This window comes from Cyprinus carpio, chromosome B4 (assembly GCF_018340385.1).
Source record: "Cyprinus carpio isolate SPL01 chromosome B4, ASM1834038v1, whole genome shotgun sequence".
Taxonomy (NCBI): Eukaryota; Metazoa; Chordata; class Actinopteri; order Cypriniformes; family Cyprinidae; genus Cyprinus; species Cyprinus carpio.
In genome coordinates, this window is record NC_056600.1 from 26,809,485 (window position 1) to 26,881,573 (window position 72,089).

General features: G+C 37.7%; 1 protein-coding gene across 1 annotated transcript; it reads left to right on the plus strand.

The window, feature by feature from the left end:
• The first annotated feature begins 24,403 nt into the window (after nucleotides 1-24,403).
• Nucleotides 24,404-54,026, plus strand: LOC109090919 (NACHT, LRR and PYD domains-containing protein 3-like). Its single transcript, XM_042722823.1, has 10 exons — nucleotides 24,404-24,649; nucleotides 25,452-25,576; nucleotides 25,877-26,158; nucleotides 26,295-26,336; nucleotides 27,800-27,844; nucleotides 28,466-30,248; nucleotides 33,462-33,635; nucleotides 34,628-34,801; nucleotides 53,059-53,105; nucleotides 53,313-54,026. The coding sequence occupies exons 3-10, from the start codon at nucleotides 25,897-25,899 to the stop codon at nucleotides 53,852-53,854; spliced, it is 3,069 nt and encodes a 1,022-aa protein (XP_042578757.1). The 5' UTR covers nucleotides 24,404-24,649; nucleotides 25,452-25,576; nucleotides 25,877-25,896; the 3' UTR covers nucleotides 53,855-54,026.
• Nucleotides 54,027-72,089: the final 18,063 nt, after the last annotated feature.

Genomic DNA, 72,089 nt, shown 5'->3' on the forward strand with positions numbered 1-72,089 from the left:
GGTGTAGCGTCTCTAAGTACTTAATTGAGAATGAAACATGGTTGTGTATGGTTCAGTGAACAGGTGTTGTCACGGAGTGACTTGTAGGGCGGAACTAAAAGTGACGGGATTGGTTCGCCGACCATAAGTTCAATACACCGGTTCTCCGCGGAAAATCCGGGAAGGAAATCAGGGTTTCAGTGATCGCAGGTGTATAGATGAGCGGGGCGCGGATGCGGATTGGGCAGTGTGAAAGAGAAGGAGGAGGATTATTAAAGAGGGCCTCGAAACCGGAGGGAGTGAAGTTCTTGGTTATTTTAGCCGATACGTGCGAAGTGAGTTGGAGTGTTCGGGCAAGTGCAGTTGAAAAGGAAGCAGAGGATCTGTTGCTGGGCGAAGACGGAGACAACGGGTTTGCAGGAAACAGGGGAAACCGGGCTGAGTATATTGGGATTGTTACATAACTGTGAAATGCTCCAGGGGACAGTGTAACAAATTCTGAGTGGTTTGAAAACAGGAAGACTCCCCGGCAAATATTGCGAAGGAGGCCTTTTCGAAAGGGCACGTGGCAGCAGGAGAAGGATCCAGGAGCTGAAAGAAGAGGGAAAGAGACCTCGTGTTAGCAACGGTTGTGAGTACCCTAACCCTCGTATAGCAGTATATCACTAGAGGGTGAACTATCTGTGAGCTTTTGTGAGTTTTGTGGCAGAGTATGTGAGCGGCCCCACCGTGGAGGAGGATTGTGGTGTAACGGGGACCGTGAGCGAAGAAGGGGGGGGAGAGGACGTGGTGTCGTGCCGGCGCGAGTTTAATCTGATATTCGTGGCATCAGTGTATCACGATTTCCAGGACGAGTCTTTGATCAGACGGGGTTTTGACCCTAAATTCACCAAGAGTTTGTGGAGGCAGTGGTGTGAGTCTTGTCCTTTGCGTGAGTGATACACTGAAAATTGCAGTGTTTTGGGCTGTGTTGTGTCGTCAACAACCACCTTTACAGGCCCGACGACAATCCTGTGAAAGAAGTGAGGTACGAGAGCGGGCGAAGAAAACCTCTAATTATATGCTGTCGATTACATCCTGACCCTTCTTCCCACGTGGACGGTGGTGGGAAACAATGACGTAAGAACAGTGTGGACATGTGGGAGTAATTACCGGTGAGGAGTGGCTGCGGTAGGAGGAAAATCCAGCTGTTAGGTATTATTACCTGCGTGGAGTTCTCAAAGGTATCGCCCTGTTAGATTCTGCCCTGTCGGTTGGAAGAAAGAAGAGGGAAGCGTCTAGGACCGATCCAGGTAGCCACCCGGGTGGAAACAACTACCTGTGTGTACACCACGGACGGCCGTGTTCCCCACCGACGCCGCAGCTTTGATTCCGCATCTCTCTCAGCAGTTGGTTTGAAGCCTCAGAAAAGAATGCCTGACGTCTATTTCCGCACAAAGGTCTGTGAGTTACATCACTTCTGTTTCCCTGTATATTATCACCGCTAAGCTATTGCCCAAAGCTAAGCCAGCATATTGTGTTGTCACACTGATGTATGCCCCAAAGTGGTGAAGCCAAAGTACATTGATGTCTACTTATGCCCAAAGCTTTAACGCCAGCATATTGTGTTGTTACACTCGCCTGAATACACCCAAGCGAAATCCCAGTTACATTTGATGTACTTAGATTGTACCGCCTACTCTTGACTATTCACCTAATGAACTCTATGGGACCATGGGTTTCAGAGAAAACAGATTCGCTGTGAGAAAGATTGCCAAACAACAGTGATACTCTTTTTGAAACCCACCCTGTATTTTCAGGTGAATGACAAAGTGTGAATTACATGGTTGTAACAAATATTAAAATGAAATGAAATAAAATGGAGATATGTATTCCTTTTCAAACAGAATGTACGATTAAACACTTTAGGTCTCAATTTTTTTCCTTTGGGTTTCAACAGGGGTCCATCCTAATAAACAAATACAACCCAATGCACACCAAATGTTTCTTTTTGGTTTTTTTTTTTACGAGGAAATCCAATTCAGAATTGCTAGTCCTGTGAAAAGAGTGCTTTTTGAAAGTTTAGAAGAAAAATAAAATAAATAAGTTGCCCTTTATTGTTGGTAAGGAAAACAGGTCTCCATCCGGAAAAAAAAAATAAAAAGATGAGGAAATTAGGTCTTTTCCTACCCTATTGCGTTCATCAGTGCGAACTATTCTTGCAACAGAAGATCCAGAACAAACTCAAGGAGGCCGCCAGTCCAAACCCGCCTACAGAACCACTGGAAGGCAGGAACAGATCCAGTATAACAGCCGAATTGGAAAAAGACGACGAACAACAGAAGGAAAAAAAAAAAAAAAAAAAAAAAAAACCTGACTGAACAGTCAAGGTTCACAGAAATTCATTAATATCGCATGTGTAACATACAATCAAACAATTTTTACTGACAGTATGAGTTATCATCATAACCTGACATGTGGAAATTACATTTTCAAATAAAGAATATTTCTTTAAATAGGCCAATGTTCTGTGATCTCTCTCAAACATACTTACAATGATGATTCATATATTGGACCACTCTCACATTCGTTTAAGTGTTATTAACCCTATAAGCATTCAACATTTTCTTTTTACTCAAAAATTCCACTATCAATTTTAATTTATGTCTTGCTTGTTGTGCATCTTATACAAACCGTAAAACAGTTTGATTTGTACCAGTTTACAAAGCAATTTGACTTACCAAGGGGAGATCGTTTAACTCAGAAATTCAAAGAAGAATGGTGCAGGACAGCAGCGCCATACCAATCGCTCCCTTTACCCTTTTTAAATCAAAAATTAACGTCATAAATACTGTAGCAATACTTAATGCTAGGTAAGTATAGTATATCAGCATACACGTTTATATTAAACAGCTGAGTGGTTGTTTCACTCTATAACGATACAAAGTCACCTTCTAGTAATAGGAAATAAAATGGTCTTTCAATCACATCAATCCATCGACCAAACTCACATATATAAGGTATTTTCTAATATTCGTTTCCCGGAGCATCGAGACACACGCTATCAGGCATCCGTGCACGCGAGAGAGAAGTTGCCTCTTAACTTCAGCATATACTCAGGCAAAAACCCGGAAATCAATTCTTCCGGCGGCGCCAGATCCTGCGTTGTATTGGCTGTCTTTCAAGTTCACAACTCATCACCATGGTCTAGTCTTACGCAAATGAAATTAGTTTGTATATTGTATATGAAAGTAATATTTTTCTTTTAGCAAGTACTAATTTTGAATACTTTTTAAGAACTTCATTATTATTATGTTATATAATAACAATATTTTGTGGACTACATGGTAAACCTTGGTTACACTAGCACAAAGCTAAACCAGCATATTGTGGTGTACACTGCGCTGTCTGCCAAGAGGAAGTACCGTTTATTCAATGTACTACTTATGCTAAAGTAAAGCCAGCATATTGTTTGTAACCACTCGCCGATGCCAAGTGAAGTCCCAGAGTTACAATTTGATGTACTACCGTATGCCCAAAGCGAAAGCAAGCATATTGTGTTGTACACTCGCCTGTATGCCCAGAGTGACGTTCCCAGTTCTACTGGATGTACTTACCTTATGCCCAAAGCTAAGCCAGCATAATTGTGTTGTACACTCGCCTGTGTCAAGTGAAGCCCCAGTGTCTTCCTACGATTTACTTTGCACACGAGTGAAGAGCCAGCGGCCTCTGTCCACGTCCGTGTCATCCGTTCTACCATTACTGTATGCTCGGTGTGTGCGATCTAGAGGGTCCCTTTGAAAGCGTTACCTGCATTGTCGACCCGTCACGCAGGATACAGAAACCACGGCAACCCCCTCCCGTACCAGTACGGTTAGTTGGATCCCGGCAGCCTTTGCAAGTTCACCAGCATCTGGACGAAGGGGGAGTACAAACCCGTGGGCCTCCTTGGAGGTTTTGCCAAGAGTAACAGCAGGACTATCCATTGTGCATCCCAAACTCTTAAATATTACCACTTGTATTGTTACGTAGGAAAGGAGAGGCCCTGCAGTCGTTCCCTGCAAGCCAGGAATAAAAGGTGGCACTTGTGAATAAGATGATTGTCGTCACCATAGCAGAAGGAAAGAGGAGTGAAGGACTCACCTGAGATCTTCCCCGCGACGGAGTCTCAGAGACTCGCGACTGCTACTCTCCAAAAAGAGTTGGATTTTAGCCTCCTTCCATACCTTTTTTTTAGTAGTGTAATAAAGTCTGTTGAATATTTACTTACCGTCTCTCGTGTGTCGGTCCTTGGGGGGTGGTCTTGGGACCTCCTCGAGTGGAAACCTAAGAGGAGGAAGGAAGGGCGTGACTCACGAAGTGTGTGTCGTCTGACCTGTGTGACATGTGTGCCTCAAGTTCCTGAACGCAGAGCCACCAGGAGTTCCAGACCCTGTGTGGATAGCATGGCTTTAAATTTGCTGTCCAATTCTGGGATTTGCCTGGTGAGTAAGTGCTGTTGAAGGCACCTCTCTGCGTTTATGAGTTGATGCGTACATGACCAAATTATGATGCGTACATGAAAGACAACTACATTTGTCTATAATTTTTTTTCAAAGAGATTCAAAAACCGCTCAGTCTTGCCCGCTCTCTTTCTGGCGGTTTTTCTGCTCATTTTGGACTCCTCCACTACAAAACCAAAACGGGATACTTTCCTCTTTTTTTTTTTTTTCTTTTGGTGATAGAGTTGGTCGACTTGCTATCACCTTGGTGATAGAGAGGGCTGGCTGTCCTTCCAAAATGTATTTTGCAAAAGATGAGAAGCTCTATTGTGCTGGCAGCAGTACTTCCACTGGGCTCAACAGTGTCCTAGGAGAACAAGACCATATACCAAGTACAGGTCCAGAAATGGGTAATAGTCATATGTCACTACAGGCTTTTCTAAAAAATAATGTCATTATCATCAAAACAACAATTTTAAAATTACTGAACACAGAACTAGCAGGATACTATAGCAGTGTATTTAAAACATTACACATAGATTGTTATGCGTTACCTATCTGTGGAATGAGCAACCACCACAGGGGGTCCAGAGAAGCCTGAACAAAAAATCCTTGGCATTTCTTCAAAATACTGCACGTAGAGGCTGTAACTCCTCCAGCATCTGGTTCCAGAAACCGGTGTTTGGAGATGTTTAGGGCCTGACGAAGACAAAAGCGAATATTAATAATAATTATAAGTCAAAATGTATTTTTTCATTAAATACATTTACAGTAATAATTCTATGAACGTGACATATCTAAAGGTGTTTAGGATTGTATTTGAATTTCCGGAACGCTGGTCGTTTTCAGCCCGAAAAGTATGAGCCTTCGGGCTTCCTCGGCGTCCCGGTTGGATAGAGAGCATATAATGATGACGGATAATGTTGCAATAAGCACAAAAAACGGAAAGCACTGTTTGTTAACTCATATTCATGTATTCATGGACATTAAAAAACAAGGCATGATCAGATGTGGGTAAAAGATAAGTACGCCACGGGCTAGTGACTCTGTTATCAAATCAGCTGGATATCATAACATTGTTGTGGAATAGCGTTAGAAATTTCATATAGAGAGTTTTTTTGCAAAGTTTCTTAGGGCACATTAATGTACATATGAAACAAGATTGAATGCCAACATAAAACAAATGATATGTTATTAACATCCTTATAATTTTCATAAAAAAATACGTACATTATGGGATTTCTCGCTTGCTTGGGCAGCCATATTGCCGTGTTGCAGGGAACTGTATCGACCTCGTTTGAAGTGAGGTCCGGAATAATCTTCATTTGAAGGGGCATCTGGCCCTTCCCTTACCTTACCCATACCCCTCACGTGAAGTGCACACGAGGGGAAGAGGAAAGTGAAGGCGGTTAAGGGTTTTCGAATTGGGATGGGCCTTAACTTAACTTGCGGTGGGATTGTTGTTAACATACATGAGCCTAAGCGAAATGGCAGCAAAAAAATGCGCAAGGGGTCTGGTGAAAATTGTAGGTCAGCAAGATACTGTAACTGTGCTTGTTGGTTGTCCCACATATGTGTCATATAATTGTTGAAAATTTTTTATTGCCCCAGGAAGCTGAGAAAGGCAGTTTTCCCCTGTACCACAACGGGGGCATCCATTAATACCTGGCTCCTTCAATCCAATGATGAATGTAAGCTTCATTAAGAAGGCCATGCTGGTTCTCTCATTAGCTTGTCTGAGTGGACTTTAAATTCCCCTGCCAACAGGAATTTTTGGAGTCATCCTATCCCAAAAAGCCGGTCAAAAATCTCCAGGAATTTGCATGTTGGCTCAGAGCAAGAAAAAATGGGGAGCTGCAGGTCGCGCTTACAGAACTGGAAAGCATTTGCCACACTGGCATAATGGTCTGCCGCAGCAAGGTTTACCTTTCATTTTTGACTTTTGCCAATCTATATGAGGCTGATATACGTTTGTTGCCTAGATGCAGTACTTCGTCTTTTGAGACTGATAAAGATTTGATATATTCCCATTTTTATGTGTTCCACAGGGATCTACAATGATAAATAGGACCCAAGGTGTTGTGTACCAGCTTCAGCTCTAGGCAGACAATCCAAGGAGGACATGAATTTTTCGATGGCGTTTGATGGATCTTGGAAACTGGGGGTAGGTGTTGGGGTTGCAGTTGCTCCAAGGTCTTGGAGCATAGGAAAAATGTTTTGATGGACCATCACAGTAAGGGACACCACCTCACATCCACATAAGACAGTTTCGCAGCTTCAGTTTGGAGAGAGGCTAGTACCTCTTCACTGAATCCAGGATCTCCTCCATTGCTGCTGTTACCATCTCGTTATCGAGAATGGGTGAGGCAACATAAGTCAAAGGTCTCCCTGACAAAATTGTAGGCCTTGCTGAATAAAATTGCAGAGTAGTGCAAATTGGTTTAAGGGCCTGGGGTGGATTTTGTGGGTGTGACTAATTTTCTGTCTCTTTAGCATTTCCAATAGGCACATCGGGACAGTTTTCCAGCATGAATGCTCCCATCTCGTGTAAGAAATGGGCTGCCTTGAGGGACTGCAGATACTCTGAAAGGTTAATTTTTTTGTCTGGTTCTCATGTTCTTTTGATGGTAGTGTCTAGATTTCTTTTTTAAGTCTTTGATTTTTGGGATTGTTTGAAGCAGCTTTCGATGAGGAGTTCTTGACTACAAAGCAGTAGCTGTGTTCATGTTCTATTTGGAGCTTGAGGAACGACTTCTGTTGGGTTGTAAGAATTGTCTCAGCACGGCACGACTCGTTTGGCCTTAATGCCAGGTGCCTTCTTGAGATGTTCCTGAAAAAACAAGGTTTTTTTTTTTATCTGGTGTTGGGAAGTTTTATATTCTATTTATCTGTTAACCTACTCTTAAACCCCTCTCACACTGCAACGTGGACCCGGAAAATTGCTGGGAACATTGCTGGGTCTGCCTTCTGTGTGAACGCAAACCGTCCTGGGAATATTCCGGCATGGATCCCGGGTTGGGGAACATAGTAACATTGCTGGGTTCAGTCCGGAACAAGTGCTGTGTGACAAAAGCAGACTAATGCCGAAAGGAAGGGTGTGTCGTAGGATGACACATGTGTATCGCGCGACTCTTTTAGCGGGGGTTTTGAAGGCAGATAAACGTTCGCAACGAAAACAATATGTGCAAACTGTACCAAAGCAGAGATCAGTTAGTTCTCAATTTCCGCGCTGAAGCTGAGATCGTTCACCATGACTAAGTGAAAAGCGTTTAGACGTGGTACATTACACGTCACTCCTAAGTCATGTGTTTATGGGACCTTTAGGGGTTTGTGTGTGAATGCACGCAATATTCAGGGTTGGTAATCATGGCAGTGTGAAAGGGGGCAATAATCTAGCGAACCCGGGGAACCATTTCCGGGACACATTACCATGTATTTTCCGGAATCCGCAGTGTGAAAAGGGGCTTTACCACGTCTTCTATATATGCTACCTTCTTTAGATTCCAGTCCAAAAGGCCAAACTGGTTTGCCATTTGGATAAGTAATTGACCCCACGTAGACAATGAAAGATTTCATGTGCTAAGAGGTAGTTTACTTGGTTTTTTGAATGTTAAACAGCATATAACGTTCTCTGCAGACACAAAAAGAAAAATGCTGGTCATTTCCGTTCACAGGAAGGGATGGATTTCAAGCTTCAAATCAAGATTTTTTTTTTTTTTTCAAAAACTAGGCATCACCAATAATAATTTAATTTCATGGTATTAACTGTATGTGAATCGATGATTATTATATAATAATATAGTTATCCTATTTATATATCGTGATGTGAATGCTGTATTTAAAATGTTGATTTTGGGTTCAACCAGAAGACACGTTCTACTGGTTTGGGGTGTGAATGGGGGGGGGTGTCAATAATGGCAGATTTCATTCAAGATTAACGCCCATTACCTGTTTTACTGCAGTCACCAGTTTCACCTGAGGTTAATTACAATTGTCAAGGTGGGCTGGTAACCGTTTTTGGCTTGTCCGATTGTTGTCCTGCATTTATGGACACTACAAACCAAAAAAGACTTAGATTTATTCATTCAAATATCCTGAAAAATTTGCACACAACTGTTTAGACATGATAAATAAATGTTCTGCGCATCAATGAATATACTGTATCACTTACTTATATTCACAATTTATTGGTTTTGTGTATATTTTGAATCAAATAAAATAAGCCTGGTTGAGCAGCAAGAGACTTATTTTAAAAACATAAAATCGTGATCAATCTATTGCCTAATACCTGAACCAGCTGGACTCACCGTATTGAAGGCAAGAAATAATTTCCACTAGAACTTAGTGACAAGCACTATGACACTCTGCCGGTTTTTCAGAGGTCATCTTCCTACTCATTGCTATGGTGAATGGGCTGCCCCCGGACTGAGACTGTTTCACCACCTCATTCCTCCTCACCGACGGAGAATCTTGCCTAGCATTTCCTGTGGGGTTATTCAGGTTTAGATTTAAAACTGTTATGGTGTCCCCAAAGACTACTACTTCTAACTAAAAACTTATTTTCTAATAACTCTTACCTTCGGCTGAGGCTGAGGAGGGGAGGTTAAAGCAGAATGTCTGAAGACTAAGTAAGTTTCATTACTATACATGTCGTCTTCTCTTAAGAAAAAATTAGCCAAAATCAAAAATGTGCACAGGGGATGTTTTGAATGAATTGGTTGATTTGACAGGAATGACCCTTTAGGGTTTCATGGCCACTTTTAAAGAAAAACCATCACCCATTTTCTCCGTGTAAACATTCCACGTGTAACAGTCCCTAACCCACATTATACAGGATCACAATGTGATGTTTTGATTCGACTTCTCTTCGGTTTTTTGGTGGTTAGCCAGTTGTAAGCGGTGTATATCGCCACTCTGTGTTGGAGTGTGGACCATAGTGAACTTTTCTAAAACAAAAAACTACATGTCTCTGTATCAGTTCTGTTCCTTTGAGAGAAAGAAATAACCTCTCTAATCCATATAAGTTGATTACAGCATAAGACGACAAGCTGAAGTTTGCTGACAGTCGAACCTGTTCTAAGTTGCCGGGGAAGATTGACTGCTGATCCTGATGGATTGAGTTTATGATACTTTGCACGCCTGATGCACAAGACCTGAAATATGCCTTAATAGCTTACTATTGTCATTAAATAAACATTTTATTTAAAACATGCACAAAATCATTTCTGTAGAGGAGATGTTTAAATGAATTGTACTTATAGTTTATTGTGCAAGTAGATTCTATTTTTAGCGGCACTATCTGAAATAAAGGGAATGTATAATGTTTATTCTCACTATATACTGTAGACATTGGTTAGAACATCTCTGCATTCAATGTATGTATGGGTGCTGTATGTGCGAAACCTTTTAGGAATCTTATCCAACCGATATTGGAACGGCATCCGATCAACCTGCTCAAACTCGTGATCCTCACAGTGAGTTTAAAAATTTTGAGGATCGTTGATCATCACATGGTCTCAGTTGTTGATTGGGATACTAATGTATATCTACAGTTTATATTGTTGATGCCGTAAAATTCCCTCGAAGGCTGCCACTTTCTGTCTTGACTGGGAGAAGAGACTCTGTTGTGAGAGATGGCGTTGTGGTATGGAACGCGGACGGTGCCAATATTCTTTAAAACGAAACGCGTGATTTTTGACCGCGTCAACACGCACTATTTGTTCGCGTTAAACGCGTCAACACAGCAAAGCAGCCATGAAATTGCTGTTTTTGAGACTATATTTGCATATGGGACGCGATGTACGTGTATGTCTCTGGTTGGTATGCACGTATGCCAAAATCATCGACGTTATACTTAGGCTTGTTGAGATGAGCAAAATCTGCGCAGAAACGATCACCGGTGATCACCCGCGAGATGCATGCCGGTTAGAAAAGTGTCCGAAGTTATGTCCGCCTTGCTCTGATGTTCTGCTGACGTGTGCCAAAAAAAAACTCTCCCGAAGGTGAGGGGGGCGGGCTGTGTCGGATGGAGCAGTCGAGCGCAGTTGCTCTCCACCAACTGCGCTATTCTAAAGCATGATGGGAAACGACACAGCTTCATGCTCATTGGCTGAGAATGTCAACTGATACATTTTCTCTTTATTCTAAGATTAGATTACCCATTTATTGTATTTATATGTACATGCGAACTGAACAAAAACAAAACACGACCTAGTGAAGTTCAGAATTAGGACATGCGTTTATTTTAATTTTTCTCTTAATTAGAATTCTTCCTTGTAATTTTCACTTTATTCTATTGTATGGTTGTGTGAATTAATAAATCAGTCCATTAAAATATACATGCACACATACATCTCTAAATGGACTGGTTAGCCATTATGCCTCATCTTTGTGTGGTTTTCATCTGAGAAGTGTCAGAGTCTGGCTTAAAAACAAGGGAAGAAATTATGAAGAATGTTTGCTACAAAACAGCTTTTGACTTGCCATAGTATGGAAAAACTACTATGGACTTGAAATGGTGGCAGAAACCTGCTGTTTGCAAACATTCTTCTAAAATTTCCTCCTTTGTATTTCGATTACATCCACTGCATCTGCGATTAAAAAAAGCGAACGCGATCTCCTCACATTGCTGACGTTTGCAGGCGACAAACAGCGAGATTCAGGAAGTGTCCGACTTCAAAGGTCTTTTTTGACCCCCTCCCCTTACTGCAGCCGCCTACTCTCACGTACATTTCAGGCGAGGCAAGGCGCATCTCAAACAAGCCTATTGTTCGCAAAGGATGATGCATTGGTACGTTGCATGTGATGTCAGCCTTATGTCATGATTTGTCATGCCCGTTTTCAAGTCCTACGGTCGTTCTACAGATTCAAAAGTCCACCAGCCATAACCATGGCTCTTAGAAATTTTTTAGCAAACTGCCAACGAACATTTTTCAGACTGCGTGCAGCTGGCTTCTTCTAACCACAATGAAGATTTGAATCTTGTGATATTACGGTATGTCCAAAAATGCATTACATTTATAAGAAAGCATGATCTATGGCTGACTTAATGCAAACTTGTGAAATCATTACATGGTAAGGAAAAATGTCCCTCTTACAATACCAGTGGATGTTAAAGGAGAGCTAATAAAAACATAGATAATTATGATTTAAATTACATTTAACTTTAGGTTACATTGTTTAGTTTGTAGTTTTCCAAAGAACTTTGTTTTATAATGTCCTGACAGTAATATATATGAATGAATAAAAATTTAACATGACAATCTGATTCTTTGTAATTATTTTGAATTAATTGTAAGTAGATTTTTTATTATATATTATATTATTATATATTTTGTCTTTTACGAATGCAGACAATGGCCAGAAGTGTGGTATGGTCAAGAAGGGAGAATGCTGGATCCTGGTGAAATGAAATGCTGGACCAGGTATCTGAGTTTCTGGATCATTTGGAAACATTGACTCCAGCAGCACGGTATGCTCCAAAATGTGTTAATATTGATATGTATCATATTATTGTGTTTGAGATGTTTTGAATACTAATTATGAATTGTTTCTTTATTAAGTGTTTTTTTTCTGTTATCCTTTTATCTGTTTTCTGGGGAACCCAGGGCTATAGTGCTCCCTTGGTAAGGGGCTCATCTGGCCGTCCACGATTCTCCATAACCGAAGAACAGTTTGCGTTTTCTGATAGATATAACTTTTCTACAAGACAAATGGCAGAAATCTTGTGTGTGTCCAGGCGAACTGTGAAACACTCGTTTAAGGTGAGGTGTTCAGTACTGAGCAGAAAATAGTTATTATTATACCCTAAAGCTAATGAATTGATTGATTGATTGACTGATTATAAACAATATAACTTAATATACATAATAGAGGAGAATTTAAGTACAATTATCTTGGGTTTTAATCCATGAGTCTCACTTTTGCTCATTTCTATCAACAGAGAATACAGAATTTCACTTAGAGGACAGATACACTGATCTGTCCGACTCTGACCTTGATAACAGAGTTAGAGATTAGTTGGAGGAAATGATGAACTTGGTGCAGCATGCAGCGGCACAGGTCCGACAAAAGTTTAATCAGGACTAATCCAGCAGGAGCAGCCCAGAGAGTCACCACACGTATACTGCACAGAAGAGTCTATCAGGTTGCCGGGCCAAATCCTTATGGCATTTGGACGGTAATCATAAAGTTAATCCAGGTAAATGGTTTTTCCTACTATTATTTTTATTAATGTAAAAAATAGACAGTGGCAAACTGCTAAAACAAAACTTTTATTTTTTATCATTTTAACTCGGGTTCAATGAAATGTCAATATTATTGATGGCACTCAAGATGGTTTCTGCCAAACACAAATAATCCAGTAACATTAATTTCCATCACCTTCTGTATACTTAGCTTTAGATCTTTAGAGATGACTACCAGAATAAATATTATGTAAATTGATCAGGTTTCAGGTGTACCTTTGTGTACCATACTTTTACATAATTATTACTTTTTTTTTTTAGGTGGAGGATTGTCATGCCTGGTGGGGATTGACGGGTACAGCAGGCTTGTTGTATTCTTAAAGGCTTCTTCCAACAATCGAAGTGACACAGTTTTCCAGAGTTTTGTAGAAGCCATTGGCCAATATGGTTTACCTTCAAGAGTCCGTTGTGATAATGGAGGGGGAGAATAATGCAGTCTGCCTATTTATGAATGTCTTCCGGGGATTCACCAGAGGAAGTGCTCTAAGAGGAAGGAGCACACACAACCAGAGATTGAGGGAATGTTAGGGGGATTGTGTTGGTGGGGGCATCTCCAATACTTACTATGGCCTTATTCATGCTTTTGGAAATTGAATGTAAAATTGACAGTACCAATGAAATGCACCTTTAGGCATTACATTATGTGTATATACCTCAAATCAACAGGGATCTCCAACTGTTCATTCATCAATGGAACCACCACAAGCTGAGAACTGTACGGTACATGTCTCCCCATCAACTCTTCATTTGAGGATGTCTCTCACAGCTAACTCGAAACCAGACAGGGATACGTGGAATCCTTGGAGCAGATGAGGAGCCTGTTGCAGATGTAAACATAACCTCCAGCTTCAGAAGAAGTTACACCCCAAGCTTTTCACACAATTTTCCACTGGCCAGGAATCTGTTGAGGTTCCTGCCAACCACTTCAACATTCAAGCAGGAGTAATGGGACAACTTGTTCAGCTCAGGTCAACCCTCTTGGTGGAAGACGTGATGATTTAGGACTGATCTTTTAGAGCAAGTTATTAACTTCCTTGGAAATATTCCTCAACCCATATAGATCACACTTACACTGGAACAAATGTTTGGAATATTTAAGATTTTTAATGCTTTTTCTTATGGTCACTTAAGCTGCATTTGTTTATATAAAACAGTAATACTTTAATATATTATTACAATTTAAGATAACTGTTTTCTATATAAATATAGTTTAGAATGTAATTTATTTATTTCTTCTTACAAGAAACATTTAATATTTTTGTATACAGTACTAAACATTAATAATTAACATTAACAATAATCTGTATTCAGTTAGAATGCATTAAATTGATCAAAAGTGACAAAAGTTTATCAAAATAATTTTTTACTATTCCTGAAAAAAGTATCATGGTTTATCACAAAACATATGATGAATCACAAAATGATAAGCAGAACAACAGTTTCCCTATCAAGGCGGTAATCAACATTACGTCAGCTAAGACGTATATGGGAACTCCTCCCTTCTCCACTTTCGCTGAAATCTTATGGGCTAATGCCAGCTGGGGATAGCTGGACCAATTGACGCGAAGCATGCAAATACTGACACGTCACCCGGGCAGTATAAAATGCATGGGCGCGAAAATTACATCAGAATCTCTTTCTTCACGCTAGAAGTCTTATCTAAGTCATCGTGGAAGTTGCATTAGAGGACTACTCACCCCTGTTTTCCTCTCCGCATCCGATGGCTGCTACATGCCAGATTTGCGCGGGTCCCATTGACCCGCCCGACCTTAACCAGTTCTGTGTCACCTGCCTGGGTCTCGCCTAGCCGAGGCTGCACTCACGGACGACACGTGCGCCCACTGCGCCGAGCTGCCAGTGCGCGTCCTCAGAGCCAGGAAAGAAGTGGCTCGGGCAAACAGCAGGATGAGGCCCACTGCCGCCAATGAGCCGCTGGTGGGCCCTCCCCCGCCCGAAGACGAGTTTGAAGCTGTCAGCTTCGCGGACGCTAGCTTCCGCCCCCCCCAAACGCCGTCGCGAACTTCGTCACCTTCGAAAGAGCTGGCAAGGAAGACGACTCCATGTCGCTCTCAGCGTCGGAAAACGATGGGGGTTTCAGTCGGACCGCCCCGACCAAGAGGGCCATGCAGACCTCCAGGAGGATTCTCGTCAGGGTCCTCAGCAAGGCCGTCACGGAGCTGGACCTCGCTTGGAACGCACCTGACGAGCCTGTGAAAAGTAAGCTGGACTCGTGGTTCCTCCCAGTCGAGCCGCCGCCAGGCCGCATTGAGGAGAAGAACCCCGTTCTTCCCAGACGTACACGAGCACGTGGTGAAGTCGTGGGCTGCACCCCAATCGGCGTGCACCCACTCTGCCACGCAGGCCATGTTCGCGCACGTTGGACGGGCGGAAGCCCACGGGTATGTGCGCATGCCCCCCGTCGAGGAGACTGTTGCCGTGCACCTGTGCCCATCTTCCTCTGCGTTGGGTTATGGACCGCAGCCCTGCCTTTCAAGCCGTGCAGATTCACGGCCCACCAGGCGGAAAAAAGCCTATGCTGCTGCTGCTGCAGGGGAGGCAGTTTCTGCTCTTCACTCTATGGCTATACTCCAGGTGTTCCAGGCGAAACTGCTTCAATCCCTCGACGGCGGCTGACATCATCAGGGATCTGTGTGCTGCAACTGATCTCGTGCTGATGGCTACAAAGCGCTCTGCTCAAGCCATCGGCCACTCCATGGGGTTCATGGTCGTCCTTAACAGGCACCTATGGCTTACCCTAGCTGACCTGAAGGACGCTGACCGCAAGACGCTTTTAAATGCCCCAATCACTCCCTCCGGCCTCTTTGGTGACGCCGTGGAGTCGGTCACGGAGAGTTTCTCCGAGACGCAAAAGCGCGCCAAGGCGATGAGTCACGTGATGCCCCGTCGCTCACTCCAGTCATCGTCTGCGAGGTCCCGTTCATCTTCTGCACCTCGCCAGGCTCAGGGACACGGGTGGACAGCCCCGCCGTGGCGCCCCGCCCCGAAACCGGACGCTCGTTTCGGCCGAAGCAAGCAGTGGTCAGGGCCTGGAAGGAAACGCAGGGTCAGAGGGGGAGCCCGCGCCGCGAGAGAGCCAGCGCGCCCATCCCCGGCTACCAAGCCATCTTCATGACGGACCGTTAAGGAGGAAAAGAGAGCACGCTGGAGGCCCCGCCCCCAAGCGCCATGTTCAAGGGGCATCATGTCCCCCATGTTCCTACGGGAGACGATTGCTATGTGGGTTTAAGTGCTGTTTGTGTGAGTTACACAATAAAAACATGTATCTATTCACAAAAAGAGCCTTTTCTTCCTCTTGCACCCAACACTGTGTCACTGTACACGCATTTTCGGTGAACGACGATTGCATCCGTTTCGGACCTGGCGACTGTAATGTCACTCTCCGGCCGAGACCAGGTTACGTGCCGAAGTCACTCAATACACCGTTCAGCAGCACAGGTTGTTTCCCTGCCCCCCGCCTTATCTGCTGAGCCGCCCAGCCTCGCGTGACGCTGATGCTCAGAGCACTGTCTGCCCTGTTAGGGCTTTGCGGACATATGTGGATCACTCGGGCCGCCTTTCGTCAGTCGGACCAGCTGTTCGTGTGCTTTGGTGGATGTATTAAGGGACGTGCTGTTCGAAATAGAGACTATCTCACTGGATTGTGGATGCTATTACGTTGGCTTACGAATGCTAGGGGAAAGATTGTCCCCTCAACATCAGAGTTCATTCTGTGAGGGCAATTGCCTCCTCATGGGCTTGGGCTAGAGGGATGTCTATCCTGGATTTATGTCTTGCTGCTGGCTGGTCTTCCTAGAACACATTCGCCAAGTTTTACAAGCTGGATGTACCCTCTGTAGCATCACATGTACTTCGGTGAGTTAAGTTTCATTCATTTGTTGTGAACTGTTATAACCAGTTATACAGTAGTTACCATAGCTGATAACTCTGTGTTATGGTTTTATAAGATTATGCAGTTGTCACCGCAAACGCTGTCGACTCTGTGTTTAACTCTCATGCTTGAGTGCTCATTGTGTTGTGTCTGCCCTAATTCAGTGCAGCCTTCGTGTTCATTGCATGAAGATATGCAAATTTTGTTAGGGTCGGAGCAGATGTTTTTCATTGGTCTAGTTCCGCCTATCAGATGCGAGTACTCTTAGCCACGCGGCTATTGGCTGGAACTGTCTTGCTTATGTGTGGGTGTGATTGACCCCGTTCAGGGCTTATCTTCACTGCTCTCACGGATTTGGCGATTTAATACGGTTCCCATATACGTCTTAGCTGACGTAATGTTGAGTTACCGCCTTGATAGGGAACGCCTCCGGTTACTATCGTAACCTCGGTTCCCTGAGAGGCGGGAACGAGACATTACGTTAGCCGCCGTGGTTGCTGTTTGATCAGCTGTGCTAGCGTTCAGTCGTGATTCTGACGTAATTTTAGCGCCCATGCATTTTATACTGCCCGGTGACGTTTCAGTATTTGCATGCTTCGCGTCAATTGGCCAGCTGTCCCCAGCTGGCGTTAGCCCATAAGATTTCAGCGAAAGTGGAGAAGGGAGGAGTTCCCATATACATCTTAGCTGACGTAATGTCTCGTTCCCGCCTCTCAGGGAACCGAGGTTACGATAGTAACCGGAGGCGTTTTCCACATTATAAAAATCCTAAATGTTTCTGTACATCAAATCAACATATGAGAATGATTTCCAAAGGATAATGTGACAAGACTGGATTAATAATGCTGAAAATTTAACTTTGAGTATATTCAGAGGGGAAAAAAATACATAAGACAATATATTTACATAGAAAACAACTATTTTACATTGTTATATTTTTACAATATTACTGTTTTTTTGCTGATTATTAATATTTATTAAATTAATGCAGCCTTGATCATTAAGATACCTATTTTAAAACATTTTAACATCCTACATTTTATTTTATTTTTTTTTTTTTTTTTTTTTTTACTTTTGGCCACCAATACAGATCATTTCATAATTTCTTTCTACACCAGTCATTCTTTTTAAGATTAAGCAAGTATTGACCAAGTATTACTTTTGGGTGCTCTACTCAAATAAACCTAGATTTCTTAAGTATTTTTATTTACAACATTATATTTAGATCTTTTGCATTTCACAATGATTTTGAGAAACAATGCTGCACTCATTTTTAAAATATAACTAAACTACAGTCTATATATTTGTCTTGAAATACATGACCAATGACTGAAAATATTGTTTCTTATTTGGATTCTGCAATAGTGTAATGAAATAAACAGATGATGCAATATTTCCTCTTATTTTTGGAATGTTTATTTTCAGAGTAAATCAAACAAATTCAAAGTCTTTTATTAATTATGCAAGATTACCAACTGTTGAAACTGTACAAAATCCACTTTTCCATTGTAAGTGTTCTCTTTTAATTGTGTATTTCTAAACTGTGTTTTATGCATTTGCATTGTTAACATTCAAGAAAAATAAAGTTTTTGAAAAAACATTTTCACTGAACTTAATGACATAGTTTGCCAAAAAAATGTAAAAAGCTCAGCTCAACAGGTATTACCCTTTCCCTCCTGTCAACTCTGCAGATTTCAATTCCACCCTCTCCAATTATCGGAAAAGCTTCCCTAATTTTCTGAAGAAATGCTCTCTCATTCATTGAAAATGGCTGTTTAGAGAAAAGATTCATGAATATAAAATATGGATATCACAAATAATGATAATAATGGTCACATAATAACCACATTTAATGTCTCTTTAGACACAACAGAAAGCACTTACGTTGTGATGTGATGAGATGCTCCCCGCTATTTTCAATGAAATAAACCCTAATGATGCTCTGCCTAGCAGCTCTCCTCCTAGTCGTGGCTGGGACTTCATTGGGGATGTTGCTTTGGAACATTCTCAGTCTGATAAGAAAGCATTTATTTCATAATGCAAAGACATGGTGGGTTATATTTTTGAAGCCCAACGCATCACTTCTCATAAGTGTTACATCCATGTGTAATTTTTCTTATTTTTCAGCTTAGTTAAGTGACCTGCTGTGGAGGTTTGTCCATGTTATGATAAATGATAAACGATAATGAAGGACTGTAGGCTACAGCTGTAAATCCATTCTTAACGATATAGCCTACTTCTTAATACCATGTTAATACATTATTTTTATGTAAAGTCCAAGGATTTGCATATAAAGGGATCTTTTTTTTATTTGCTTTTTGATAGGGATCGAAATTAAATAAAAATACAAATCATCTATAGCTTAGGCCTACCTGTTCAGCTTATTACATTAAAGGTGTAGAAAACCAACCTGTCAATTGTGTTGTGATCTGTTGACAAATTGTTGTCTTCGTCTTCATTTTCTCAGGTCGATTTTGTATTAATGCATTAAATCTTGTATTTAAAGCCTCAAGTCTGCTCCTCAGTGTCATTATCATGCTGATGTCACATTTGATGGGAATTAAGAGCACTCGGCCTTTCCTCGTTGGTTCCAGTTAATGTCCTCTATATCTCGTTAAGGCCATCTAGCGACAATAATCATGAAATGCCATTTTATTTATAATTATCTTTTCCAAAAAAATGACACGAGACACTTAATGGATGGTCTATTTAACTGCATTGCATGCATGTAGCCTACTGAAAGTTTTTTTTGTATTTAAGTGAAATAATATGAAAAATATGTTATTTTACTATTAAAATGATTGAATAAATCCAGCAATTTAGGTAAATCCATTAATCCATCCATTAATGGCCTATAATGATACATATTTTTTAAAACATACCGTAATTAATTGATATAAGAGTTCTGGGGGAAAACTGGAAATGTTTAAAGGTTACCGGTACATGTGAAAATAGGCAAATTTCATGACAAAAAAAAAAGACTAAAGCATTGCTAAGCAGTTTTGTAATGAAAAGGGGGCACTGCAAAACCAAGTCCAATACCAAAATCTCTTAATAACATTCAGTTGTTCTCTTAATTTTTCTGCCTTGCTCTGTGAATGATTTCTATAAACGTAAATGTGAAAAGTACAATTGTTTGTGTGTTAATAGTTAAGTTAAATTGTGTTTGTCTGTAATTGTAATTTAAAATGAGCTCACACCCCATTTTCAAGGGGCAGTTTCCTATAAGGTTTAAATTTTGAATAGGCCATGATAAATAGTTAATCGTGCGTAAAAAAAAACAAAGATTAAGTACAGATTAGTAACACCTGCATTATGGAGTCCTGAACTAAAATAAACAGGATTTTTTCACATTTTTCTCACACACACAATTTCTGATATGGCTTCTTGAAACTCAGCACACAAAACCAAAAAACAAACAAAATTAAAACATTGGACATCTCTTGCAAAAGCAAACTCTTCGTTCAAAACTATTTTAACTCTACCAAAAATTGCACACAAATATCAAAAGATTATCCACATACACACCAAACTACACACAGATGTGAAAAATGTAAAACACTATCTGTGTCTTTTTGCTTGTTTCAGTGCAGTGTATAAGAGTTTATCACATGTACATTTACACTAATTAAACTGATGTAAACAATTTTATGAAATTTTGATTTTGTGGGTTTCACAAGCTGTAAGCCATAATCATCAAAAATATAACACATAAAGTCTCGAAATATCTCACTTTCCAAGCAATGAGCCTATATAATATATTAGTTTCATATTTTAAGTTGAATTCCTGATATAAATTAACTTTTCCATGATATTCTAATTTTTTTGAGAAGGACCTGTATATATATATATATATATATATATATATATATATATATATATATATATATATATATATATATATATATATATATATACAGGTCCTTCTCAAAAAATTTGAATATCATGGAAAAGTTAATTTTTTCCATAATGTAATGATAAAAATTAAACTTTCATATATTTTAGAATCATTGCACACCAACTGAAATATTTCAGGTCTTTTATTGTTTTAATACTGATGATTTTGGCATACAGCTCATGAAAACCCAAAATTCCTATCCCAAAAAATTAGCATATTTCATCCGACCAATAAAAGAAAAGTGGTTTTAATACAAAAAAAGTCAACCTTCAAATAATTATGTTCAGTTATGCACTCATACTTGGTCGGGAATCCTTTTGCAGAAATGACTGCTTCAATGGCGGCGTGGCATGGAGACAATCAGCCTGTGGCACTGCTGAGGTGTTATGGAGGCCCAGGATGCTTCGATAGCGGCCTTAAGCTCATCCAGAGTGTTGGGTCTTGCGTCTCTCAACTTTCTCTTCACAATATCCCACAGATTCTCTATGGGGTTCAGGTCAGGAGAGTTGGCAGGCCAATTGAGCACAGTAATACCATGGTCAGTAAACCATTTACCAGTGGTTTTGGCACTGTGAGCAGGTGCCAGGTCGTGCTGAAAAACGAAATCTTCATCTCCATAAAGCTTTTCAGCAGATGGAAGCATGAAGTGCTCCAAAATCTCCTGATAGCTAGCTGCATTGACCTGCCCTGCCCTTGATAAAACACAGTAGACCAACACCAGCAGCTGACATGGCACCCCAGACCATCACTGACTGTGGGTACTTGACACTGGACTTCAGGCATTTTGGCATTTCCTTCTCCCCAGTCTTCCTCCAGACTCTGGCACCTTGATTTCCGAATGACATGCAAAATTTGCTTTCATCCGAAAAAAAGTACTTTGGACCACTGAGCAACAGTCCAGTGCTGCTTCTCTGTGGGGAATGCGGCACCTGTAGCCCATTTCCTGCACACGCCTGTGCACGGTGGGCTCTGGATGTTTCTACTCCAGACTCAGTCCACTGCTTCCGCAGGTCCCCCAAGGTCTGGAATCGGTCCTTCTCCACAATCTTCCTCAGGGTCCGGTCACCTCTTCTCGTTGTGCAGCGTTTTTCGCCACACTTTTTCCTTCCCACAGACTTCCCACTGAGGTGCCTTGATACAGCACTCTGGGAACAGCCTATTCGTGCAGAAATTTCTTTCTGTGTCTTACCCTCTCGCTTGAGGGTGTCAGTGATGACCTTCTGGACAGCAGTCAGGTCGGCAGTCTTACCCATGATTGCGGTTTGAGTAATGAACCAGGCTGGGAGTTTTTAAAAGCCTCAGGAATCTTTTGCAGGTGTTTAGAGTTAATTAGTTGATTCAGATGATTAGGTTAATAGCTCGTTTAGAGAACCTTTTCATGATATGCTAATTTTTTGAGATAGGAATTTTGGGTTTTCATGAGCTGTATGCCAAAATCATCAGTATTAAAACAACAAAAGACCTGAAATATTTCAGTTGGTGTGCAATGAATCTAAAATATATGAAAGTTTAATTTTTATCATTATATTATGGAAAATAATGAACTTTTTCACAATATGCTAATTTTTTTGAGAAGGACCTGTTATATATATATATATATATATATATATATATATATATATATATATATATATATATATACTATGACACTATATCTTCTTAAATATAAATAATATAAATATAATGATTATCAAAACACATTTTAAATATAATGTAGTAATTTTATTATAGCACTCATCAGCCTGCAGCAGCCAAGAATTATGTTCCTGGAAACAGCAGAGACAGAACAGCATAAACAAACTATACAACCAACTACACACCAAATTCCAAAAACATTATTATGTGAAAGTGATAAAGTGTGTGTATATATATTAAAAATATATTCTGTGTTATACTTTTGAAAATGATAGGCCAATAACTTAAAACAAACATGTAATAACCCATTTAGATAAATTATAATTTATAATATGGATAATAGCATTTATTTACAATGTAACATTTATTAATTTACTCAAGCACTTAAGATATCAGTACTTTAGAACAAGGCCACAATAAACTAAATGATTAATATGTGGAACTTACCTTTATATTATCTAAAGTTCGAACATGGCCAGAATGTACGTGTTTAGAAACACGTTCAAGTTGGTCGTATTACCATGGAAAAACTGTGCGTCTTTACATGTGCAAAAGTAACGCGACGACAACTGATGCCTTAACACGACCAGAATGTGCGTGTCTACACATACAAAAGAAACACACGTAAAAAAATTAACAGCGTTAACACGAACAAATAGTGCGTGTTGACGCGGGGTCAAAAATCATGCGTTTTCGTTTAAAGAAAATTGGCACCGTCCGCGTTCCATATTGTGGAGGATTGAATGCAAAGCTGTCAGATTACCTCATGTCTCATTCACCGGTGACAAAACATTACAGTACAAAGTGCATAATATCACAATAACAGCACCTTTCATTCTCGCTGGAAGACCACGTAACTGATTGCTATCCATATGTAAAGAGACTTTCAACCAGCATAATAAAAAAATTTTTTGAACCAAATCACCTATCCTGCCTTTAACGTGTTCAAATGTATTAAAATAATGACCAAACAAAAAAGTTAATAAAAAAAAAAAACATCAGTTATTTAAAAGATTCATCCCAGATTTTGTCCACCTGCCCAATGCATTTTTCTTGGGGTCCCAGCCTGATCACAAGAAGTCCAAATTGGATGGAAACTTGCCCAATCTGGCAACACTGTTCTTGGTTTGAGTGTTGTGTGAAAAACAGGTTTGTCTGTGAGTCTCAGAAACCTCCACTAGATGTCAGTGTCAGACATACACTCGAGCAGCAAATAAACTACAGTAACACTGCAACCTAAACACTAATACACATGTACTGTGAGACTGAAAACTGTGGTCAGATTTACAGTTCCTTCATTCCCCATCAATATTTTCACTTTGTGTATCCTGAAATATGAGGTCATTTCAATGATAAATAGGGATGATCATTGCTGTCTGTCTCAGAATCAGAAAGAACTTCAACCTCTTTATTAAAAAGGACTGATTTAAACTTTTTCACAAAGTTTATCAAAGCTTGGAGTCTCTGATTATTCCTCCGTCTCCTCATGGTGTTTCTCCTTAAACAATTTTTTTCTCATTTAGTGCGTGTATGGAGCTGTTCATTAACTGTTCAGAAGTGTCAAGTATGAAAACATGCAAAACTTTCTTATGACAGAAGTGATGATTAATTTGAGATAAAATTAATTATCATTTGGTGTCTGGATTATTGCTGGAACAGATGCTGTCTGTAGTGACTGTAATGTGAAATGTTACTTGTAAAAACAATTTAACTGGTCAATTTATGAGACTGACACATTCAGTGAATATAAAATATTTTCTTGCACATCCTGAGAGTTTGTGCAGCTCTGTGCCATTATTATCACTATGCCACAAACTCAGTAAGATCTGTAGTAGGGTCTGTAGTGGAGGTTGGATGTGTTATTTTTTATCCACACAATATATTGTTTTTCTTCAAATAATTTTAAATCAACTTATTAAATCTTTATGATAAAATGTTAGAGCAGTGTAATATTATTACATAATAATATTACATGATAATATTATAAGTGATTAATAATATATCAAATAATTATTAATCATTTACTAATGATATGATTATGTCGTGACTTACAAAAACATTTTTTGGATGACTTAAAACACACTTGTGGCATGTTAACATTTCACTTATTAATCATCTACAAATGTATATTAATTTTTAAATGATTAGTTAATCATTAATTAAACACTTTTAAATTACTTATACCTGATCATTATTATAAAGTGTTACCAGAAATTTGATCAAAACAGTCTGTAGTCACTGTCACAACAAAACTGTAAAAACTATGAAGATGATGAGGTGGGAGGTTTCAGACAGATTTGGCAACCTTGCTGACAAAAACGGAAGTGAAAGCAGATGTTGTACATGCAGTGTTTACACTTGACCGCAAGATTTTTTTCATTTTAAAAAACTGATCATCAAACTGTTTTTATTATTTGCTGATGTGGGAATGTAGATGTAAATAATGGGAAACCAAGGACACTTTGAGAACTTGTCTAGTAGCTGAACATTTTGATCAAAGCAAGTCGTCTGGTGTGGAGCACAAAGGCACTTCCTTTTTAATGTAAGTAGGCATAAAATCAAGAAACATGATTAAATATGTTACAATCTTGTAATCCCTATTTGTCCATATTTCACTCTAATATTCTGCAATCATGTTTTCAAACTTTTATATAATTGATATAATGATAATTTTAAAGTAGCCTTCTGTTGTTACTCTATAGGTTGTTTTACACTGTAAGTAACAAAATGAAAAATATATTTCAGTCAGTTATAGATATTACTCATGCATTGCCCTTCTTAATGAATATAAGAATATCATCTATGTTCTTTGTGTAATCTTGAGTCAGAAACACTTCTACGTTTATTTTCCTCTTGCAACTACTCAAAATGAACATGTGCTTCTAGAAACATTTCAACAGAGTGCATTTCATAAGATAATGACAGTAGATACACCCATGATAGTGGTTTGAAGTATGACACTGTATTTTCTGTAGTCAATGACACTATAAATGTGTTAATTTTCTAAGGGAAATTTCATCTGCATAAAAAGCCATCAAACACTTTTATTTTTTTGGTATGTACATTAAAAAGAGGTTAGGTGATCAAGCTGACTTGTAACAGCTATATCTCTTCTATTTAAAGGACTCTATAGCAGTGTTATAATTTATGCTGAACTTGACTTTATATAAGCTACCGGTTTTTACCTAACCAGAAGAAACAGGTTTATTACTGTTAATTTTTAGTATTAAGACAGTGTAAATAGCATCTTATTGCTATTTACACATATTTCCCATGTCTCTGGCAAATAAGTGAAAATAGCATATTGGTTTCATTAGTTTTCTTAAATTGTTCTGGTTTAACAGGTTTAAGTTCTGAAGAAAACTTCCCCCTCCAGAGTCTTAGAAAAATGCAGAATTGAAAGTTTCGGAGCTTCTGATCAAGACACAGTTAATTGGAGAAACAAGAAACATCTGCATCATCATTCATGGTTAGTAAATTATACTAATGTTACTTCATGAGATACTGAAACATATGGATTTAAAAGTGACTGTATTGATTCTACACTTACAGTATCAGACAACATTGAGATATTATTTACATCAGTGTTTTGTTTGTTTGTTTTTTGCTAACAAAACTCAAAGCAACAATATCAGATTTGCTTAAAACAACTTTCTGTTGACTCATATGTCTCTATTCACAGCTTAAAAAATCCAAATAATATTTGAGTTTAGATACACAGGTTAAAGAGTGGAAGTACTTAAGACGTTTTTATTTTCTTGTCCTGCAGCCGTGAGTTGGTGAAGGACGATGGCGTCTGTTAAAGAGCTGCTCTTGGACTCACTGAAGGAGCTGGTAGAATCTAAATTGAAGGAGTTTCAGTGGCACTTAGTGAATTTTTATCAAGATAATTTATCAAGGTCTGAATTGGAAAAGGCGGATAGAATCGATACAGTAGATAAGATGGTGGCATGTTTTGGACCAGAAGAAGCTGTGAAGATCATGGTGGACATCCTGAGGAAGATGAACCAAAATGATCTGGCTGAACAGATGGAGAATAAACAAAAGCAAGGTAACATTTAATTCACTATGACTGTAACGAGATTAAATATTTGCAAGTGAAACATATTTTCTTTCCTCTTTGCTCTGCTGATGTGATTGTGAGATAAATGTTTCCCAGTGAGTAATTCTCTATTTCTCCCTCGCAGCTCAGACTGAGGGCAATATGAAGACATCTGTTGCTGTTGAAGGTGATTTATAACATATCAGGAGTAAATATCAATCACTGTCTGTAAATGGAAAAAATAAAATGAAGAGTTTGATTCCAAATCGGCATTTTTGGAACCGGCCAAAACGGCATTTAAAAAAAATTAGTTTCTACCATAATCAGTATTGTTTGATCAGTATTGAAAAGTAAATTTTTATTCTGTCATGTTTACTCCCTATCTTTCCAAACCATGACAAACGCCAGTCTCCCTTCTCTGCAGAATGCAGTACATCCGCTCAACCAATCACAGCACACCATTCCATCTACAGCTCTGTGTATTAAATGCCGCTCCATCTGAAAGCACGTGATGGAGATTTACTATTAATCACAGAACTGGCTTTACTGACGAGATGCGCATGATAAACCCATGCAATTTATCGTGCAGCCCTAGTATTTTCAACAGTTTCATTATGAAAAATAACTTTTATATTGATTCAGTGGATTTATTGCATTTTGAAAAAAAAAGTTTTAATAATAAATCTTTAAAAATTCAAATCCAGATTTTGATTTTCAATGTTATTATAACCTAAAGATGCTATGTGAAAGTTTGAAACAGAAAATAGCAGTTTTCATCTTGCCACTTTCTTGGTAAAGAAAACACCTTTTTTACTCAAATTAATCAAAATGGATTTATAGCATTTTGGAACCAAGCTCCTCAAATATAACGCAAGCAGCAAATGACAGGACCAGTCATGCTGACTAATAACTTATTTACAAATGCATTATAAATCATTGATAAGCAGTTATAAATGCATGAGTAAAAGGGTGATTTTGATGCAATACCTGCCAAATATTGAGCTATTTTTAACTCATGTCATTAAAATGCTTAATAAATATATTCATTAATACTTCTTTCACTCAAAACCAGATGCCTGATTTATTTCATGATGCAGCAAAAAATTTACTATTATAGCAAGACTGAAGGGTGTTGTATTTATGGTTTTCTCACTTATATCTCATTACTCATGTCACTTTTCTTACAATGTTTCTTACCAGAATCAACTCTGTGAAAGTGAACCTTAATGTAAAGTGAACACCTGTGAACCATTTATTAATAAGTTATAAATGTTAATAACGTCTAAAAGTTAACCTTAATGTGAAGTAAACACCTGTGAACCATTTCTTAATGAGTTATAAAAAAAAATTCATGTGAAAGCTGAGACAAGAGCAAATGTAATTGCTCCTGTAATTACTGGAAACAACTTCGCCGAAAAAGTGACCATCAACTGCACAATACAGCTTTGTACAATCACTATAACTGTTTGTACTGAGACACACCGCTTATTAGCAGTTAGTTAATAGCTTATTAATGCCCAGTGGTTGTGAACCTTACTCCTAATTTAGTTTGTTTTATGGCAATATTGTTAAATAACATGCTTTAGCTTCATGGCAGATGTTTTTTGTTGTTGTTGTTTTTTACTTTTTTTCTTTTCTTTCTCTTCACAGAGACACAAAAATCCCAAGACACAGAGAAACACACAGGAAAACAAGGTGCAGCCATCATGTTCTCTTAAGGCTAGTTCACACTGCACTGAGAGCTGCTGACCAACACCAATAGAAACATTTGTGCAGTTTTATTGGATTAGTGTGCTACCCCTTTGCCACTGGTTGGTGTTTGTTTTTACCAACTGAAAATCCCTAATGAAACAAAAATATCTCATTAACTAAATACTGTTACTCTACCTGACAGCCAAGAATTTAATAAATAATTTGATAAATATTTTTTTTAAGACTACATCCATATCAGATTCAGGACAATGATTAAAAAGACGGATGAGATACTCGAAATCTATCAACGCTCCCAAATCTTGCATAGTTCTTTAACTCTTTCACCACAGTTTCAACATTTAATTCAGTAAGCTTGAGCAGCTTTAATTTATATTCTGTTTAAGCATATAAACGTGTGAAGCAGTGCTTATAAAGTTATTTCTGCTTCTTCATCATCTGTGTTCTGATCCAGAGATTACATACTCTTCCAGAAGATGTAATAATAACACTTACAGTATAACAGTGAAAACATGGATTGCTGGGAAATATAGCCAAGTCAATCGCATGAGTTAAAAACTGATCACTTACTCTTTGCTATTTTTTTTCTCTTTCTCAAATGCTCAGCTGCAGAGGACCATAAAGTTGCTGTTCATGATTACACAGAGGTCAGCCTAAGACTGAAGAAGAAATTAAAACGGGACTACCAACGGATATTGATTGGTAATTCACAGAAGGGTCATCAGCAGCACCTGAATGATATATACACTGATCTATATGTGGTGGAGAACGAGACTGGAGGAATAGAGAGTGAGCACGAGGTGATACAGATTGAATCAAGGCACAGCCGATTTACCATTGACAAACCAATCAAATGCAGCGACATATTCAAAGTCCAGAGTGATATGAGTAAACAAAAAAGAGTGCTGACGATGGGAATTGCAGGAGTGGGAAAGACTGTCTCCGTCAATAAATTCATCCTTGACTGGGCTGACGGAAAAGAAAATCAGGATATAGTCTTCATTTATCCACTCCCATTCCGTAGACTGAATTTGATTAAAAAAGAGTTCAGTCTTTTAGGACTGCTTAACAAATACTTCTTTAGTAGTCCTGAAGAACTGCCCTCTCTTCCTGAAGGGGACGGTAAAGTCGTGTTCATCTTTGATGGGTTGGATGAATGTAGCTTCTCTTTGAGCTTTGAAGATGATGACAGCATTACAGATGTTAATGAAGAAAAAAAAGTGAGTGTCATTATAACAAGCCTGATAAAGAGACAGCTGGTTCCCTCTGCTCACATTTGGATCACATCCAGACCAGCAGCAGCCAAACAGATACCCCGAGACTACATTGATCAGGTGACAGAGGTGCGAGGATTTAACGATGAGCAGAAAGAGCAATACTTCATCAAAAACAGCAGTGCTGAAGTTGCTGGAAACATCATCCGTCACATCAGGAAATTCAGGAGTCTATACATCATGTGCCACATCCCCGTCTTCTGCTGGATCTCTCTCACTGTTCTTCGGCCTCTGCTGCTTAAAAAGGGCAATGACAAAACTCCCACAACTCTCACAGGGATGTACACAAACTTTGTACTTTCTCAGATACAGCAGATGAAAAATAAATACAGTGATGATCCTTTCAAAGAGATTATTTTGAAGCTTGGAAAATTGGCGTTTTATAAGCTGATGGAAGGAAAGCTGATTTTCTACAAAAAAGATCTTGAGGAGTGTGAATTAGATGTCAGTAAAGGGTCAGTGTTCTCTGGGTTATGCACCGAGATCTTTCAGGAAGAAAAAGCCGTTTCAGAAACAAGTATTTACAGCTTTGTACATCTTAGTGTCCAGGAATTCCTTGCTGCTCTCTACTCGACTTTGACTGACAAAGAGGAGAAAGAAAAAATATTTTTTCAATCCTGCATAGAAAAACTGACATGGAAACTCTCTAAAAAGCCACTATTTGACCTTCATAAGGCTGCAGTCAAGAAGGCATTAAAAAGTGAGAATGGACACCTAGACCTTTTCCTTCGGTTCCTGCTGGGTCTCTCACTGGAGTCCAATCAGAGTGACATAAAAGAACAACTGCCAGAACTAGAGCTCAAATCAGAGAACATGAAATACTCTGCTGACTATATCAAAAAGAAAATAGAGAAGGAGAAATCAGTGGAAAGAACCATCAATCTCTTCTACTGTCTGACTGAAATGAAAGTTGACTTAGTTGAGGAAATCCAGAAGAATCTGAGTTTAGGAAAACTTTCAGCACAGAATCTCTCCTCTGTTCAGTGGTCTGGTCTGGTGTTTGTGCTCCTGATGTCAGAAGAGACTCAAGAGAAATTTGAGCAGCAGAAATACAGAAGATCTGATGAAGCAGTGATGAGACTGCTGCCAGTGATCAAAAACACCAGAAGAGCACTGTAAGAGTCTTCTTTACACTCATTTATATAAATGTCTTTTTAAAAAATGTAGATGTATATCTCTTCACCATCAGGCAAGCTGAACCCAAGTTTTGATTATTCTTAATTGTATCCAAGTCTGTCATGATAAATACATTTTGTTCAAAGATATATTGCCCAGAAATAATTGCAATAAGTCATTTTATGTTGCTGATTATATAATGATAATGTTTAAGCAGTATCAGAACTGAACTCAATCTGAGCAGCTGAGTCCTTAGCTATCTTCAAGAATCGGCTAAAAACACATCTCTTCCATCTTTATTTGACCCTCTTACTTTAGGACTCACTATTCTAATTCTATTCTTTAAAAAAATCTAACTAGCTTTCTAATCTTTTTGTATTCTATGTTTTCTTTTCATTTATTATACAATTAAAAAAAGCAAAAAAGACCTCTAACACTAGCTTGCTCTATTCTTTTTCTATTCTATCTGTTTTCTTTTTATTCATTATATTATTTAAAAGCCCTTGCTATGTGTACTGCGTTAAGCTAGCTGACTTGTTATAGCACTTGCATATCATTGCTCTTTTGTTGGTTTTGATTGCTTCCATTGTCCTCATTTGTAAGTCGCTTTGGATAAAAGCGTCTGCTAAATGACTAAATGTAAATGTAAATGTAACTTGCTTCTGCATGTGCTAGACAGGCTGGTATCATTGCATTTACACTGTGTCACCAGTGCTGACACCAGTCACATGAAATCCCCTTTAAAAAATTGTTAAAATAATAATACAACTAAGTTGTGTGTATACTGGTATTCACTATATTATGGGGACCATATGTCCCCACAAGTATAGGAATACCAGTAAATTTTGACCTTGTGGTTACATTTTTAGGTCCCCATGAGGAAACAAGCTTATAAATCATACAGAATTAAGTGTTTTGGAAATCAAAAAATACAGAAAGTTTCCTGTGAGGGTAGGTTTAGATGTAGGGTTAGGATAAGGGGACAGGAAATACAGACTTCATAGTAGAAAAACCATTACGCCTATGGAATGGCCCCAAAAAACATGGAAACCAGTGTGTGTGGAGCAGCTGCCTGTAGGTGAATCTAGGTGATTTTTTTTTTTTTAACGAACAGGCATGTAAACACAATGGACAATATATTGCTTCACCAATATTTATTGTGGTCATGTCCATATACTGTGTGATAAGTTGATATAGTAATTATCACATCAGGCTTAATTTTATCATAAATTAAAGAAACCAGAAATACTGGTTTGATGTTTTATAAGAAAATTGTTTTTGCTCTCTGTACAATCAAGGGTTTATCCAGGTTATCTATATTCCATATTATAAACCTTACTTAACCCTCTGGAGTCTAAGGGTATTTTTGGGGCCTGGAGAAGTTTTGTCATGCCCCGACATTTGTGCTTTTTTCAGTTTCTTATAAATATCTAAATGGCTAAAGTCTAATCTCACTGTAATCAGCAGACACTGGGCTATAATAATATGTGAGCAGCATGTATGTACATGATTGTGTTTTTGAGAAAAAAAAATGTTATGCGTGGTTAGTGAAAAACTAAAAATGTTAAATCACTTGAATAAGGCAATAAAACACATATAGAAAACTGGTTCCCAGGAATTTGGAGAACTGGAGCTTGTAGCCTAGAATTTTTTTTTTCTAAATGATGTGAAAATCATCTTGTTTACTCACTTACAGAAAACAATATATTGATTTAAATTTTCTAAGACACTTTTTGTTGGTAATAGTCATATGCGAGTAGGCGTCAACTATCATGAATTCACACCTGAGAAGACAAAGGCCTGCATAATGAGCTGCATAATGAGCCATTCAGTCAGCTGTGTGACTGAGAGGGATGAGTTACAAGAAAGAATGTGAGGACAAAATAAATGTATATAATTTTATGTTTGTAGTTTATTTAGAATATATTTAATTATCCCACAACATAATTTAATATTCACTTGTGAGTGCAGTTAAACAGTTTATTAGGAACAATCAAAGCTGACTTTCAAACTGAATTTTTTGCATCATTACTCCAGTCACACAATCCTTCAGAAATCCTTTTAACAATCTTATTTTCTACAAATAAAAAAAACATTTATTGTTATTATCATTATTATTATTATTATTATTATTATTATTATTATTATTATTATTATTATTATTAATGTTGAAAAGAGCTGAGAATATTTTTTTTAGGTTTTTTAGGGGGGATAAATTGAAAGAACAGCAATGATTGTTACATTTGTTACAGTTACATTTATTGTTACATTTATATTATGTACATCAAGCTTTTGAATGGTATAGTAGTGTATATTGTTATTGAAACTTCATATATTTCACTTGATTATACATTTAGTCAGGAATTATAGTTTGGAAAAAGTCTTTGGAAAAAGTCTAACTAGTAAAATGTTTACACGTTATGTGAAAACTAGTACAAGTATATAAATAAATAAAAAGAGACTTACTCATGTTTATGATCTCTGCTGAATAAAGTGCTTCATTCTTTTTTCTGAGGAAATCCAAATCTCAAATCCTCAACCACATCACATCTTTTTGGGGTGAATTATGTCTTATTCCTCTCATCGCGGAGCAAACAGTAAAATAAAAAAAACTTGAAGAACAATCTCGCTGCGTTGTCTTCTGTTGTGTGGGCGTATTCAAAAGCCGCGCGCTTCAGTGAAACATTTGAATCTCAAAAGCGCGCTCGGCGCGGGGGCGTGGTCGCATTAGAAGATAATGAAGGAAGACGTGAAAAAACGGACATCGGGTTGTTTTCATATGGATTACTTTATCACAGAATATTTGTTTTCAGCAGCACTCGTTTAGTTTAAAAGTAGACATGTCAGGCTTTCTATAGATATCTCTCTCATGTCTCTTCGTTGAGTATTCACTGAGTTACAGTTCATTTTAATGACGCATTTGTATCTGAAGATCAGCGCAGACAAAGGCTGCAGACAGCACTCCTTGTTTGTTATCTTTATTTTATAAGTGCACAAAGTTTTGTTGTTATTATGTCTGTATACAAAAAAAAGTAGACCCTTTACAGATTCGATTGATGTATTGCTCTTCTCTGTACGATCAAAACTGAAAGTGTAATTTAAGTTCTTTTCGGGGTTATCAGGAGAAAATACCCCAAAACGCGTATACGCGTTAATCGACTCCAGAGGGTTAATAAGCATTAATATCACTGTTTGTTTTGTTTCCTACACAGACTACATAACTGTAATCTCACTACTCATTGTTGTAAGAGTTTGTCTTCAGTTCTAAATTCATCAGTCTCTGTCCTGAGAGAGCTGGACCTGACCAACAATGACCTGATGGATTCTGGAGTGAAGCTTCTTTCTGATGGACTGAAGAGTCCAAACTGTCAGCTGGATATTCTGAGGTTTGAGTTCATATATATATTGCATCAAGTTAATTATTACAAATCAAACAGTTATGATTTATTCTATATGCAATTACTTTGTGTATATATTGTTCCGTTTTTCACAATTATATGTTTGGCGATTTTTACTCATTGGTTGGCTTTTTTTAATGAATTCTGACAATACATTGTGATGTAATTATATAAAACACATTCTGACATGCTCTATGTGGAGGATGAAGCTATATTCATTTACACACAAGCAGGACAATATTCAGTGTTTTCTATGTTTCAGAACAGCTTGATTCAGGGCAACTTCAGCTCCTGGAGGTCCATTTTCTTGTAGAGTTTAGCTCCAACCAACTCCAACTTATCTGCCTGAATGTTTCTAGTAATCCTGAAAACCTTGAATAGCTGGATCAGGTGTGTTTAATTAGGGTTGGAGCTGAACTCTGCAGGGCAGTGGCCTTCAAAGAGCTGAGTTTGAACCCACTGCAGAAAATGCTTTTCCACACAAACTCATAGTGAGTTTAGGCCGCTCATAACTTGGATTTGAATATGCAACATATGACAAACATTTTCCCATTTTGTAATGAGAATTGTTTATAAATCTTGAACAACTGAGAAGCATTAAGGTGAAGATGTTTAAAGACATAAAACTTTTACAGTTATTTGAGGAAGAATGAAGAAATAATTTTTCATTTCATTGCAAGTAAACCATTTGAATCGCTTGCCAATAATAGTTTATTTTAAAATACACAAATATTCATTTTTGTATGTCTAATATGTTGACAATAACTGTTAATGTTTCTTTTCTCATCATAATTACAAATTACAGGAATTACATAAATTTTATATATAATTATATATTTTCAATTTAAAACAATTTTGCAATTAGTCACTGAAAATTACATGTGGTTATACTGGCAGTTAAACATATAAAATACATAATGAATGGCTGAAATAGGTATAAATGTGGAAGTCATGTGAACTGTTGCTGTTTATGTCTTTAGATTGTCTGGCTGTATGGTGACAGAGGAAGGCTGTGGTCATGTGTCTTCAGCTCTGAGTTCAAACCCCTCACACCTGAGAGAGCTGGATCTGAGCTACAATCACCCAGGAGATTCTGGAGTAAAGCTGCTCTCTGAAAAACTGAAGGATCCAAACTGCTCACTGGACAAACTCAAGTATGTTGAGCTGGAGGAGTTTTTATTAAAAAACTTCAAAGACAGCATTACCATCTTATTATAAACTATTTTGACTTTGTCTTTCGTACATTTACAAAAGTTCCTAGTGAGAATGAACAGAAGTTTAGCTGTAGTTTGTAACAATATACAAACTCCATAATCACGGGAAGAAGGAGGCGGGAACCGGCGAACACTCAAATAAAACTTTAATAATAAAATAAACACAATAAACCCCCCCCGCAGGTCACCGCTCACGGTGACCTGCGGGAACCTGGGGGTAAGGACAGACGAGGCGAGAGAAAAGGAGATGGAAGGATGAGGAGCGAGAGAGGGGAGAGAGGAGAGAAGAAAATTCCGGTTCCCAGACACGCTGCCGCTCGGCCCTCCACCAGCTGGGTGAACTCTTCCGTGGTGCCTGGCTGCGGCACTGGATGGCCCTCGGTGGACGGTGACCGTTCCTCCGCTTTCGGGCAGACGGCAGGAGTCCCCCGTTCCCGGCAGGCTCCGACTACCTGACGATCGGCGGCGACTCCTCCGCTCCCTCACGGACGGCAGCCGTCCCTCCACATCGTGGGCGGCCGGCAACAAGTTCGTCCGTCCCCGGCAACTCACTCCAGCCCACCGCCTCGAGCGCCTCGGCGCCAGACTGCTACGCCCTGCTCGACAGCACTGCGGATTCACCCCAGCGGCAAGGGATCTTCGGCAGGGCGTCCCTCCTTCCTCCCGGGTTTCGGCACCAGTGTAACAATATACAAACTCCATAATCACGGGAAGAAGGAGGCGGGAACCGGCGAACACTCAAATAAAACTTTAATAATAAAATAAACACAAAACAGCGTGACAGCCCCTCACGGTCGACTGCCGCGCACAAACAAAAACCAAAAACAAAATAAAGCCCAGGCCTGGTCCTCTCTCGTCCTTTACTGTCGTCGCTCCTCTTTTGTATCCTCCCAATCTCCTCCGTGGGACTCGAGACCGGTGAGTGGAGCAGGTGTCGCTCATTTCCCAATCACTCCCTCGCTCCATTCCCATGGCTCTCGGCCCCGCCCCACTCGTCACATAGTTATACTATTGAATGCTTCATTCTGATAGGTTGATGAACACTCTAAGGTGTGCAATTATTTTGCAGTAAACCCACAGCTAAAGTAATAAAAGCAACTATTTTATTGGAACTATTGTTTTTCATCTGTTATCATGTATTCTAATAAATAAGCCTATATGACACCAATATTTTAGATACCAATTAAATTTTATAGTTCTCTATTTCAATTTTGATACCACAGCAAAAATCATCAGCCACAAATAAACATAAATATAAAGTTTAAACATTATTAAAGACAAGTGACAGACATAAAATAAAGAACAAGTGAACAAATTACAAGTAATAGCACAAATTTAAGAGATGGTTCAGTGTTTTTTTTCTAGGCTTGATTGTGTTTATGGGGTGCAGTCTAACGTGTTAATGGTTAATGCACATAATTTACCTTTATTCCACACCGTTCTGTTCCTTCTCTGAGAAACATGCTGATCATTTCCTTCTTTTATGAAGCCCCCTCTCAGAAATAGGCGATGGGCTCCGATTGGTTAGATAGCCCAGGGTGTTGTGATTGGCTAAACCACCTCTAGTGGGCATCTAAACATCCTGCCCCTAACCTCAAGTGGCATGTGCTCCGTTTGTATTGTAAACAACGGCGCCGTTAATATCGCTTATCAGTATGAGCCCGATTGAGAAGCAGAGGATATTATTGAAGAGGATCATGCAGAACCTGTGTAAGAATGTCTTTTAATGGCAGGCCTATATTTTTTGTTTGTTGTTGTCTCATACTTTTAGATACGCTGTTATTTGGAAATACTACTGCTTATGTTAGCTTTTAATATACAGTTTTATCCTGATGAAAGCTTTAATACAGTTTGGTAAATCTGCAAACGCATTCATGTTTAACGCTTCTCATAGTTATGTGAACAGTTCATTGCTGGAGCTGACCTGAATGAGAGAGAGAGAGAGAGATGCAGAGCAGGGGGAGGCGAGGAACAATATTAAGAACCACTGCTTTAGAACATTGATTTTGAAAATTGTGAATCCATTAGAATGGTTAGAAGATGTGCACCTCTAGTTTTCTCTTCCTCTTCTCTAAAGCAACACAGCATGGCCTCGCCCCCTTTGCTGCCTTTTTCAGAGGGCGGGGTTTATCTTTTTGTGATGTCACGAACCTGGAAAGTATTTTTGTAGGCATTAAACTGACAGAATTTTAAAAGAAAATATCTCCGTTTGCATTGAACTTTCAGCTTCGTAACTTTGCAGATATTGTTTATGCTCCAACAGCAACATTACACACTAACTAACGTTAAAAAAGTTAAATCACAATGAACCACCCCTTTAAATATAGGCCTATAGCACAAAATTAGAAATGAAATTATGCTTTAGGTTTTTATGTTTGTACATGTTCAGGTACAGAAATTGAAAAATCACATAAAATTAAATTTGCATATTCTTCAATCTGTGTTGTACCTTGATTTTTCATAGCCATTTGAAATTACAGGCAACCACTGCATTCTAATCATGAATTGAAAAAAAGTGCAATGTTTGATTTATATCACTGTATAATTTCAAAATCTGAAACAGAAACTGCAGAGGGGTTGAATGAAATGTAGATTCACTCTCTGACAGCAGGCAGCGCTTATGGTACAGTAATACAGTGTTTCCTTGGTTACAACTGTAAACACAGCAGCACTGCGCATATTAACATTAATTTAAATGCATTATACGGAGACAAATTGAAAAGAAAACGCTATTTCTGAAAACAGTCAGTTCCGTTCCCCTCAGAAACACATTTATATAAAATTCAATGTTTGGGTTTTCTTCCTATATTTCGTGCATCGGTAACAGTGATCTTGTGTACTGCCTGCTACAGTATTTTCTCCTTTTTGTGTCTGTCTTCAGCATCTCTGGCCTCTGTTAACGGCAGTTTATAGACTAAGTATAATATTAACATAATATTTCCACACAAATGGCCATTGGGAAAATGACTGCAATGCAGTTTGTGTACAAGCATGGAACAGAAGATAGTCTGAAATAAAATAAATAATGTCTGGTAGATCGTTGCATCTATACTCCAATGTATAAATTCAATATAGATTAATCGTTGTTAAAGCTACAAAACTTACATGCCAGGATGGGTATTGTGACATGTATTTGCCTGTTCAGGGGGCTTGCATGTGTCAGGCTGTCTGTGCAAACGCTGGGTTCTGTGTGAACAGTGCACTCACAGACAGCTCTGACAATGTGCTGAAAGGAGTTGTCTTTCATGTCTAAATGCTTTTTAATCACTTGAATTTTTAAATTAACAAGTCCTAAAAACACATGTAAATGATCAAATTTTGTGACGATGCTGCAGTAGCACGATCGGGCAACTGACAAATCCATCTACTGTCCCAGATATTCCTTTCCTCTGCAGTAAGATGGGAGCCTCTTCATTCTCTAACAATGCAATATTGCAAGGGTACTCAAGTTCAGAGGCCAAGTGGACTGAGTGAGATACGCGATCGCAAAAGGACCAAAGGGGTGCCCTGCTCCCTACCTTGCACAAGGCCCTACGTCATCTGGGGACGGCGTGATTATAATACTTAACCATTGATTATGCTGATTATATTCACATCACATAAATTGCTGTATTATTTATGCTTTCTTTATATGGCTCATTTTTATACTCAGGGTTGCTATACAAATTTATTAGTAGTAGTAGTAGTAGTAGTAGTAGTGTTAGTAATAGTAGTACTGCTACTACTATTACTACTACTACATTAACTTTTTAGTCAGAATCCGCTCAATAGCTATGTATCATTCAGCATGCTTCAGGGCTTGAGTTCTGCATAGATGAATCCTCTCATTATGACCAAAATATTATAAACAGGAGTAGCAACTGCATAGTAATAAATCTAATATTTGCACTTTTGAGTACAAATTATAATAAAAATACATTCATCTTCAGCATGACATTGGCCACAAAATTAATGCAGATAGGCTGGATGCTGCCCACAGGCCAGCTATTGAATACACACATTTATAGATGTGGAGTATCTTGAATTGTCAACTGTGTGCATTATTGGTGCAAGAAATGGCACCATAAGACTTTGGGCCCCAACTTTGGAGAAGCTTAGAGGTTTACTGATTTGAATGGGAAAGAAACCTCGCATAAATACCATAACTCAAATACCAGTCCCAAACCTTTGTTAATACAATAAAGTTAGTAAATGAGCCACCACATTCATTTAAAAATGTACAAAATAACAGTGAAAATAAGGGGCATTTTGGGGTTATCACCATGATAAATACATTATACTAAAAATGTAATGAAACATATGGAAAATATATCCTGATGAATAGAATGAACATCATACCTGCATGAAAATTCTTCACAGGACACAGGACAGACCAGTTACATAATTTATTGGTACTTTTTAGTGATTTCATGACTTAATAATTGACAATATAACTACAATGCTGCATGCTTGTAATTCAGGGTTCCCACACATTCTGGAAAACCTGTAAAATTGATGGCTAATTTTACAGTCCTGGAAAACATGGAAAATAAGAGAAAATGCCAAATGCCCTGGAAAATCTTGATGGGGTCCTAGAAAATTATTTTAAAAAATATTGTTTTACTTTAGTCAAGGACGAACAGTTTACCACTTGCCTGAAAAAAAAAACAATGTTAGTAGTAGAAAATGTTCGAACAGCCATACATCGGAACCGGCCTGTTTTTGCTCCCAGTGCGCGATTGGTTTCATCCAGTCTCTGTTCTGGACTTGCACACAAACTGTACTGCAAGCATTTTGCAAAATGTCAGTGGTATGGAAACATTACGAAGTCTGTAAACAGGACATTAACAGAGGCAAGAGATGCTGAAGAAAGATGCAAAGAGGGGAAAATACTGTACAGGCAGAGGAGCTCACTTGTTCACGATGCTCAGAACATTGGAAGAAAATCCATAATACTGAATTAGAGATAGGGTTTATATAATTATAACTCTGAGGGGAACTGACTGACTGTCTTTAGAGGAGTTTAATTTTTTCCCTTCTTGTCTCTGAGTAATACACATTAAAGTAGTATTTGTAAGCGCAGTGCTGCTGTGTTTACAGCGATAACCAAGGAAATGCTATATCGCTACTGTTCCATAAGCGCCACCTGCTGTCAGAGAGTGTATGTCTGATGTTTTTGTTTCATGCAGATGTTTTTATGTAAAATAATTTCACTAAGCTAAAGTCAGACCATTCTGTTTTTTGCTTAAGATTTTGAAATTAAGTCTAATTTAATCTAATTTAAATAAGCAACTGTTCATGCAGCATCTTTGTTTTGATCATGATTAAAATGCAGTGGTTCTCTACTTTTAAATGGCTACAAAATTTGGCCTGTAATACAGCAAAGATCATCTTGTACTTATATTTTAATTCTTATTTCTTGCTTAAAAAATGAAAAACATAAATAATAAACAAATAAATATTAACAAATTAGTATGACGGAATCAGCCCATTTGCATGTTAAAAATCGTAATCAGCGATAAAAAAATAAAGACTATCATTACTGGGTTCTGACAGTGTGAACACTGTTATTTCCCATCATTGTAGTCAAGTCTTGAGATTAATATTTGTAGTAAAGTGGAAAGCAGCATTGCTAACAGTAATTCAGTAAATTGTTGACTAATAGTTTTGACTAGGGATGGGTACCGAGATCCTGTATTTTTTCGGACCAGTATGTAATTGGGTCAATACCGGAATACAGATAAGCTTCAGGACAAATTATACTGTTATCGATACTTGCGTTGTTTTATCTCCATATACTTCAATGTTAATGACAAATTAGAAGCTGCTGCTTGTCATTTCCCTTCACTGAATAATGTGTCTGACGTTTGCTTGACGTGCATGTGATATGTAGAGCTGAAGTCAAGTCCAGCTTTGTTGAGTCCAAGTCAAGTCCAAGACCAGGACTAGTCGAGACCGAGTCAAGACCGAGTCCAAAGAGGTTCGAGTCCAAGTCAAGTCCAAGTCCAAAAGTTTCGAGTCCAAGTCAAGACCGAGTCCAAATGAGAGAAAACAAAGGATCCTCTTCAAGACCACATACTTAACTAATGTATGTGATGCGAGAGACAGCATATCTCCTATTCTAAGAAAATAATTTTACATTATTATTTGTAATGATCAAAAAGCATGTGCAAAGTAACAACTCTGTAGGACAGGGGTCTCCAAACTAGATCCTGGAGGGCCAGTGCCCTGCAAAGTTTAGCTCCAACTGGCCTTAACACTATCTGGAAGTTTCTAGTGTGTCTAGTAAGAGCTTGATTAGCTGGTTCAAGTGTGTTTAATTAGGGTTGGAGCTAAACTCTAAAGGACACCGGCCCTCTAGGACCGAGTTTGGAGCTGTAGGGTCAACTTATTTTTATGTACTTTATTTACTTTATAATGCTGCTGTTGCTGACGTTATGTCTGTGGTCAAAAATTAAAATGACTGATGCCTTGGCGCAGCACACACACGCAAAGCTCAGGATATGACAAATGCGCGCAGTTAAGGCTAGAAGGGATACGTTTGGCTCTACTGGGCATGCGCACATAAATACAGCAGAATTTTTGCATAGACTAGTCGAGCGCTGTCAGAAACAATCGACTACTCGAGCATGTATTAACCATAATGCATACAAAGAGTTTGCAAGTACGTGAATTTTATTTTGGAGCTGTTACTTTCTATGACCTTATCTATGTTGCATGTAAAAATAAAATATGTAATGTAATAATTAGGGGTGTGCCTGAAGCCGAATACCTTATTCGGAATGGCACGGATAATGGCTTCAAAAACGAATAACAGACAAGGAATAATTCTGCCTGAATATTCGGCTGAAGCTGGCACAGTCTGGTGTTTGCTACAGATGGTAGACAACCAAAATGGGTAATACCGCCGCGCGTACCGCCGCCGCAGGGCCGCGGCGTTAACTGCAAGTCAGTCGCGTGTTAAATTCATTCGCGAAACTACCGCCAGGTGGCGCAAAGGGACGGATTGCGAATTGAATGTAATTGTAAAATGAGATAAAAGGAGGAGGTAAAACAACAATAACATTATGATATAACATTGTACCATCTTTAAAAACCATTAAAACATGTACAGTGAGTTAATTTCAAAATGTAGGATAGTCTTAGGCTACAGTCTAGGTACTCATCAAAAATTAAAAGAAAGACCTTTACACAAAGGATCTTGTGTTATTAAACAGTCATTAAATATAAGGCCTATATATACGGATAAAAAGCTAAATGTTTTCATTTCGGTTCATTCTTGGTTTAAAAAAAAAAAATCCTTCAGGTTCCATTTGCAGATCGAAATGAGAACGGTCCAGCATTTAGCAATAATTATTATTAATTCTGTTATTATTCTTGATTTTTCAAACTGCTAACACTTTGCATTTTTGAATTATGCCTTTACTGTGTGACCAAAAATTGAGTATTTTCTGTTTCAGCTGTTTGATCGCGCTGGGGCCTCGCGCACATTCATTGGAAACAGTAGCCGTTCACCGTGCCATTCGCCGCGAGCAGCGGTCCACTTTGGCATATTTTTGCTAATTATGATTTTTTTTTTTTTTCGTTGATACTGAAACATGCGTGAACTACAAAGCCTATTTTACCTAATTAATAATAGTTAAGCTTGAAATAGGCAACATCACGAATATGGAAACATGGATTTCTCCCGAATGAGAGCCCAACCTTACCTTATGGTTCGCTTTAAATTATTATTCATTTATTTTTTTGTTTGTTTATAGCTAAGCCTATATTATTATATACTGCAATTTTATTTATCCATTGTTCTGATAAATTTGTTAAATTTAAAGGATTTGTTGTAAAGTGAAGGGAACTAAAAATATCCTGTTGGCACATTATAAAATTATTAGGCCAGCCGTTATTATTTCTGAATGTAATAAAATGCAACTTATACATTACTTATATTTTTTTTTTCCTCTCACAAACTTAATTTATTTTTTAGCCTGTTTAAAAATAAATAAATACATAAAAAATGCAGCAAACGAAAATAGGCGATTAATCGGTTAAAATTTGTTACTGTGGGTTAACAGTAATTATAATTATTATATACTTAGGAACAGAGTCTGGGCCTAATCTAGGCTATCCAGGTTTTTTTTTTTTTGTTTTATGTCATTGCATCTGAAAATGACTTTGTGCAGCACATTCACTTCGCACGCTCAACCTGCCTCGCGCGTTGCTCAGCTGTGGACGATTTCAAAATGTTTAATATAAAGGTTGATGTCCCATTTTATACAGGAATTGTTCATTAAAAAAAAAAAAAAAATTTAATTATATTGTTAGTCTAAATGAACTTGTTAACAATATAATTAGAACTATTTACCATGCACTGTGACATTTTACCCTTTTTAACTTATAAACTCTTTGAGATTTTAAAGTCAGTTTAATAGTATTGAAGTTCAAGTTTTAAAGTTGAAGTTTTAAAAAAAAAAGGATTAATATGCAAAATGTCAATATTCTCATATATTAGGCCTATATTTTAATTTATATTTTAAAATTCCTTTAATAAAACCAACATGCATTTTTGTTATTCGTTACCTGTCCTTTATTTTGACAGACAACGTCTTGGGAAAATATATTTGTCTGTACACTGATTAAGAAATTGCTGCGTGTTTTATAAATTATTTTCTTTATTTTAGTAAAACGTGAGGCACTGTATAATTTCGTTCCCATTATTTAGGCCTAATTAAAACAAGAAACGAATAAATTAAACCTGCACGATTTAGCTAAATCATTGAAAGTCTAAAGAATGGACGGAGTTCTCTCATTATAATCAACAAAATACACACGATGTAAATAAGAGCTTCATTAATTGACAACTTCAGTGATTTTAAAGGGAGCCTTCTTTACTTGCTTTCATATAATTTAAGTAAAAAAATAAAATTGCAGCCACATTTAAAATGTAGGTGTGTAAATTTGTCTGCTTGCAAGATTTGCGCGGCGCGAGTCATGCTGAGTGCACGCGCAGCATTAATTCTTATTTGTTTCATCTTCATTACAACTCTTGTTTGGTTTTATTTTGGGAATTGCATGTAAAAAATAATTTACTTTGTAATGCATATGCAAAATGTGAATTATTATTCATATTCAAGTGTTTGTGCGAAAATTATTAATGCGCATGCAGGACAGGGAGGCGCCCTCTAGATCACTTGAATTTTTTCCTGATAATGAATTAACTTAAAATTGTGGTGTGGCACATACATGAGAAATATATCAGCAGAAAGCTTGAAATGTCTTTTAAACGAATCAATTCAGAACGAAAGCATTATGTAATCTGTGAAGGTTGTATTTCTCTTTAAAGGCGAGTCCATGTGGAGAGAGTCAGCACTGTGAATTGACAAGAAAAAAATTTGTTTATTAATAAATAATTAAAATGTCTCCTTTTTTACAATTATTAGGCTACTTCTGCCTGTGCTTTGTGGCAAACTTAATGCATGTGCTTGAGCGCAGAATATATTAAGGCTCATTATGGATTATAGATGTAAATTTAATATAAACCTGCGATTAGTTGAATAATGACAAATGAACGGCTAGTAACTAGAAAAAAACTTACGTGGGGGGCAGACCTATTAAATACCCTCTAGACATCTCTGTTAAAGCTTTTAAAGCATTTTATACGCGTTTGCATAAATTCTTCTTTCAGAACGGTCTGTAATGGAGAGATGCTTTAACACTGTTTTTTCCTCTGAAACACAAAAACGAAAAATTGAAATAAAATTGATATTTTATGTTTTGAGAATGGCCAATCCTTCTCCAAAAACTCCAAAAATGTTTTTTTTTTCATGTCTGTAATCGTCCTATCTAAACCTGTTCTGCAAGTTTGATACCCTCATAAGACACTGTGCATATGAAAGACCAAGAGATTCACACCTTTATCTCGACCCCCACAAGCTATACAGAACTACCCCAACCCCCTCCAGTGCTCGGTAATTCGGTCTGTTTGTTGGCTGTGAGGAGCGGTGTGTTGTCATGTTACTGGAGTGAAACATGCCTGCACTCACAGCAGACCTACTCTTTTTATTCATTATTTTCCCGCAGCCCATATTATTATTATCACTAGACCAAAATAATAACAAAATATCAATTGATAATTAATCATTATTTTACGAAAATCATTGTTATTTGTGAATGTAGCGTTTGCGGAAGGCTTTAAGACCAAGCGGAGTCCTCCATCAGCTGCTCCCGCTTCACAGCTTCAAAGTCCGCAAGTTTTGATTTAACTAAATCAATTTGAGCGAATACAACTTACTGATCATGAGCCCAACATTTAGCAAGACAGAAAAACATTTAGTCTACCTGAAGGAAGATGTATTTCATTGTAAGTTAATGCTGTTAAATAGAGAGTTAAAATTGAGAGAGAGAGAGAGAGAGAGAGAGAAAACCGTGTTCGCTATTCCTAAACTTGGAGCTCATTATATTGAAGTACAAATCCAAACACCAGACGCAACCTACACTCTCAGTGTTCTTTCATTGAAAAGTATGTTTTTTTTTATTCACAGGCTATATGGTTGAAATAATATTTTAGTTCAAAACTTTAAGTGACATTTTTTAAAAAAAAAATGCTTTATTGGCTAACGTTTCACAGACCTTCAGTTGTTATGCTTTAAAATCCCATACCATTTGTAATTTCACAGTATTTTCACCTCCTAAATCACTAACCTTTAAAGTCACAATTCTATAATGGTAAAATTTACTCAGGCCGATGGCACTTTTAATGACATTATTTTTTTTTTTTGAATAATTGTAGCCTACATAAATACACTCTAAAAAATGCTGGTTTGTTTCAACCCAACTCTAGGTCAAATATGGACTAACCCAGCCATTGGGTTAAATTTTTTCATTAATTTTTACATTGGGTTAGTCCAAATTTGACCCAAAGTTGGGTTGAAATAACCCAGCATTTTTTAGAGTGTAGGTGAAGCAAAACAAATATGAATAATATTTGGATCGTCCCTTATTTTCTTAAAGAATAAACACTTATTATCTACAAGAATAAACATGATAACATATTATTAATTCATAGAAATAATTTAAGCAATTAAAACCTGATAACATATTATTAATTAAAACCTGATAACATATTATTAATTCATAGAAATAATTTAAGCAATTAAAACCTGATAACATATTATCAATTCATAGAAATAATTTAAGCAATTAAAACCTTTTTTTTAAACTTGAACTTCAATACTATTAAACTGACTTTAAAATCTCAAAGAGTTTATAAGTTAAAAAGGGTAAAATGTCACCGTGCATGTTAAATAGTTCTAATTATATTGTTAACAAGGTCATTTAGACTGACAATATAATTCGATTTTTTTTTTTTTTTTTAAATGAACAATTCCTGTATAAAATGCGACAACAACCTTTATATCAACCATTTTGAAATCGTCCACAGCTGAGCAACGCGCGAGGCAGGTTGAGCGTGCGAAGTGAATGTGCTGCACAAAGTCATTTTCAGACGCAATGAAAATAAAAAAAATAAAAAACCCTGGATAGCCTATTAGGCCCAGACTCTGTTCCTAAGTATATAATAATTATAATTACTGTTAACCCACAGTAACAAATTTTAATGTATAAAATGCTTTAAAAGCTTTAACAGAGATGTCTAGAGGGTATTTAATAGGTCTTCCCCCCACGTAAGATTTTTCTAGTTACTAGTCCTTCATTTGTCATTATTCAACTAATCAGAGGTTTATATTAAATTTACATCTATAATCCATAATGAACCTTAATATATTCTGTGCTCAAGCACATGCATTAAGTTTGCCACAAAGCACAGGCAGAAGTAGCCCAATAATTGTAAACAAGGAGACATTTTAATTATTTATTAATAAACAAATGTTTTCTTGTCGGCTGCAAGATGAAATTCACAGTGCTGACTCTCTCCACATGGACGTGCCTTTAAAGAGAAATACAACCTTCACAGATTACATAATGCTTTCGTTCTGAATTGATTCGTTTAAAAGACATTTCAAGCTTTCTGTAGATATATTTCTCATGTATGTGAGACACCACAATTTTAAGTTAATTCATTATCAGGAAAAATTTCAAGCGATCATGCGCATTAATAATTTTCGCACAAACACTTGAATATGAATAATAATTCACATTTTGCATATGCATTACAACGTAAATTATTTTTTACATGCAATTATCCAAAATAAAACCAAACAAGATTTGTAATGAAGATAAAACAAATAAGAATAAATGCTGCGCGTGCACTCAGCATGACTCACGCCGCGCAAATCTTGCACGCAGACAAATTTACACACCTGCATTTAAATGCGGCTGCAATTTATTTTTTTTACTTAAATTATATGAAAGCAAGTAAAGAAGGCTCCCTTTAAAATCACTGAAGTTGTCAATAAATGAAGCTCTTATTTACATTGTGTGTATTTTGTTGATTATAATGAGAGAACTTGAGTTTAAAAATGAGAACGTTTTATTAATCCGTCCATTCTTTAGACTTTCAATGATTTAGCTAAATCGTGCAGGTTTAATTTATTCGTTTCTTATTTTAATTAGGCCTAAATAATGGGAACTAAATTATACAGTGCCTCACGTTTTACTAAAATAAAGAAAATAATTTATAAAACACGCAGCAATTTCTTAATCAGTGTACAGACAAATATATTTTCCCAAGAAGTTGTCTGTCAAAATAAAGGACAGGTAACGAATAACAAAAATGCATGTTGTTTTATTAAAGTAATTTTAAAATATAAATTAAAATATAGGCCTAATATATGAGAATATTGACATTTTGCATATTAATCCATGTAGCCAAGCTCACTAAAATAGGCTACCACTTTTTAATGCTCCGATGCAAAGTAAACTACAATTTATTTTGAATAATATAACACAATCAATATTATATAAATAATACTGCACACCTATTAAATGTGTCAAATCTAAAATATGGTGTAATACTTTGTAGCTTAGAGAAAATATAAGCACAGGCACAGGCTTGACATTTATCCTGCTTGAATTCGTTCTAAGAAATGCACATAACTTCATAATTACCAAACTTTCATCTGTGAATAATAAATATTTTAACTATAGTGTTTTTCTTTCATTTTCCCTGACTGCAGCCGTCAAATGTAACACATCAGCGAGGCAAAACTGACGTCTATTTGCGAAAATGTGCTTTGATGCGCTTGTTTGAAAACTTGGGATTAAAGCGCCACTCAGCGGTCAAAAGCTGCAAATGCACTTTGCAGACGCCGCGGCGGCGGCACGAGCGGCGGTAGAAGTAACGTTTTGGATGTCCACCTACTGTAGATAACAGTTGAGCCAGGGGATCAGCGCAATAGTATACACAGACCTCTAAAGTCACGAGTGTGAAGTGAATGAATGTAAACTTTATGAGTGAAATGAGCGCAAATCAAACACGACATTGCTGTTGCCTCTCTGTGCATCTCTCAGAAATCAGAGCTTTGCCAGAGTAATTTCACCTATAATAATGCATCATACACGTTATATTATTTGTATATATTTAAAAGGCAATGATTTAAACCTTAGACTACGATATGATACGAATGAATGGAATAAACACAGCACGCTTACCAATCAAACAGCCGCTTTGCACGTCTCAGTCTCTCAAAAACCAAACCAGTTCTCTCTCAAAAGTAGGCTAATAATCAACTTAGATACAGATACATTTTCTACTTGTCCTACATGTTTGCATCTTTATCTTTTGCTGGTTTGCGCGGCACACACGCACATTTGTTAAGTGAAGTTCACTAAACATTAAGACTGGCTTAAAGAGTTCTGCGTAATGAAAATGTGCGCATTGAATGGATTCAGTCGTGTTCAAATGATCACTAAACGTTTGTCATGACATCTCTCTGCTTGCATGATAAATATTATTTTATAAATTAATAATTATTTTAGTTTAACACGACATACTTGTTCAGTGATAACTATGAAAAAAAAGATCATAAGATCAAAAGTCATAACTGTCTTATCAAGTAACTGTATGATGTTGTATCCGAATGCAGATACGAAAAATGTTGTGATTGTTACAGATACAAATACTGGCTGTTACATGAAAATTTAAATATGTAATGTCATAATTATAAAGTTTTGCAAATTTACATATGTAATTGTTGCATAAGGCTATAAATTAATAAGCGTTTATTGATAAAAAAAAACAACTATTTAATGTGTTTTCATTTACAATAGAATGAACCACGAGTAGTCGAGTAACTCAAGTATTTTTAAAATAAAAAATCGACTAGTAGAAATCAGTAGTCTTGCAACCCCTATACTCTACAACATTAATTAGTATTTCATTATTGTAAAGGGTAAGTTTAAGGCTACCTAGGTGTAGACGTAAATAAAACACAATCTAACAGGTAGAAAATTAAATTGGAAACATCTAAACTTTTCAGAACGCAGCAAGTGCGCCGCTGGTCATGCACATCATTTCCTGTAACAAAATTGAAAGCTAAGCCAAGATGGAGAAACAGCTGATCATAGGTGAATAAGGATAGCCATTTTTAAAATGAATTTATTAGCAGAGCTACTGCAAGGGATTTTTAGTGCTGGAAATCCATTTATTTTTTGTTGAAACTTCTGCGTCTTCATGGAGAGCAGGTCATGGTTGCTTAGCAATGGCAGACACCACTGGAGCGCAAGCATAGAGCGCAGGCTACAGAGTGCTTTGGAAAAAAGGAGAAAGCGGATCGCATAGCGTTTTCCACACGTTTTCAGTTGCGACTGATTTTTTTTGCCGGACTCGGTCGAGACCAACGAGAACATTTGGCGAGTCCGAGACAAGTCCGAGTGCAAACACCACCGAGTCCGAGACATTCCGAGACTCGAGTACTACAGCCCTAGTGATATCCATGCACATGTGCGGTGTGTTTGCGTGCAATCAGTCATCGCGGCAAGAGTGAAACGTTCAAAACTGTGGGCTCACGTTACAAAACTAAGCCACGCCAGTGTCAGATGCAATATATGCAGTAGTGTATAATGAAACATTACTAACAAAACAACATTTATCTCAAGCAATGCGCTGTATGTCTCGCGGCTCCAGCTCCAATTGAAACTCGTGAGACACATTAACATCAAATGTTGATTCGGTAGAGTTACACTCACGAGACTTATTCGCAATCACAAAAGTACATTATTTCCACATGCTTTAAAGCCTTGCCAGTTAAATGTTTCATTTTCGTGCTGTTCTAACATGTGGTTATTCAGAGCACGAACACCCGAAGCATACATCCGGGCTGGTCAAAGAGCACCTGATTACTTAGTTATCATCTGATTGCGCTAATACTGTCAAAAACACACAAGGTTGACATATAAACACAGTTTTGTCTAAAGTGAAAGTAAACAGTTGAGAGAAAAACAGATGCGTGCAGCTCTAAAAGCGACAGTACTAAACATGCTGCCGCCTGTCATTAAAGGGATAGTTCACCCAAAAACATAAATTCTGTCATTATTTACTCAGTCATGTTGTACCAAACGTGTATTAATTTTTATTTATTCTTGTGCTGAACACAAAAGAAGATATTTTAAAGAATGGGGGTAACCAAATAGTTGCTGGTCCCCACTGACTTTGATAGCAAGAAAAAAAAAAGAAAGTCACTAGGGACCAGCAACTGCTTAATTTCCCACATTCTTCAAAATAACTTTTTATGTTCAGCAGAAGAAAGAATCTCATTCAGGTTTCAAACAACTAGAGAGTGAGTAAATGACAAAATTTTTATTTTTATTTTTTTTGGGGTGAACTATTCCTTTAATGTTAATAAAATAAAACACAAAGAGAAAAATAACTCACTGCTCTTGACTGAAAAACTTTAATACAGTTGCTAAAATTCAGCAGTAATAAAATAACTTGAAATTTTCAACAACTTTTTGACTTCACATTTTTTTGCACTAAATAGTATTGATAACAGTATCGATAAGTACCGGTATCGATTAGCAGTATCGTTATCGATAAAATCTAAACAATACCCATCCCTAGTTTTGACTATTGTCAAAAGTAGGTTATTAATTATTTTGTACCAAGTTGATACTGAAATTTAAAAAACATAATACCGGACTTTCTCCAGCTCTGCATTTCCAAGTACAGACTCAGTTCAGTACTCGCTGATAAGCTGCTGTTTTCAAATGGTTCTGTGCATTTTTTATCGCTTTCCGTGAACAGTAATATGCAATGCTAATCAGAGATTTAAGTTAGTCAGAATCCACTCATTTTTCACTTGACCTTTTTAAAGCAATGCTTAATTGAAAAATATTTTAAGTATACATATGAATATTTTAAAATTATTTTCTTTAATATTAATTTTGCATTAATAATGAAGAGAATAATGATTTATTTATATTTTCAAATAGTTAAATACTTTTTTTCTTTTTTTGATATGGGCACTGAAATTGGTTCTGAAAATCATTTCTTGAATGTATAATTAAGAGCTCATATTAGAGAGCTGGTTTTATAGATAAATATGTTCTCCATATATGTCCTGTACATACTTCAACAGCAAGCTAAACTCTTCCTTATCAACTTCACAGACACAGAATGTCCTTTTTTCATACTTTAAAAAGGGTAGAGTAAAACTATTAAATAAGAACAAAACAAACAATATGAATTGGCATTTTCAATGTGTACATAAAGGAATAATTCATACAAATATATTGTAATCTAGATCTAACTTTCCTCATCAAAAAACATGAAAATAAATTGTCAGGCAAATAAAAGTGATACAGTATTGATGGCTCATATGGCTCAATGAGAAATTACATCTAAGATGCACTCAATTAATAGAAATTACATAAACTTTAAAGTAATCTTAAACAATTGAAGGTAGTATGTACAATAACAATAAAACATACCGTCGAAGCTACCTAAGGCCAAGGATGAATGCAGATGTATACCGATTCACTGCTTTAACTTAGACAATTACTGTAACAGAACATTATGTTTTTAAGACTTCTAGAGAGAGGAATATATTGCTTTAGGGAGTGATCCTTGTCTTTTATTCCCACCGTAATTAAATAAAAAATGTCCTGGAAAAGTCCTCAAATTCCTGGAAAATTATCACTGAAAAAGAGTTGGAGCCCTGTTATTTCATTTGTGCTTTATTTATAATGAAGTGATGTACAGCCAATGCCGCATTTGTATGTGCAATGTAAGAGTGGCCCCTACAAGCTCAGTATAATGGCTGACATGGCAGGAAAATTCATTTTTCTGAGGTGAGACACTTTTACAAAAATAACGTTAGAATAATGACATTGCCATATAGCAGGAGTCGGCAACCTTTTCAGCATGACGTGCCATTTTTAATTTTCCTGGTTAACCACTGTGGCAACCCCCCCAGAAATTGTGCCAACACTTTACGCAGTGGGCTGTCCCACCTAGAGCCCATAATGAGGGTCCCGTCATTTCCCGCCAGAATCGGGGTTCATAATGGGCTACCCAATGTGAGCTTAATGTTGGTAATAATTTATTTACACAATTATCTAGTATAAAATAATCCTAATTGTGTAACTGTGGGAGCTGAGCAATTATGTCCTTATTCTGGTGACTCATCTTACCCCAAGGATCGAATTTGATCTTTTCACTTTTTTATTTGTCCACAGATCCCTCATTGACAAGCCAACACAGAACCCTTTAATATTCAAAATAATACATTGCCACAGACCACAATTTTTTTATAGACAAAAAAATGACATCATTTAACCTTAAAACTGTTTTAATTGCATAAATCTCACAAATGTTTATATTCAAATATCAGTATATTTTGTAGACAAACTTTGAGGTTGGCTTGAAAAAGCCCAGCCTAAAAGTATGAAGTAGTTCTAAAAGCATAAAATTTGAAAATGTTTGATAGAATTGAATTGTATAGAATTACTTTAAGTTGCTAGGGTGTTATGGGTGGTTGCTAAGTTGTTGCTGGGGTGTTTTTGGTGGTTGCTAACACATTTTGCATAATGCTAGCATGATTAACATCACATTAACATGATTAGCATATCGTTAGCTTGATGCCAGCATATTTTAGAATATTGTAATTCTGTTTAAAGCATGGTTTAATGTCATTTTATCTTGATTATCTCATTTTAACAATAATTGGAAGCCAAAATCAGAATTGAAGATATACCGTAATATAATTAATTGCATTGCACTGTGTGTGTGTATGTTTACTGACTGAATGTGACTCTTTGTGTGTTTATAGTGTGGATAATGGAGGAGTGTCCATGATTACAGCTGGACTACAGAAATGTACGTATGCAAACAGCTATAGCAAATATATAGCACTTGTATATCATTGCTCTTTTTGTTGATTTTGATTGCTTCAATTTGTCTGCATTTGTAAGTCGCTTTGGATAAAAGCGTCTGCTAAATGACTAAATGTAATGTAATGCAAACACACACACACAGCTATAGTGATTGTTGTTGTGTTCTTAATGTCTCTGTTCTTGTGTTCAGATGCTCATTCTCTCACACTGGATCCAAACACAGCACACACTGAACTCGTTCTCTCTGAGGAGGACAGAAAGGTGACAAATGTGAGAGAGAAACAGTCGTATCCTGATCATCCAGACAGATTTGATAATGTGTGTCAGGTGTTGTGTAAAGAGAGTGTAAGTGGACGCCGTTACTGGGAAATTGAGTGGAGTGGACGAGATGGTGTGCGTGTATCAGTGTCATATAAGAGCATCAACAGGAAGGGACGGGGTGTTCAGTCTGAGTTTGGATCTAATGATCAGTCCTGGAGTTTGTTCTGCTCTTCTGACAGATACTTATTCAGACACAATGACAAATATACTGATCTCCCTGTAGAGAACATCAGCAGTAGAATAGGAGTGTTTGTGGATCACAGTGCAGGAACTCTGTCCTTCTACAGCGTCTCTGACACAACGAGTCTCATCCACACAGTCCAGACCACATTCACTCAGCCGCTCTATCCTGGTTTTATGGTTTATCCTGGGTTTAAAGTTGGTTATGAATCATCAGTGAAACTGTGTTGATGAATCAGAATAGACTGACGAGAGGTTCTACCCATAATGCTTTGAGCTGGATGATAAATCAGTAACAGTGAAATGTTATAAAGTCTCTTCATAACATTAATACCGCAACTGAAATTATGTCACTGAAATAACATGTCTGAATAAATGTGTGTAATAAATCCTCATAAAGACGTATCAGTGTTTGTGTGTATATGTGTGATTATTTTTATTACATTGTGGGGTCCTCAGCATGTTAGCACACACACAGTGGGGACCAAAAACATAGCAATGTTTTACTTTTAATGGGCTCAGGAGGCACTGCTGATATGCCTATTGCAGTTTTTTTAAAATCCCCACCATGAGCATAAACCAGATTTTTGTGTGCGAGTGTGTATTGCAGTCGTGAAACTGCACCCCTGAACACAAATTACGTAATATATGAAGATTTTTCAAATTGCTAAATCAAATGAAAAAAAATAATAATAATTTCTCACAGGAAATAAGCCTATTTTCAAATATTATTTCAGATAATTTAATAAATAGATATCACAAATTTGAATTGTTAAGAATAATTAATGTGATTGAGTTTTCCAATAAGATTAAAGAGCAATAAAATTGGACAAGCTTATGCATCTCATAAAACATTAACCATGACTACAGACTGTACAAAATAAACAGTAATCATGTTAACATTGCTTTCATGCTCTTACTGTACTTTCCCATACAATTGTCATGTATAAGATTAAATTGGGGTTATTCAAATAAATTAGTAATTTTTTCAGCTCAGAGTCGATTATTCAAAAGTTACTGGTTTTACCTTCTTAAATGTGTCATATCCTCTGGGTTTGAGCGCCGTAATTGGATAGCATTATACTGTATATAAGATTGGTGTCACACTTCTGCTACTGTGAAGGAACGAGCAAACAAGAACATGCGTAGCACATGGAAAGACGTATAATACCGGACGCTATACACAAGAAAACACAAGGCTTAAGTAAATGGAACTAAACGAGGTAATATGGGGAACACAGGTGAATCAAATATGACAATCAGACAAGGGAGAAACTAGGTCATGGGGAGGAAAAACACAACAAAATGGGTGTGTTCCCTTAAAATGACGTAACTCACTGATTGACCACCATAGGATGATGCATTGTTGTGGAAACTAACCAGCCAGTCACAACTGTGTTCCGAACATGGTCGCATATCCGTCGTTTGAACCACATTAGTTCAACCATTTTTTATGGCCGTTTTAATGACGTCACACGCATGAGGTGGAGTAATATCTTCTGCTAATTAATTGATTTGAGATTTCTGAGATGCTGCTGTATTCAACTCCTTACAATCTGATCAAAGAGTGCTACTGCGGTGCCTCAAGCAAACCCAAAACCCTTTCATTCAGTTGTAATGAATTATAATTAATTGTAATTATTTATAGATATTTATAGATCTCCCTTTTGAGCTAATTTGCTACATAATACACTGCAAAGGGAGTGCATTTGATTTGGAGAAGATTTGGAAAAGCCAACCATCCTCAAGAACAACTTGAGCAGCCTGTGGAGGATAAATGTGCTTTATGGGGACTTCCGGCTTACTTGATGAGGGAACAACTGCCAACTTCCAAAGCAACATCGACCATCTGCCTTTGGATGTTGATTTAGCACTCAGGCAGGTTGGTGGAGGAACTATTTTTTGGCCAGGCCATCTGTAGTTCTTCCAGGCAATATTCTTCTTCGCTTAGTGTAAGTGTTACACATCCAGACAGCCTTACAACAATAGGGGCTTTCTCAGGTTGGCTCCTAGATTAAAATATAGGTAAATAAATTTTTACCTCTTTCTGTTATGAGTAGGATTAGGGTTTTAGAACTTATCTGCCGTATAGTTTGTATTGTCTTTCTATTTTGCTTGAATTTGTGTGTATTGTACGGCTCTTTGGGTCAACCATCAGTTGGGTTAAAGTGAGTTATTTAGGCCCAATCCCATTTCTACCCCTACCTTGATTCTCTTTTGATTGAGGTGTAGGCGTAGGGGGAAAGGCCAGATAGCACTTTAATCGAAGACTTTTTGGGACCACACTTCAAAAGAAGGGGAATGAGAATTATCAGCATAAACTGGCAACATGGCAGCCCAAGCAAACAAAAAGACACAAATGTAAGCATTTTTAGCATTAATAAATATTTTAATGAAAGTAATCAATTGTTTTATGTTTCATCCAATTGTGTTGATACAGTAATATTATTCAAATAAATGTTTGGAAAAATTAGCTAAAGTTTGCTAACGTTAAACTGATTGTTAGATAGTGCCACAACATATTTTCATGTCTGATCAGGGCGATAACCACCAGAGACGTTGAGGGGGGCTATTCCCCCAATAAATATAAATTGATTAAACTTTTTCTCAAATATTGGCAATTCTAAAGAGAGAGAAGAGAGTTGTGTGTATGCGCATCTGTGCATCTCTCTTTAAACTATATTCTTAATAGAAGTCACAGGACAGTACTGACAAGTTTCTTTGCTCCTGGATGTCTGAGCTGCACAATCTCAGATATGTGTGTGTGTGTGTGTGTGTGTGTGTGTGTGTGTGTGTGTGTGTGTGTGTCAGCGCATTAATATAGAATGGTAATTAAAGGCTCTCATGCACATCATAGGTGTGTGTATTGTAGGAGCTAGACAACGCATGATGACGTGTAATGGTATAGTGATGGTGTCCCATTTCTTGGGAATATTTTCACCCCTAAAATATTTGGTAGAGGAAAATGAAGGGGTAAAAAAAAAAGAATTGGGGTTAGGCCTTAGTATCCAGGTAATAACTAGTGTACTGACAGACCAGGCTTTTGTCAAACTAACACAACACTGAGATTCTTCAGTCAAGTCAAACATCAAGAACATCATCTTATGATGTCCTCAAAACAGGTGCCCTCATAAAACAGGTGTAAGCTACACACAACACAACACACATGTAATGCATATAAAGATATGAACATTACCTTAGGAAACATTAACCTTTAATATTTTAAACCTATTTTATATTTTATAAAGCTTTAAAATAATCTAAAGGATTAAAAATAGTTATTGTAGAGGCAGGTGCTTCTTATGGGAAATAAGCATAGGTGAGGTTTTCCATCCACATGTATCATCTTCATCTCGCTGTTTGGGTTCAGTCGATGATCATATCAGATACCCAATCGTGCATTTGTGTACTTGTACTTGCAGCGTGTGTGTGGTGTTTGTGTCCAAATAAAGAAACACTGACAACAGAGCAAACATACAGCATAATGTAAATATCAGCAAAAAATGTCTCAATGTGTTTCCCTCGCCTACTTGTGAAGCTATTGTCCAAAACCCATCATGGGCCCTATCATACACCCGGCGCAATACAGCGCCAGGGGCAACACAAGTGTTTTTTGCTAGTTTTAGCCCAATGCAGTTAGCATTTTCACGTCCTGCGCCACATTGTTTAAATAGCAAATGCATTTGCGCCCATTTGTGAACCATGGGCGTGCTGGTCTGAAAATTAGGTGTGTTCAGGTGCATTGATGGCCCATTGCTATTTTGAGGCAACTGAAATAGACTGCGCCATTAACCAACTAAAACCTGGTCTAAAGTTAATGGCGCAGTATTTTATTTTTTTGTTATTTAAAGAGCATGTTAGTAATATGCGCCTATAGGCGGATACACAACGCATGTACAGCAGCACACAAACATGCCAAATATTACAAATTAAAGGATTACAATATAAAAGATTATTATTGTGTAGACTACTGTTACGTTCCCACTCTTTAATTAGTCTAGGGGAATGGAGGAATACGTAACAAAGAAAAGGAAAATCCACATGGAGCCTCTCATCCCAGTCCCAGCTCTGAAGAACACTGCCAACCACTAAAGGATCCACTATAATTTGATTTATTATATTTCTTTAACACATGCAGGAGTAGCAAGAACAAAGCAAACAGGCTTCAGGAGGGGGCATAGCCAAAATAACAAACAAAACAGCAGCTTACTCCCATTTGAAACTAACTTACCTAACACAGGGACAAAATAAATAACAAAAAGACAATATACTTCCTTAACTACCTAACTTTTCCAAAAAAACAGGAGAAAAGGAGTTAAAAGAAATAGGCACCCTCCTCCCTACAAGTTATAAACTAGACAACTTAAATATTGAAGACAGGACTACAGAAGTATTAGCAATATTGAGTGGAGTTCAACAGTTTAAGTGGGGGGCAGCAAAGCAACAGTACACAAACTGAAACTCTAGCACAAAATTGGCATTAGGCATCAACTAACAACAGTACCAAAACCACAACACTAGTCTGGGGCTGCAGAGAGGGTCCATGCAGGGAGAGGGAGATGGCTCAAACTTTCTCCTTTCCTCTCTCCCCCAACTGTGCTTTCTTGGTGGCTTTTATAGCTGGTTCCTCTCTGGAGGAGCCAGTGAATGAGTTGATTGGTCATCATGAGTATCAGGTGTCAGTAATCAGCTCCTATCAGCACAGCACAGGAGAGAAAAGACGACTGAGAACAAACAAGCTCTTGACTGACCCCAGAACAGTACAAACTACGTCACAGGACGTAACACCCCCATCACCAAGTTTATAACCCATGGCTTATAAACAGTTAATACTTTACATGTACAGTACACTTTAGTCCCCATCACAGGCTCTGGAAAGTGCATCCTGCCACCACATTCTCAGAGCCTTTCTTGTGTTTGATGTCCAAGTTGTATTCTTGTAGATACAGTGACCACCGCATCAAACGCTGATTCCAATTGCACATGCGAGACAGGAAGACAAGAGGGTTATGGTCAGTGTAAACAACAAGAGGGGTACAACTACCTCCAACATAGACTTCAAAATGCCTAAGTGCCATTACTAGTGCCAGAGCTTCCTTCTCGATGGTACTATAGTTTTGTTGAGACTTTGAAAACTTCTTGGAAAAATAACAGACAGGATGCTCAATTCCTGCCCCGTCTTCTTGCAACAAAACTGCCCCAGCTCCTACAGCACTTGCATCAACTTGTAGCTTGAAAGGTGAAGAGAAGTTAGGAGCAGATAAAATGGGACCATAACACAGAAGGTCTTTGGCAGCAAGAAATGCATGGTCACAATCAGAACTCCACACAAAGTTCTTTGAAGTGCTAAGCATATCAGTGAGGGGTGACACAATCGTTGCAAAGTTCTTACAAAATCCTCTATAGTACCCTGCCATTCCCAAAAATCTGCGTAACTGACGCTTGGTACTGGGTGTAGGGAACTCAATGATGGCAGACACTTTTGCTTCAATAGGCTTGACATAACCTTGACCAACCTTTTTACCAAGGTAAGTTACAACACCTTTAGCAAACTCACACTTGGCCAAATTAAGGGTTAACCGAGCATCACTTAACCTTGTAAACAGTTTTTCTCCAAACTGCAGATGTGATCTTCCCACTCATCTGAATAGACTACAATGTCATCTAAGTAAGCTTCACAACTGGGCAGGCCTAGCAAAACTTTTTGCATTAGACGTTGAAATGTGGCAGGTGCGTTTCGCATCCCAAAAGCCATACAGTTATACTGTAGGAAATCATCAGGTGTTACAAATGCAGAGATCTCACATGCACGTGCAGTTAGTGGAACCTGCCAATAACCTTTTAACAGGTCTAACTTGGAAACAAACTTCGATGCACCAACTCTGTCCACGCAGTCTTCCATCCGTGGTAAGGGAAAGGAGTCAGGTTTTGTCACACTGTTTACTTTTCTATAAATCCGTACAAAAGCGAAAGGTGTTGTCAGACTTTGGGACCAGTAGGCATGGAGAACTCCAGGGACTTTGACTGGATACAGCCAGCCCATTTGTAAGTAGATAATCTACCTCTGATTTCATAATCGCTCGCTTTGCCGGATTCACTCGGTATGGATGTTGCTTGACTGGAAGAGAATTCCCTACATTGATGTCATGAAACAATATACTGGTTCTACCAGGCACGTCAGCAAACAGGGCAGGATGTTTCCACAACAACATTTTAACATCCTTACGCTGGTCTTCAGGTAAATAAGATAAATAAGAGTCCAAACTACTTAATATAGCTGAATTATTCAAACGAACACCAGGTGAATAAGGTTCAGCTACCAATTCCTCAACATCAGGACTGCAAACAGGAGCTACTGTAACACTGGGTTTCAGTGTAGGTGAGGGAAGAGAGGTCCCAAAAGAGTTACGAGCAACGTAACGCTTTAGCAAGTTAATATGACACACTCTCTTCTTACGACGACGACGATCGGGAGTATTTACAACATAGTCTGTGTCACTAAGTTTTTGCTCAATGACATACGGACCAGAAAACTTTGCATCAAAAATTGAGCCAGGAACAGGAAGTAATACCAGAACCAGAGTCACCTGGTTGAAAACTGCGTTGTACTGTTTTATTGTCAAAGTGACTTTTCATTCTAGACTGCGCTATGGCTAGGTGGACTTTGGCTACTTCGCAAGCCTTTTGTAAGCGTTCGCGGAAAGTAGCGACATAGTCTAAAATTGGGACAGCAGGGCTACTCTGAAGTTGTTAAAAGAACAGTTAACTAGTAAAAGGCCCACGAACGGTATGAGCAAACACAAGCTCATGAGGACTAAATCCCAAGGACTCCTGAACCGACTCCCTCACAGCAAACATAAGTAGCGGTAAGCCATCCATCCAGTCTCTTCCAGTCTCGACACAGTAAGTGCGGATCATGGACTTCATGGTTTGATGAAAACGCTCTATCGCCCCCTGTGACTCAGGGTGATAGGCGCTAGACAGTTGGTGTGCTATACCCAACTCTTTCAACATCTGCCCAAAAACTTTTGAGGTGAAGTTCGTCCCCTGATCAGTTTGAATTAGTCTGGGTAGACCAAATGTTGTACAAAACTTTACGATCTCCTTCAACACTACGGGTGCCTTTAATGAACGCAACGGTACAGCCTCAGGGTAACGAGTAGCAGTACACATCATTGTTAAAATGTACTGATGCCCATGTTTAGACTTTGGAAGAGGCCCTACACAATCAATCAACAACTTTTCAAATGGCTCACCCACATAACAGGAATTGGATTAAGGGGAGCTTTTGGGACAGTCTGATTTGGTTTGCCTGCACGCTGGCAGATATCACAGGAGCGACAAAAATTTAGACACAGCAGATTTTACTCCAGGCCAGTAGAAGTACTTTGTAATGCGCTGAAATGTTTTGTTGACACCAAGATGCCCTGCAAGAACATTTTCGTGTGCCAATTTCAAAACTTGAGAACGGTAACTGGCAGGCAGAACAACCTGATATATGGTCAACCAATCTTTTTGCTCTGACGACCTTGGTTCCCATTTGCGCATTAGGACTCCATCATCCCAAAAGTAGCCTACCCTTGCCGTTACAAGATTGCAATGATCTACCGCTAAACTAATGCATTTTGCAAGTGTAGGATCTGACTTCTGCACAGCAGCAAGATGTTCCTTACCCACCATGGAAGGAAGTTCAGCGGCAAGCAGAGGGTCATGCTCAGACACCATTTTCCAATGGAACAGACAACTTGCACTCTACTGACTCGGGTTGCTCAGCCATGAAAGAATCTGAAAGATCAACCATATCTTGAAACTTTCGTGACTGAGACCGAGTGACCGCACATGCTGGAAACACAAGAGGAAATTTCTCAGCAAGATCCGACGAAGCGCACTCAGTTGGCTCACTTATAACAACTGGCCTGGGAAAGACATTACCACCTGCAAGATCATTTCCCAGGATAAAGCTGACGTTGTCTACGGGTAGTTTCTTACACACACCCAATTGAAAATTACCTGTAGCCAGGTCAGACTTTACATTAACAACATGCAATGGAACACTAACACACCCCATTTCAATTCCACGTACCAAAATATTTGCGCCGGTATACGAAGCGTCAGAGAAAGGCAGCACATCCTCTAAAATGAAGGACTGTGCTGATCCCGTATCTCTCAAAATTTGCACGCACTCAACATTAGGGCTGCCAGCTAAAGACACATAGCCTGGCCGAAGAAACGGTCCAAAAGACGAGGTATCCGTGGCACACAAATCAGGAGCAGATTGTATTAATGCTACATGCCTAGGCTTTTCAGTTGCCTTTTTTTTCTCTGTTTCCAAGCTCGACAATCATTGATCAAATGGCCAGGATCAAGACAATAAAAGCAAAACTCTCCTTTCAGCTGTATTTCTTGCAACGGATTTAGTTCTGCCACTGATTTTATGGCCTTCTCCGCGAGTTACATCTTGAGCTACAGACTCTGCAGATAAAAAACGGTTTTCGTCTGACGACCAGAATAAAAAAACCGTCCGATGTGTAAGTGTGAATTCATCTGCAAGTACTGCCGCATCCGAGAGCTTGGTCACTTTTTGTTCATTTAAATGAACCACAACACTTTCCGGCACGCATAATTTAAAGTCTTCCAATAAGACCAATTCTTGTAACTCTTCGAAAGTGGTAATTTTCTTTGCAAAACACCACTTCTCAAAGAGGGTCTTTTTTTCCCTAGCAAATTCAACGTAAGTTTGTTTGGCTTGCTTTGAACATGCTCTAAATTTCTGCCGATATGCCTCAGGCACCAATTCATATGCTCTCAAAACAGCTGCTTTCACAGTGTCATAGTCCAATGACGCCTCAATTGGCAAAGCCGCACACACCTCTTGTGCTTTGCCAACGAGGTTACACTGAAGCAGCAAAGCCCACATATCCTTTGGCCAACTCAATTTAGTCGCGACACGCTCAAAGGCAATAAAGTAAGAGTCTACCTCTGTCTCACGAAAGGGTGGCACTAACTTGACATATTTACCAATATCTAGATCAGCTTTAGGAGTTAAAGAATCAGGATAGGAACGTGGTTTAGGAACCGGCCTATCATATAAAGATCGTCGTGTCTCAAGCTCACGCAGTTTAATATCACGATCTGCTTTAATTTCAAGAGCTCTCAAGCGAAGGCGTTGAGTCTCATACTCTTGCTTTTTTAGTTCTAATTCAAGCTCTTTTAACCGCAGTGTGATTTTAGGATCCAGAGAAGATACTTTCTCACTACTACTGACTGAACCTGAAATATCAGACGGCGCTTCCATATCAGTTACAGCTTCTATCCCCTGCTCTACAGTTCTTTCTGTGAAAGTACCCACCTCTACCAATTTACGATATAACTCATCCTTTATCACACTTTTCTTTGCACTTCTAGAAGTTAGTGTTATGTTGTAAAAGTCAGCTAGCTCTAACAGATCTTTCTTTCTACACCGATTAAACTCCTCTATTGACGGAGACAGTGAGAACTTTACTAAATCAAATTCCATTTTTTTTTTTCTCAAAAACACCATGGAACTTCCTCACCCATCAAAGTTCAAAGCAGCCAAACAAAACTTACCCAATTCCAGAAGATTCACAATAGTTGTAACCCGAACATGCATAGGACGAGCCCCCAATTGTTACGTTCCCACTCTTTAATTAGTCTAGGGGAATGGAGGAATACGTAACAAAGAAAAGGAAAATCCACATGGAGCCTCTCATCCCAGTCCCAGCTCTGAAGAACACTGCCAACCACTAAAGGATCCACTATAATTTGATTTATTATATTTCTTTAACACATGCAGGAGTAGCAAGAACAAAGCAAACAGGCTTCAGGAGGGGGCATAGCCAAAATAACAAACAAAACAGCAGCTTACTCCATTTTGAAACTAACTTACCTAACACAGGGACAAAATAAATAACAAAAAGACAATATACTTCCTTAACTACCTAACTTTTCCAAAAAAACAGGAGAAAAGGAGTTAAAAGAAATAGGCACCCCTCCTCCCTACAAGTTATAAACTAGACAACTTAAATATTGAAGACAGGACTACAGAAGTATTAGCAATATTGAGTGGAGTTCAACAGTTTAAGTGGGGGCAGCAAAGCAACAGTAGACAAACTGAAACTCTAGCACAAAATTGGCATTAGGCATCAACTAACAACAGTACCAAAACTACAACACTAGTCTGGGGCTGCAGGGAGAGGGAGCTGGCTCAAACTTTCTCCTTTCCTCTCTCCCCCAACTGTGCTTTCTTGGTGGCTTTTATAGCTGGTTCCTCTCTGGAGGAGCCAGTGAATGAGTTGATTGGTCATCACGAGTATCAGGTGTCAGTAATCAGCTCCTATCAGCACAGCACAGGAGAGAAAAGACGACTGAGAACAAACAAGCTCTTGACTGACCCCAGAACAGTACAAACTACGTCACAGGACGTAACACTACATAAATATAAAAATGCCTACATGTTATAATGGATAGTCATTGCATGTATCAGAATTAGCCTACCTATTTGCTCACGCACAAGCAGCACAGTTTCCTTTTTGGAGACACGTTCAGTCTTTACTCTTGCAAATTGTAAATAGTGAATCCGCAATGGCGCGAGTGCAACTGGCTTTTAGACCATGTCCACACTAATACGTTTTCATTTGAAAACGCATCTTTTTCTCTCCGTCTTGGCCTTCCGTCCACACTGAGATGGCGTTTTTAATCAAGGAAAACTGACCTTTTTGAAAACACTCACCAAAGTGGATAAATTTGAAAATGCTGTTTTTGCGTTGTAGTGTGGACTGTGAAAACTGAGGCTCTTGAAAACAATGACTCAAATTTAGTCATGTGATGCATATTATACCAATAGATATCCGTGTTTATACTGGTATTGTGCACGTTATGTGCTATGCACTTTCACACTATTGCTATAGATGTCTTACAATGTACACTCTTCATCACAGTCCTGCAAAGGTAAATTTACTCGCGATCGCTATTTGCAGCAAAACATAAGGGCAGATGCTTTTAAGATCAGACATACAATAATGAGTGTGTGCTACCTGGATGCGTCAGTAAGTGGTGAGTTATTCTTGTAAATAAAACTCCATGAAAACGTCTTATTTATGTCTGTTCCATGTGTATCATCTGCAGTGATCTTTTTTGAGGCTTTACGCATGTGCAAAAAGCAAATTTAATGTTTTCTAATGTTTCAGTGTGGATGAGACACTTTTGGAAAACACTTGAAAATGCTAGTGTGGACGGAGAGCATTTTAAAATGAAAACACCATTTTCAAATGTATCTGGATTAATGTAGTCGTAGCCTTAAAGGAAATGGGAGACGAGACTTTGGTTTAATGCACGTTATGCCCAAAACACACCCATTACTCATTAAGAGAAAAGGGCCAACCCCTTTAGACCATGTGCTGGGGACGCCGTCTGTTTTTCTTGTCATTAAACTAGCTGTAACGTTTGGACCAATGAAACACCATTTTTCATTAGATTTAACAAATCCAATTATTCATTAGATTAAAGTCACACACCCCTCACCCAATAAACATACTGGGTGCCAGGATGTCTGTGAACGACACCAGGCTCCTGGTTACCATGGCAACCAGGACAATTCACCCAGATCAGATAAACTTTATGACTTAAAAGTATGTAGAGAGAATCTTCCCACCTACTCAATTCTCTATAAACTTACACATACTGCTATAGGAAATGACTTCTTTCATTAATTCATAGACAAATTTTTCTATGACCTCCCTATCATGCATATGCCAAGGTGTATGATTACTATCTTCTGGTATATTGTCCTTTGTATTGTATACTGTTTTATGCATGCTTATGATAGAACCACTGGTTCATGTAATCTTACCTCTACCGTGTTTAGTATCTATGAATTTGTCTTCTGATGATCTAAACAAGAATGTATATTATATAGGGATGGGTACCGAGAACCAGCATTTTTTTGGACCGGTACGTAATTGGGTCGATACCGGAATACCGATAAGCTTGAGGACAAACGATACTGTTATCGATACTTGCATTGCGATTTTATCTCCGTAAACTAATTAGAAGCTGCTGCTTGTCATTTCCCTTCACTGAATAATGTGGCCGTCATTTGCTTGATGTGCGTGTGATATCCAGCACATGTGCTGTGTGTGTTTGCATACAGTCAGTCATCGTGGCAAGAGTGAAACGTTTGAAATTGTTGACTCAAGTTACAAAACTAAGCGACACCAGTGTCAGATGCAATATACAGTAGAGTAACAGTGAACAGAGGAGACAACACTAGTAATATAATGAAACATTTTCTAACAAAACACAACATCTACCTCAAGCAATGCGCTGTATTATGTCTCGTGGCTCCAGCTACAGCTGAAACTCGCGAGACACATTCACATCAAATGTTGATTCAGTAGAGTTACACTCACTAGACTTATTCACAAACACAAAAGTATGTTATTTCCTTGTGCTTTAAAGCTTTGCCAGTTAAACGTTTAATTTGCGTGCTGTTCTAACATTCGCTTATTCAGAGCACGTGCACCCATACACTAAAGCCGGTCAAACAGCACCTGATTACTTAGTTATGGTCTGATTTGGCTAATACTGTCAAAACCACACAAGATTAACATATAAACACAGTAAATGTCTAAAATGAAAGAAAACAGTTCAGAGAAAAACAGATGCGTGCACGTCTTTAAGTGACAGTACTACACATTCTGCCGCTTGTCATTAGAGTGAAAGTTCACCCAAAAATTTAAATTGTCATTATTTACTCAGTCATGTTGTATTAAACATGTATTAATTTTTATTTATTCTTGTGCTGAACACAAAAGAAGATATAATAGAAGAAACCAGCAAACCAAACAAATTCCCCACATTCTTCAAATTAACCCTCTGGGGTTCTTCATTTATGAGTCACACTCAGGACCTTCGGGTCAAAAATGACCCGGCGGGCGGGATTCAGGTATACTTTTTTTCAGTAAAATCAATCAAATGTATTTTTGTTCAATAATATTTTTTCTTTCTTTTTTGGTGTTTTGAGAGAATTTTATGATAATAATGAATTTTTATGCAATAATTATGATCAATTTTTTCCCATTGAATATAATAGAAAATTTATATATATATATATGTCATTTTTTTTTATTTTTTATTAATGCTGTATTTTATTTTAAAGTACAGCCAAGGCCTATAGAAAACAATTTTTGAAATTAGATTGGTGCCATCTGGTGGACAAATTAAGCATTTTTATCATGCAATAGCACATTTTTACCACTATAGAGAATTTACAGCTCTCTGTAGAAAGGCTTGTGAATTCTAGTGATTTTTGCACATATTTGCCTATTTATTTCAGGTTGTGGATTTTAATATATAATCACAGATTCTCAAAGACTATTTTTGTCAAGTTTTTTTTTTGTTTGGTTGGTTTAAATGGTAATTTCAAGTGCCAGTTTTACTTTATAATACAGTCAAACCTGAACATTGCACTAGAAAGAGAACAAATGGAAAGCATTTTGTTACCCATTGTTTTAATTCTAACTTAATAAAAAAAATTAAATTATTTCAATCATAAAATATTTTTATTATCCTTTTATTATAAACATTTACATTAAAATAATTTTTTGCAATTCAATGAACAGTAACTCTTCAAAATTGCCAACAGCAATTATGAACAAAAAACAAAAATAACAGCAAACGTATAATAATTTTCAAACAGTACATGTAAATGGAAAATAGAAAAATAAAAAAAGTGTTTTAAATATCATCATAACTAAATATTTACATATTATTATGTCCATATTATTTAAATTGAATGAACAGTAACTCTTATTCAAAATTGGCAACGGGCAATTATGAACAAAACTAAACTAACAGTTATCAAACTAAATTAATTATACTAAATATAAACTAAAAATTATCAAAACAGTAAATTATCAAACAGTATATTATATAAATATTATATAAAACTATATTTACATATTATTTACAAACTAATTATCACAGTTGTCACACATCACAATAGAGTGTCCCTTACAAATTAGAATATGGCACTTTGAGCAAACGATGCCTGTTTTCAAATCGTGTGGTAAGCACTTTCTGCATCTTCTTCTTTTGGCGGGGGAGGGACCAGCTTGGGAGGGACCAGCTCGGGAGGGAATGAACTGTGGGCTGGGCTCAAAGTGGCAATATTTATACCCCAAGTTTTTGTTTTCATAAACAAATGCTGTGATTGGCTTTTTGTTTTCATAAACAAGTGCTGCAATACGCCTGAAGGTTACTAGGGAAGAATTCCATCCTTTGACCTTACTCTCTGTGTGTGCGTGTGCGTGTGTGTGTGTGTGTGTGTGTGCGCGTGTTCAAGAGAGAGAGAGACATAGTATGTGACTTTTGAATTTTGGACCCAATGTCTCCCCTTTATTTTATTCATTGATTTTATTTCACATATTCTCATATTTCTCTGTTACAGGCTCACCAGTCTAGTATTTCCTTGTGTGTGTGTCAACAGATGCTGTGATTGGCTTCTTGATTTTATAAACAGGTGCTGCAATAGGCCTGGAGGTTACTAGGGAAGAATTCCATCCTTTGACCTTACTCTGTTTGTGCGTGTGTGCGTGCGTGCGTGCGTGCACGCGTGCGTGTGTGTGTGTGTGTGTGTGTGTGTGTGTGTGTGTGTGTGCGCGTGTTCAAGAGAGAGAGAGACATAGTATGTGACTTTTGAATTTTGGACCCAATGTCTCCCCTTTATTTGATTCATTGATTTTATTTCACATATTCTCACATTTCTCTGTTACAGTTTCACCAGTCTCATATTTCCCTATGTGTGTGTGTGTGTGTGTGTGTGTGTGTGTGTGTGAGTGTGTCTATTTTGCAACCTTGATGGCTTACAGCCTCATGCTTTCATTGCTGTGCACTTTATTTCTTACATTGATGAATAATTGCTTTTATTTCACACATTTCCCAAAATTAGCTTTTGCAATGACACACTTTCATTTGTGTGTGCGTGTGTTTTTGTGTGTATAAGTGTGTGTGTGTGTGTTTGAATTTTTTTGTCTGTTTTGCACTCTTGATGTTTTAGAGATTCACCCCTTCACTGTTGTGTGCTTTTTTTCTGCATTGTGGCTGATTTGTAGATTGTACACACAAAAAAACTCAGTATTTTCATATTTTTGCCAATTTCACATTCACTACCTATGGCCATTCATTACCCAAACAAACACCAGTGTGACTACTATTTTTTTTTACGACCACTTAGACTTTTCAAATCCTGTCCCCAATTTTTTTGGGTGTTCATATACCAAGTACCAAAAAAGTCACCAAGTTTCGGACCATTCCGATGAAGCTACGATTTTTTAAAAATTCGGGTCATAAATGACCGAAGAACCCCAGAGGGTTAATAGGGCTCTGTGTAGTGAAAGCCGCTCAATCTGAAAGCAGGTGATGGTGATTTAATACTAATCATGGGACCAGCTTTACTGACGAGATGTGATTAATTGCACAGCCCTATTACCTGGTAATTTCAAAATCACACAAGGTCCCCAGTTAATACTAATTCCATGCCAATAGGGCTTTAGAGTTAATTCACAACACTGCTGTGCCACAAATGGGATTTTGGATGATGAAATACGCATGGACCAATCATTGAATAGATTTCCTTTTTTAAGAGATATTCTCAGATGAATGGTTAAATTCCTAGTAGGACTTTACATTCAACACACTTGAAAAAAAATTATACATTAAAATGATAAGGAAACAAATCTTCATCACAACCTTCGGTAGACCATAGTATTGTGTATCGATGATAGTCAGAGATATCCCCTGTTACTGATTTCTTTGACGACAGCAAGATTATTATTATTATTATCTGTCAAAAAGATAGGCGCCTATCATTAGTGATGCAGCATGGAGAACCGCTTCAAAAACTTGCCGCAGTGCGGCTGATGATTAACCGTGATCAGTTCTGGTGGCCATGTCTAAGCCATAAATAAGGGGTTACAGCTTTATTCATGTTACAGTGTAGGTAGCTTCACTGATTATAACAGGAGTATTTTTAAAGAGCATATAATACTTGCGCTAGACTTAAGTCAGTTATGATGTTCTTTGGTAATGTAAATATTCTCTACTAATTTTCTGCTTGAAAATGTAACTTTTATTAACTGCTCATCGTCAAACATTTAAAGAACATTCTTTCTCTCCTGAAAGATTTGCACACATCTCTGTCTCCTCAGCACCATCACAAACCCCTACTGGCAACTCCTAACCAACAAAGAGATCTCTCGAGCTGTCTTAAATAACTGGGAGAGTAAGAGTGATTCTTAGCCTTAAGAAATTTGATAACTTACTTTTATATCTAAGTTTGAAAGTAGGAGTAAATTTAATGAATTCTCAGCACTTGAGACTAAAATGGCACTTTGAGAAGCTTGATAAATATGGGCCCAGGAGTTTTCCAAATTGATGAAACTCAAACATGAGCAGCAGAGGGCATCATGATGATATATTCTTCACGTACGCTCTCATGCTTTTTTATTTAGCTCTTCTCCGTATTTCAGAAGGAAATGTCCCATATCAAACTCAGTAATACTGTACACAGCTCTCCATACACAGCAACAGAAAAGAAAATTATCACTGTAAATAACATAATTGACCTGAGAGAGCTCTATCAAACAATTTAACTCACCTTTCTAATCACTGATGCATCTGTATTCTGAAGTGATGACAGTATGCCTCCTTCAGTGGCTTGGGCTTTCTCATTCAGCCATTATTTGATGTGTCAGCTGTCATTGAAAAATTACCCTCAATAATTCAGACCATTGCATTTAATTTTACATTACTCAGCATGTTTGTTTTCAGTGTAAATGTTAAAACTGGCAGTTCTGTTGGTACAGAGTACATTTTATTTTATTCAGGGGTAATAAGAGCACTCCTTGATCTCTTTGTTTCTCTTTAAACAAAGATAACTAGTTATATTTAACAGTAGCAGGTCAGGATACTGTACTGGGTGGGAAACCCCTCCATTTCACAGACTGTAGTCATGACAACACATTATTACAATGGCTAGAGTATTTTATGTTACAGTGACTATTGTATTTGAAAAATAAATAAGTTAAAACTAAAACAAGTTAAGCAAGTTAAGTATAAACAAGTTAAGAATTGCTTATTCCCTCCTGACAATCTGTTAACAATTCGTGTATAAGTTGGCTAGCACTGTTAGTGTCACATGCTACCTGCTTTCTGACTGTAAACGAGCAGTGCAGTGTTTCAATTCGGTCCAAACAGGAAATGAACTTGACCATTAATTAACATATTAACTTGTACCTAATATGATATTAAATAACTGCCTCTTCTGTGGTTCAGGCATCATTTCCCTTCTCTGATTATATTTAATTCATTTAAAATAAAATTAAATGTAAAACAACTGTCTCTTTCTGTTTTTTTTTTTTTTTTTTTTTAATTTAAATACAAAAGCGGGTATAAACGTTGGGAAGTTGTTGGACGTCGTGAGGAGAAAAATATACACCAGACAAAAGAAAAAGGAAATATGTAGAGGTGCATCTCAATAAATTAAAATGTCGTGGAAAAGTTCATTTATTTCAGTAATTCAACTCAAATTGTGAAACTTGTGTATTAAATAAATTCAATGCACACAATAAGGTTTTCTCTCCATTCTGTCACCGATGGAGTTTTGTTCCTTGCTGCTGTCGCCTCTGGCTTGCTTAGTTGGGGACACTTCATTTCCAGTGATATCGTTGACTTGATTGCAAATTATTGCACAGATACTATTTAAACTGAACTGAGCTGCATGATGACATCACTGAATTCAATGATGAACTGCCTTTAACTGTCATTTTGCATTATTGACACACTGTTTTCCTAATTAATGTTGTTCAGTTGCTTTGACACAATCTGTTTTGTTTAAAGCGCTATATAAATAAAGGTGACTTGACTTGACTAGTTTAAGTATTTGGTTCTTTTAAACATTTAACTTTTCAGTTAAAGTCACTGATCATCATCGATGATTGTCCAACTCAGTTCAGTTCTCTTCCAATAGTGTCCGTGCAATCAAGTCAACAATGCTGCCAGAAATAAAGGCCTGGTTTCACAGACAGGGCTAGTTAAGCCAGGATAAGTTCAAAGTTCAGTAAGTACTGACCCAGTGTTACAAACTTTTCCTTTTTTAATAAAAAAAACAAAACAAAAAAAAGGATTGATCGTTTCAGCTTGTTGTCAATGTTGTCAAATAATATATATGAAAATCGTTCAACAGCAGTGAAAATTTGATTCTGTCTGAAAGGGGCTGTGGAGGTCCTGATTGGGCAGGCTCTTACGAATGATGATGATCTGTCAGGGAAGAAAGCAAAAAAAATAAAAAAAAATAAAAACAATTATTTGAACTTTTGGAGAAAAACTGGAGGATTAGTGATTTAATCACCGCTTACCAAACCATACAAGAAAAAAGATGGAATAAAGA

Excerpts from the sequence above, each read along its gene's own strand:
- LOC109090919 (XM_042722823.1), top strand. The coding sequence starts at position 25,897 with ATGGCGTCTGTTAAAGAGCTGCTCTTGGACTCACTGAAGGAGCTGGTA. Across the intron at positions 26,337-27,799 it reads GACATCTGTTGCTGTTGAAG|AGACACAAAAATCCCAAGAC; the intron begins GTGATTTATAAC and ends TTCTCTTCACAG. Across the intron at positions 33,636-34,627 it reads TGTCAGCTGGATATTCTGAG|ATTGTCTGGCTGTATGGTGA; the intron begins GTTTGAGTTCAT and ends TTATGTCTTTAG.